Source organism: Zingiber officinale, chromosome 2A (assembly GCF_018446385.1).
Source record: "Zingiber officinale cultivar Zhangliang chromosome 2A, Zo_v1.1, whole genome shotgun sequence".
Lineage (NCBI taxonomy): Eukaryota > Viridiplantae > Streptophyta > Magnoliopsida > Zingiberales > Zingiberaceae > Zingiber > Zingiber officinale.
Window position 1 is genome coordinate 132713426 of NC_055988.1, and position 72089 is coordinate 132785514.

At 40.5% G+C, this 72089-nt stretch overlaps 2 long non-coding RNA genes across 2 annotated transcripts; both read left to right on the forward strand.

The window, feature by feature from the left end:
- Nucleotides 1–27167: 27167 nt before the first annotated feature.
- LOC122040036 lies at nucleotides 27168–29004 on the forward strand. Its single transcript, XR_006128481.1, has 4 exons — nucleotides 27168–27699; nucleotides 27785–27891; nucleotides 27995–28052; nucleotides 28654–29004. It is a non-coding gene; the product is annotated as an uncharacterized LOC122040036 (long non-coding RNA).
- Nucleotides 29005–34917: 5913 nt separating this feature from the next.
- Nucleotides 34918–35798, forward strand: LOC122040038. Its single transcript, XR_006128482.1, has 3 exons — nucleotides 34918–34975; nucleotides 35079–35136; nucleotides 35735–35798. It is a non-coding gene; the product is annotated as an uncharacterized LOC122040038 (long non-coding RNA).
- Nucleotides 35799–72089: the final 36291 nt, after the last annotated feature.

The following is a 72089-nucleotide window of genomic DNA, read 5'->3' on the forward strand; positions in this document are numbered from 1 at the left end:
TTCATAGCTCAAATCTATGTTGATGATATAATTTTTGGATCTACCAACTCTAAATTTCTAAAAGAATTTGTTAGACTAATGGAAAATGAATTTGAAATGAGTATGGTTGGTGAACTTAATTTTTTCTTAGGCTTACAAATAAAACAAACTAAAGATGGAAGTTATGTTTATCAAACTAAATATGCTAAGGAATTAATTAAAAAATTCTGTATGGAAAATTCAAAAATAATAAATACTCCAATGGCAACCAACATCAATATTGACTCTGACCCAGTTGGAAAACCCAAAATATTATAGGAGTATAATAGGTAGTTTAATGTATCTAACTGCAAGCCGACCTGATATATTGTTTGCTGTAGGTATGTGCGCAAGATACCAATCCTATGCAAAAGAGTCACACTTAACCTATGTTAAAAGAATACTTAGGTACATTAAAGGTACTCTAAATATAGGACTCTGGTACCCTAGAACTTGCACTCTTGACCTTCATGGCTATTCTGACTCAGATTACGCTGGATGCAAGTTAGATAGAAAAAGCACAAGTGGCAGTTGTCAATTTATAGGGCAATGCCTTGTAAGTTGGTCAAGTAGAAAGCAACATTGTGTTGCTTTATCTACCACTGAAGCTGAATATATAGCCTTAGGTGAATGCGCATCTCAATTGCTATGGATGATGCATACTCTTAAAGACTATCAACTAGAATATCATAAAACAAAAATTTCAATTGATAATATAAGTTCAATAAATCTAACAAAAAACCCAATTCATCACTCAAGGACTAAACATATAGAGGTGAAGCATCATTTTGTAAGGGATCATGTAGCTAAGGGTAATATAATACTCAACTATGTTGAGTCAAAATCAAACCTAGCTGACATTTTCACAAAACCCTTACCTGAACTTGAGTTCAGCTCTCTTAGAAGACAAATAGGTATGTGTTGGGTAGAATAGATACTATAACATTATATTCTTGCATTTTTATAAATTCTAGGTAAAATCGTAAGTTCTCAAAATTCCTACTTTTCTAGAATTTCAAAAATTGGACTTAGCCTAGGATTTTCCCGTAGAAATCATGTTCCCCTAGGACTCAGCCAGAGCATCTCACAAACACCTAGGTTTACCTTGATTGTGTTTGTAAAACATAGAACGACGTGAGATGCATAGGGTACAGCCTGGACTCAAGAATGCTTATATCTGTGCATCGATATGAGTCTGGGCGTTAAATACGCAATAAACATTAATCAAGTTAAGTTCTCCAGCTCTAGTCAAGTCTATCTGGACCAAGTTAACTTAACTTGACTAACCAAGTGAAAGCTATTGTCCTGTAGACAATCAGCAAGTAACTCAAGGTTAGACAGTTGGCAAAGGATACTCAATCTTTTAGTTAAAAAATGCCTATACTTTAGGGCTCTGATACCTGATCAACACCAATTACATTGCTATTCAACTTGACTCATGCTTGGACTTAAGGATCAACTGAATAAATAACCTAAATTAAATTTTTAGCTACTCTCTCTCTTCAACTTAAAAATTAACAAGTTTTTTAATTAAGCTAAGTCACTTTTCACTTAAGATAAACTTTCAAAGTTCAATGTTTGCAAAAGGCTTAGCTAAGTGGTTCATAGAGCAACTTTCAAATTTTTTTTCAAACTTAGCCAACCTTGAAACCTAACGTTACATATTATTGCTAAGATATTTTCTAGGTTACCTCTTAGATAGTTTTACAAAATTTTAACTCAGTGCTTTCAAAATTTTAGGTGAAAAGTTATTTTTCAACTTAGCACTTATCCTGTTTTTTAGTCTAATTTATTTTTCAAAAAGGAAAAATTAAAACTGGCTTATTTTTTGATAAAGGCAAAGGGGGAGAATAAGAAAATTCAAAAGTAAACTTTAAAAAAGAAAAATTTAAAAAGGAAACCCTGTATTAAGGGGGAGCTTAACAAAAGTTTAAGTGTGAGCTTAAGTTAGGCATTGATTTGATTTTATATACTTAAGCTTGCTCAATTAAAACAATTAAAACCTTTTTATGCATTTGTTTTTACTTAACTTTGAATTTGGGTTGCCATAATCAAAAAGGGGGAGATTGTTGGTGCAGGAAGCATCTAACAATCGAACCTGAGTTTTGATAATGGCAAAGGATTCAAAGTTAAGGTGTATTGTGATCTAACATGTTGAATGAGTATTTCAGGAAAAGTCCTAACTGCGGTTAGACAGGTAAAAAACCCTAGGGGGTGGTAACCCTAGGTCATAGGGGGTGGTAACCCTATGCGGAAAGTCTTGGCAGGTCGATGGCTTCAGGCAAAAGTCCTAGGGGGTGGTAACCCTAGGTGGAAAGTCCTGGTGTCGCGAACCAGGTGAAAGACTGGACTAGCCGGGAAGCGGATGTCCAGCAGAAAGTCCGGAGCCGTCAGTCTTGAGCAAAAGTCCAGTCGATCGGAGGATCGACCGGCAATGTAAAATCTCCGAGTGGAGTAGGTGAGGACGTGTTCCCCGGAACAAGAGGCGTCGGGTCGACCTAGGGTTTGCGGGGAAAACCCGGACAGTTCGAATGCTGTCAAAACCTTCATTATTATCATTCATTATATTTTCATGCTAACTTTGTTTTGCAGGTATGTGTTTGGTACTAACACATTTTGCAGAACAAAGGAGCAAGTTACAACTCGGATGAGTCCGAGGCGCCTCCATGGAGCTTGAGGCGCCTCAGAAAAGCCAGCGCAGAAGGTTAGAGGCGCCTTAGATGAAGTTCAAGGCGCCTTGGGTCGAAGGTTGAAGGCGCCTTGGGTAGGCTGAAGGCGCCTTGAACTGGATGAAGTTCGACCAAGTCTGTGCTGATCTCCGCGGGTGACTCGACCTGTTTAAGGCGCCTTGAAGGGCTTCAAGGCGCCTTGAACACCCTTTATAAGGGGTCTCGAGCAGCAGCACCATAATAACAAGTTTCTAGTCTTCTGTCTCCAACGTGCTGCTCCGAAAGACGCCCGGAAGTGCTGCCACAAGTCTCCGACGACCCAAAGCTTCAAAATTCTACTATTGTCGACGGTATAACTAGTTTTTCCAGTTACTTGTACTTCATCTTGTAATCATTTTTTCGAGCTTATAGTTGTTGCCCACCGGAAGCGATCAAGGATCGCGGGCCTTCGAGTAGGAGTTGATCAAGGCTCCGAACGAAGTAAAAATCCTCCTGTCTCTGTGTGTTTGTTTTGTTTTATTCCGCTACTTAATTACTCCGATAATTCTTACGTTTCTGATAATCGTACAAAATAGCCACGAGTGCTATTCACCCCCTCTAGCACGTCTCGATCCAACAAGAAAAAGAACGAGTCCGGTTGATGCTCAAGATGCTGAGGCCGGAAATAGCAATGAACGTGGCTGGCGGCGTTCATAGGCCGCAAACCACCGAAGAACTAGTCAGCAGTGTTCAGACCACCGAGCACTACTAGAATAATATCAAGCAACAGAAGAAAGTCCTCTCAGAGTCAAAAGGGAAAGGAGGCTCAGGTGCTCAGAAACAACAAGGCCACAGCTCTAACTGGAAAGGGAACTCCAGCAACAAGTGCAAACCAGGGAGTTACCTAAAGGGAGGACCAGCCAGCAAACAGCCTAGCTATCCCAAATGTGCTACTTGTGGGAAATTTCACCCGGGAGTTTGTCGCAAGGGCACACGAGGATGCTTTGAATGTGGACAGGAAGGGCATATGGCTAAGTAGTGCCCAAACAAGACTAGTCTTCCTCTACCACAGCCGATTCAGTATGGAGGCCAGCCAGCTCAGTTACATCAGATACAGGCCGCTCTAGATGGTCCCCACATCAGCCAGGGCAAATTAGAAGCCCCTCCAGCTATGACCAATGCGAGGATCTACTCACTCACCAGAGAGGACGTAGCAAATACCTCGATAGTTGTTACAGGTTAGATTAGTATTTTACAGCAAAGTACAACTGTCTTATTCGATACTGGGACAACCCATTCTTATATATCCAGGGCATTCGCCGAAAAGTTAGCAGTACCCCCAGAGGTATTCAGTGGTCAGTTTTTGACGACGCTACCTTCGGGAGAATTTATGGCGTCCACGCACTGGCTCCGGGCAGTGCCAGTCATGATAGCAGACAGAGAACTCTTTTGAGATCTGATAGTGCTAGATATGACTGATTATGATGTCATCCTTGGAATGGACTTCCTGATCAGATACGGTGCCTCTATAGAGTGCCTTAAACAGAAAGTCGTATTCCAACCTGAAGCAGAAGTGCAATTCGAGTACATCGGAGAACCAAAGAGAAGAGCGAAGAAATTTCTCTCAGCTTTGAAGGCACAGAAATTATTAGATTCAGGATGTACGGGATTTTTAGCGCATGTAGTCAATGCCAGTCAGGACAAGGACCAACAGCTAGCAGAGGTCCGAGTCGTATGTGACTACCCAGCAGTCTTCCCTGAAGAGTTACCAGGCCTAGCACCAGACAGGGAGATTGAATTTGAGATAGAACTCATTCCTGGTACAAATCCTATCTCCAAAGAACCTTATCGCATGGCTCCTGCAGAACTGAAGGAACTTCAGGAGCAATTACAGGAGCTGCTTGACAAAGGTTTCATACGCCCTAGTCACTCATCATGGGGAGCGCCTGTATTGTTCGTGAAGAAGAAGGACAGGAGCATGCGCGTGTGCATAGACTACCAGGCACTAAACCAAGTCACCATCAAGAATAGGTATCCTCTTCCCAGAATAGATGACCTGTTCGATCAGCTAAAGGGAGCAGCAGTGTTCTCTAAGATAGACCTCAGATCAGGTTATCATCAGGTGAAAGTTAAAGAAGGGGATATACCCAAGACAGCATTCAAGACTGGATACGGACACTACGAGTTCGTAGTCATGCCCTTTGGCGTGACAAACGCTCGAGCTACTTTCATGGACCTCATGAACAGAGTATTCAGGGACTACCTAGATAGATTTGTTATCGTGTTTATCGATGACATTCTTATCTATACAGGAACTCAGGAAGAACACGCAGAGCACCTAAGAATAGTATTGCAGACTCTTCAGCAGAACCAGCTGTACGCCAAGTTCACGAAATGTGAATTTTGGTTAGATCAGGTGTCCTTCCTGGGTCACATCATCTCAAAGGATGGTATCATGGTAGACCCCAGTAAAATAGAAGCTGTGAGTAACTGGAAAAGACCCAAGAACGCCAGTGAGATCAGGAGCTTTTTGGGACTAGCAGGTTATTACAGAAAGTTCGTAGAGGACTTCTCCAGAATAGCCTCCCCACTGACAGCTCTTACCAGAAAGAACAGAAAATTTCAGTGGACAGAGGACTGCGAGAATAGCTTCAGCGAGTTAAAGAGAGATTGACCAGTGCTCCCATTTTGACTCTACCAGAAAACACAGACAGCTTTGATATTTATAGTGATGCCTCTAAGTTGGGACTAGGAGCAGTACTGATGCAAAATGGCAAGGTGATCGCCTATGCCTCCAGACAACTCAAGGAATATGAGAAGAATTACCCTACTCAAGACTTTGAGCTTGCAGCAGTAGTGTTCGCTCTCAAAATTTGGAGACATTACTTGTATGGAGCTCAGTGCAGAGTGTATACAGATCATCAGAGTCTGAAGTATTTCTTCACTCAGAAAGATCTGAATATGCGACAGCGTAGATGGCTAGAACTGGTTAAAGATTATGACATAGACATCCTCTACCACCCAGGAAAGGCCAATAAGGTGGCAGACGCACTTAGCAGAAAGTCCTATGCTACCTTACTATCCCTAGCAGCCATGTCACCGCCCCTACAGAAAGAGATTACAGATTTTGGTCTCGAACTTATAGTGGGACAGCTCTCTACTATGACATTAGCATCTAACCTGCTTGGTGACGTCCAGACAGCTCAGGAACAGGATCCTGAAATTTAGAAGATCAAGCAAGGGTTAGCAGAATCAGAAAGTAGAGAATTCAGAGTGTCCGATAGTGGGATATTATACTTCGGTGATAGACTCTGTGTTCCAGATCAGGAAGAACTAAAGAGGAAGATTTTAGATGAGGCTCACAGGACTCCTTATGCGATGCATCCAGGTTCCACCAAGATGTACCAAGATCTAAAGAAACATTTTTGGTGGCCCGGGATGAAAAGAGACATCGCTAGATATGTTAGCACCTGTCTGACCTGCCAGAGGGTCAAGGTAGAACATCAGAGACCAGGAGGAGTTTTGCAGCCCATCCAGATCCCAGAATGGAAGTGGGAAGACATTTCTATGGATTTTATAGTGGGACTACCCAGAACCACGAATGGTTTTGATACCATCTGGGTAATAGTCGACAGATTGACTAAATCAGCCCACTTCTTAGCTATCAGGATATCCTACTCCATGGAACAGCTAGCTTAGTTGTATCTCAAGGAGATCGTTAGGTTACATGGAGTCCCACGAACCATCATTTCAGACAGAGACAGTAGATTCACATCACACTTCTGGGAGTGTGTACAGACAGCATTGGGCACTAAGTTAAAGTTCAGCACAGCTTTCCATCCTCAGACAGATGGTCAGACGGAGCGAGTAAATCAGGTACTCGAAGATATGCTCCGAGCATGTGCCCTAGACTTCAAGGGAAGTTGGTGCAAATATCTGAGTTTAGTAGAATTTGTATACAACAATAGATATCAGGCCACTATCGGCATGGCACCTTACGAGGCTCTCTATGGGCGGAGGTGTAGATCTCCAATCTGCTGGTATGAGAGTGGTGAACAGAAAGAACTAGAACTTCAGACAGATCTAGTAGCAGATACTAACAGATCCGCCAGAGGATAGAGACAGCTCAGAGCCGCCAGAAAAGCTATGCTGATACACGGCGCAGACCCTTAGAGTTTTCAGTTGGGGATTCAGTGTTCCTCAGAGTAGCTCCCATGAAGGGAGTAATGTGTTTTGGGAAGAAGGGCAAATTAAGTCCCAGATATGTGGGACCATACCTTATCGCTAGAAGAGTTGGCAAGGTACCATATGAGCTAGAGCTACCACAGGAGATGTCAGCCATCCATAATGTATTTCATGTCTCTATGCTGAAGAAGCATATCCCAGATGCCACCCAGGTGATTGAGCCCTAGTCGGTACCAGTCCGCGAAGACCTCAGCTTTGATAGTTGGCCTATTCAGATAATAGACCGAGCAGTTAAGAAATTGTGGAACAAGGAGGTACCATTAGTAAAAGTCATTTGGCAAAGTCACACAGCAGAAGAGGCAACAAGGGAGACAGAAGCCAGTATGAGACAGAAGTACCCAGAGTTATTCTAAGTTCGAGGACGAACTTTTTATAAGGTATGGGGATTGTAATGCCTGAAAATTCTCAAAATAATTATTAGAAATATTCTATGATTTTTCTAGAATTTTAGGATATTTTTATAGAATTTTTAGAGTAGCGGAAGTAGCAAAAACAAATAGAGTCGTAAAAGGGTCTAGGCGAGTATTGAACCCGAGGCCTATTGGGTCCTACGACTTATAGTGGACTCTAGTAACCAAGTGAACCCAGCAGGGCCGTGCTGAAAGGAAAGGGAATCAATTATACTTATGTTAAAGTTGGGCCGAAGTTACCACTTAATATAAATAGGGCACTTAAGAGAGGAGTTAATTATTTTATTTGTAACTTTCCTCTCCCAAAACCCTCACCGCCGCCCCTTCTCCTTTCTCTTCCTCTTCTCGGCGCCAACCACAAGCACACCTAGGGCTCCATCACTAGGGTCCCAAGGGCTTCTTCCGGCAACATCTTGGATACGGGGACACTTCCCTCCGCGAGAGGAACGCGTAGACGCGAGAAGATTGTCGAAAGGATCGTCTTCTCCGGAAATCTAGCGAGTAGAATCGTAAGAAAATTAGAGTAGAAGGTAAGAAACCCCTCACCTGCAGTATAAGTAGCTCTCGTGTGAATTTCTGCTTTGTTTAGTAGCATACGAATTTTTGACACATAGGTTGTGCAATAGTGCACACTAGGTGTTCGATAATAAGTGTAGCACAGGAAAAGAATGCAACTTAGGCATTTTAATAGCTTAGTAAATGCAATAGAGGCATTTATTCAGTATGCATAGTTTTACTATAATTGTATGGGACTACGGTCCAATGGGTGGGCTCCCACAGTCGCCTCTAGGTTCAGATAACCTAGCTCTAGGTTCAGATAATCTAGAAATAGCAATATAAGAAGAACTCAGCTATAATCAGTATTTTATTTTAGAAGTGGCACTGTACTGGATTAGATATCCATTGGGTTGGGCTCCCACATGTTGGTGCAACATCCCTCAGGTCAAGGTTGACCTGGTTGACCAAGCTTGAGTCTTGGTTTGGGTTTCGATGTTTGACAATGCAAGGTTGATTGAAGAAGAGTCAAGTAGGTCAAGGATGACCGGATACTTGACTGGGAAGTCCTAACTGGGATGTTAGGCAGAAGGAAGTCCTAGTGAGTGAAGCTAGGCAGTATGAAAATCCTGGTGAGTGAAGCCAGGTGAAAGTCCTAGTGAGTGAAGCTAGGCAGTATGAAAGTCCTGGTGAGTGAAGCCAGGCAGATGGAAAGTCCTGGTGAGTGAAGCCAGGCAGATGGAAAACCCTAGTGAGTGAAGCTAGGTGGAAGCCCTGGTGAGTGAAGCCAGGCAAGGGAAAATCCAGATGGATCAAGGATTGATCGGACATCTGGTGTTGAGAAGTCCAAGTAGGTCAAAGGATTGACTGGATACTTGGCACGAGGAAATCCAGATGGGTCAAAGGGATTGACCAGACATCTGGTGGAAGTCCTAGTAGGTCAAGGAAGTGACCGGATACTTGGCACGACGAGAAAAGTCCAAGTGGGTCAAAGGGATTGACCGGACACTTGGTGGGAAGTCCTGGCAGGTCAAGGGAGTGACCAGATGCTAGGCATGATGTACCAACAGGTCAAGGTTGACCGGATGTTGGTTTGGGAGTCTTGGAACTTGGTTTTGGGCAAAAACCAAGTGCTGGATCGATCAGGGGATCGATCCAGGAGCTGGATCGATCCAGGCTTCTCCCAGCGAACAGAAAGCCTCTGGATCGATCCGTGGATCGATCCAGATGTCCCAATCGATTGGTGGATCGATTGGGACGCGGCTGCTTCGCGCGATAAGCGCTGGATCGATCCGTGGATCTATCCAGGCATTTTTCCAGAGCACAGAGGCGCTCTGGATCGATCCATGGATCGATCCAAAGCCTCCCCGATCGATTGGGAACATTTGAATCGATCGGGATCCGACCGTTGGCGTCGTTTATAGCTGCAGGCGTGCAATGGCTGCAGCATCTCTTCTCCGATTCACTCCAGATTTCTCGCCAGCTCCTCCACAGCACTCACAAAGCTCAGATCGCCAGTTCTTGAAGGATCTTGGAAGTTTTCCAAGTCAAGAGGCGGATCAAAGCCAAGAAGAGAAGCTAGGGTTAGGGTTTATACTCATTGTAAGCTTGTAAGCTTGTATTTCTTGTATCCTTTCCCTCTCTTCTTGTATTGAGTCTTGTAGGGCTTCTCCGCCCTTGGTAGTTACCATAAAGGAGAGTTTTATTTAGTGGAGGGTGTGTGTGTTGGTGTGGATCCTTGGATTAGTCACCTCTTGTGAGGTGGATACCAAGTAAATCATCCGTGTTAGCGTTGTGTATTTGTTTCTGTATTTTCCGCTGCATATTCTTGAAGAGACAAGCAACGCCAAGCAACGCCGAGCAACGCCAAGCACCGAGCGAACGCGACGAGCTATTCACCCCCCCCCCCCTCTAGCTACTTTTGGTCCTAACAAGTGGTATCAGAGCGAGGCCGCTCTTCACCGGAATCATCGCCGAAAGGGTCAAGCATAACAAGAAAAGCTAGAGGGTAAAGAAGTTGGAGCAAATTCTTCAAGTTCAAGACTTTATCAAGCTCAACTTCAAGATGCAATTCCAAGATGGACTTGGATTTGACACAAGGGTGGCTCCACCATATACTTCTACGAGTTTCGATTCTTAGAAATCAAGAATCGAAAATTTTCTTATGATGGAGATAGAGCAATGGTTTGCTCTAATGGAAGGCTTCAAGGCTCCAAGAAATTCAAAGGGCAAAGTTCTCAAGAGGAGCAAGTGGAGCCAAGAGCAAGCCCAAAGGTGCGAGGCCAATGACAAAGTGACCAAGCTCTTGGTCAATTTATTGCCAAGCACCATCCTTTGCAAAATTGGAGATTTTGAAGATGCAAAGGAACTATGGAGCAAATTGGCCAAGCTTCATGAAGAGATCCCCTCCACTGTACAAGAGAAAGAAGAATCCAGAGAGGGTGACTCTTTGGAGCAAGACCAAGAGGAGGACTCCGAGGTTGAGAGATGCTCAACCTCTGAAGAAGAGGAAATCCAAGAAGCTTCATCCTCGAGGGAATGCACCGAAGGGAACAAGGAGGGAGTATACTCCTTGTTTCATATTCAAGATGATGAAGCCTCCACCTCTAGGATTGAGGGAGAGCAATCCTTGGTGACACCGGATCAAGAAGAAGGAGAAGCTTCTACATCCGGGTCGAGAGAAGAAGAGGAGGAAGAAGCAACTACCTCCACAAGTCAAGAAAAATCAAATGGAGAAGAATCAAATTCATACCAAGAGGAAGCTTCTACCTCCGGATCAAAAGGAGAAGATGCCACCCCTACAAGCAAAGGTATAAATATTTAAATTGATAATAAAAATCATATTATATGCTTTGAATGTAGGGAAAAAGGGCATTACAAAAGTAAATACCCTAAATTGGTCAAGAAGAAGGGCCAAGTGACATTAAAGGGCAAGGAGAAGTCCAAGGAGACCACCCCCGGGACAAAGAAGAGCAAAGAGCACATTGTGTGCTTCTTGTGTCAACAAAAAGGGCATTATCGAAGTCAATGCCTCAAGGGGAAGAAGATGGTCAAGGCTCAAGGAGGTATTAGTCAAGGGGGAGCCTCCAAGGTAAAGAAGAAGGTAACATTTATTGAGCCTACTCCTTTACATTATGGTAAAAAGCATGATAGTTCTAATTTTTATCATTTTAATGCGATTTACCATAAGAATAGGAAGCATGAGGGCTTTAAGGAAAAGCATGTGGCCTACATGCCAAAACTACCCAATCTAAGGTTAGGAAGGTAGATGGACACTTGGGCAAGAACACTAAGGATAATAGATACAAGCCCAAAAACAAAAATGCTCATGGGTGTAATGAAAAATCAAAATCTAAGGATTTAATGATAGAAAATCAAGTCTTGAGATCAAGACTTGATAAAATGGAAAAGACCCTAAAAAGGATGGAAAATATCCTAAAAGGGCAAAATGAGCATAACCTAGGTTTAGGGGTACAAAAGTCATCCAATGGCCATAGAGGTTTGGGATACAAACCCAAAGCTAAAAAGGATGTGCCTAGTTATCATAGGGTTCCATATAGCTATGGAACAAACCCTAAGTCTAGAGGTCAAGTCAAAGATACAAGGGAAGATATCCCTAGAAGTATCTTTGCAACCAAAGTGACTAAGACTTCTAAGAAGTCTAAGAAAGTCACTAACAAGGTCACAAGGGAGGCTATCCCTAGAGTTGACCTAGAAAATGTGACCAAGGCTTCTAAGAAGCCCAACAAGGTCACTAGGAAGGTATCTAGGGAAGTTATCCCTAGTGAGTACCTAGAGCATCCAAGGAGCACCAATAGGTGTTGGGTTCCTAGGAGCATTTTCTCTACCCCATAAATGGGTTAGAGAGTGTCAACTCCAATTAGAAGGGTAGTTAACCCAACTTTGAGGAAATTGACACTCAAGGAGCATTTTCAAGGTTTTGTTAACCTTTGAAAATGAAATGGAATTATTATTTACTCCTTGAAAGAGTAAAATGTGCCTAATGGTGGAAGAATTGATTTTAATCTTAAATAGCACATATTGGGAAATTCATAAGAACTACCAAGTTGGGATTTTGGTATGTTCTTAGGAAATTTAAGGCGATCCGGGCCTTAATTTAAAGGTGCTACTCTTGTGGAAAAATGAAATATGCCAACATTTGAGGATATGCTTATTTTCAATTGGCATACATTAATTAAGGGAATTAGAAATGCCAATTTAGGTTTTGGCATTTTCTTGAAGCACTTTAGGGCAATCTAGGTTTAAGTTGTAAGTTTAGCTAAGATTTTAAGGATACTTAGATAGTTAATCTAGGTATATTTTATTTATGCTAAATCTTGCCATGATTGTTTGCCCATCATATGCCATGACATCATGTCTATTTTTGCATTCATGTTTTATTATGAAAAATCCAAAAATACCATGTCATGACATTCATACATCATGTAGTTATAGGAATCTTTCTTTTGAAAGTTATTTTATTTTGATGTATGCCATAACATTATCATGCATTAGTTTAATTCCTTGTAATTAAGGACAAATGGCATTTAACAACACTTATTAACAAGTGACATCCTAGGTGGATGTCTAATATCTCTAAAATGCCTAGATAGATATGCATGATCCCTAGATTAGGGCAAAACCAAAATCTACATCTCACAAAGACTATAAGGTGACTTGTATGTGTTTTAGTGCACATTAGATACAAGTGAGATGTTAGGATGATGAACAAAGCTCAAGATGTTGATTTAGTGCATTCTTTTGAGTTTTAAATTCATCAAAGCACATAGTTATGTGTTTTCCCATCATTGGGAAAGCTAATGTACAAGTCATGTGCATTAAGCCCAAGGAATATGATGGGATATTGGTTTTGAAAATGTTTTCAAAATGATTTTGGAAAACCTTGGTGAAGGCTATCTTTTGATAGTAATCACCATTGAATAGTTAGACACAAACTTGAAGAAAACACTAAAGTTTTTGCAAGTTTTCAAGTTTGTGTCAATCTTTGAAAATATGAAGTATTTTCATAGAAAACTATTTTTCCTTGATAGTAAATGCCCTAAATAATGTCTACACGAAATTTCATAATTTTTGGATTTTTGTAGAATATTCTAGGGGTTTCTGAAGTTGACTGAAATGGAATTTCAGCAACTATCAGAGCTCCGATCGATCCATGGATCGATTGGAGTGCCTGAATCGATCCGTGGATCGATTCAGAAGACAATTCCCGCGAGCAGAAGCTCGCTGGATCGATCAGCCGATCGATCCAGGTAGTCTGAATTGATCAGTGGATCGATTCAGAAAGGTTCAATCGATTGGAACCCAACTCCAATCGATCCAAGTTGCTGATTTTGGCTGGGAAGGCTTGATGTCAGCATCTTTGAACCTCTTTGAGTCTAGGTAACCATTCCAAACCCCTAAAATACATTTGTATACATACAAAGGGTGTTTTCATGTGAAAACAAGGATGGATTGGTTAAGGAAGGCTAAGTTGAAGTTTAGGTTGAGGTTTGTTTCAAATTTTGAATATTTGAACCTCAAAACTTCTAAAATTGGGTTTCCTAAAGTTTTGGGGATTCCAAGTCATTGTTGGTGCAATGACAGAAGTTACCACCATGTCTTTAGGGGGAGGGACTCTTTAAAGACATGAAAATTATTTTTCATGAACCTTGGAAGGTGGTCAACCTTCCGTTAAGAATATGCTCAAGGTTGAGCGTTTGAACTTTAATGGGGAGTGGATATCCTCATTGTTCAAGTGGCTTCAAGTGGATAATGCTCAAGGATGGGCATTTGCCTACATTGGGGGAGAATGTAGGGTTAAGGTTAATGAAGGGTATGGGGCCTTCATTATCGTGTTGGTCACAACGAGTGAAGTTGTGAACAACGATGAGCAACTCTTCAGGGGGAGAGTTTTCAACAATGGGGCATTTGTTGAAGAGTGCCCAAAATTGAGGCACGGGTTGATGTGTGCTCAAAGATGGTTTGATGTGTGCCAATAGGGGGAGAATGAAAGGGAGTAAGTTAGGCTTTCATTACCTAGAGGGAGTTTGCCCTCTTAGGGGGAGAAGGAAGGGCTTAACTTATGTATTCATTACCTAGTGGCATGAAGAAGGTTTAGGCTATGGGATTAGCCTAACTTACATGTGGTATTGTAAATGATAGTGTTGGTATTGTCAAACATCAAAAAGGGGGAGATTGTTGGTGCAACATCCCTCAGGTCAAGGTTGACCTGGTTGACCAAGCTTGAGTCTTGGTTTGGGTTTCGATGTTTGACAATGCAAGGTTGATTGAAGAAGAGTCAAGTAGGTCAAGGATGACCGGATACTTGACTGGGAAGTCCTAACTGGGATGTTAGGCAGAAGGAATTTCTAGTGAGTGAAGCTAGGCAGTATGAAAATCCTGGTGAGTGAAGCCAGGTGAAAGTCCTAGTGAGTGAAGCTAGGCAGTATGAAAGTCCTGGTGAGTGAAGCCAGGCAGATGGAAAGTCCTGGTGAGTGAAGCCAGGCAGATGGAAAACCCTAGTGAGTGAAGCTAGGTGGAAGCCCTGGTGAGTGAAGCCAGGCAAGGGAAAATCCAGATGGATCAAGGATTGATCGGACATCTGGTGTTGAGAAGTCCAAGTAGGTCAAAGGATTGACTGGATACTTGGCACGAGGAAATCCAGATGGGTCAAAGGGATTGACCAGACATCTGGTGGAAGTCCTAGTAGGTCAAGGAAGTGACCGGATACTTGGCACGATGAGAAAAGTCCAAGTGGGTCAAAGGGATTGACCGGACACTTGGTGGGAAGTCCTGGCAGGTCAAGGGAGTGACCAGATGCTAGGCATGATGTACCAACATGTCAAAGTTGACCGGATGTTGGTTTGGGAGTCTTGGAACTGGGTTTTGGGCAAAAACCAAGTGCTGGATCGATCAGGGGATCGATCCAGGAGCTGGATCGATCAGTGGATCGATCCAGGAGCTGGATCGATCAGTGGATCGATCCAGGCTTCTCCCAGCGAACAGAAAGCCTCTGGATCGATCCATGGATCGATCCAGATGTCCCAATCGATTGGTGGATCGATTGGGACGCGGCTGCTTCGCGCGATAAGCGCTGGATCGATCCGTGGATCGATCCAGGCGTTTTTCCAGAGCACAGAGGCGCTCTGGATCGATCCATGGATCGATCCAAAGCCTCCCCGATCGATTGGGAACATCTGAATCGATCGGGATCCGACCGTTGGCGTCGTTTATAGCTGCAGGCGTGCAATGGCTGCAGCATCTCTTCTCCGATTCACTCCAGATTTCTCGCCAGCTCCTCCACAGCACTCACAAAGCTCAGATCGCCAGTTCTTGAAGGATCTTGGAAGTTTTCCAAGTCAAGAGGCGGATCAAAGCCAAGAAGAGAAGCTAGGGTTAGGGTTTATACTCATTGTAAGCTTGTAAGCTTGTATTTCTTGTATCCTTTCCCTCTCTTCTTGTATTGAGTCTTGTAGGGCTTCTCCGCCCTTGGTAGTTACCATAAAGGAGAGTTTTATTTAGTGGAGGGTGTGTGTGTTAGTGTGGATCCTTGGATTAGTCACCTCTTGTGAGGTGGATACCAAGTAAACCATCCGTGTTAGCGTTGTGTATTTGTTTCTGTATTTTCCGCTGCATATTCTTGAAGAGACAAGCAACGCCAAGCAACGCTGAGCAACGCCAAGCACCGAGCGAACGCGACGAGCTATTCACCCCCCCCCCCCCTCTAGCTACTTTTGGTCCTAACACCACAGTCGTCCCTAGGTTTAGATAACCTAGTAACCCTACTAAATGCGGGACTTGCAACCCCGGGTCTAGTTAGGGATGCGCGCACAGCAAGTACAGTTGCCGGGCCCAAACAGCAGCATGTTTATTATTTTAATCTATTTATGAAAATAGTTTTCAAAACTTCACAAATAGTTATGTGGATTCAGTACAGCTTCAGCATTAGTTTAGAATTAGCTCAGCTCAGTTTTGTATCGGTTTAGTTTTCTATTGATACATATGATAGCTTATGTTAGCACTTGTTGCCATGACTAGTTTGTTTGTATGCCATGCTATGCTTTTACATGTTCTGTATTCATACATTTCAAATAGCATGTTTTAAAAGCATGATTTCATCGTATGCATGTTTTTGTGAGGTAGATGATTTATTACTAAGCTCTCAAGCTTACAGATATTCTTTTCCTTATACTGCAGATAAAGGTAAAGGAAAGATGGACTAGCGGAGGCTGGAGGTCAATGCGATGAAGATGTGTGTGGATGGAACTTGGAATAAAGATTTTGGAGGAACTAGCAACTAAAGAACTTAGTATTTCAGATTTTAGTTACTTTTCCGCATCTTAGTATGTTTAAGTACCATGAACTAGTAAACTATGATCTACGCCATGCTTAGAGTACCAGTTATTTGATGTTAGGATGATTTCTAGTCATTTTAGAACTCATATACGTGATCTTGGCACGAAACAGTGCTGAAATCATAGCCCAGCTGCGAAATCAGAAATCCCAATCGATCCACCGATCAATTGGGGGCCCTCAATCGATCAGTTAATCGATTGGGGAGTTTTTCTGCCCTGGATCGATCAGCTGATTGATCCGGTCACGTCCTGCAGCGAACAGCGACTTCTGGAATTGATCACTGGATTGATCGACAAGTCTGGATCGATCAGCGGATCGATCCAAACGAAGTTTTCGCATACAGTAGAAATCTGAATCGATCAACGGATCGATCCAACAGTTGTCAATCGATTGAGAGTAGTCTGAATCGATTGGGAAACTGGGTATCGACCAGGAAACCCTTTTAACTCAGATTTCGACCATAGGGGATGTAGGATATGTCATGGCTACCTTAGGATACATCCCTTAGCACATGTAGCATCAAGAATTTGTATTAGTTAGCAAAGTTTTAAATTAGTTCAGCTTTTCTGCACCTTTCAAATAGTTAGCCCAGCATATTGTGACGGTCCAACCTTACAGCCTAGTTAGTAGAAGGCGGGTCATTACATATACTTCAAAGGAGGTAGGACAATATCGGCCGAGATATACCTCAAAGGAGGTAGGCCAATATTGGTCGGGATATACCTCAAAGGAGGTAGGCCAATATCGGCCGGGATATACCTCAAAGGATGTAGGCCAATATCGGCCGGCAAATGCCTCAAAGGAGGTAGACCAATATCGATCGAGACATGTGTTTAAGAAGGAAGGCCAATATCGGTCAGGATATACTTCCGAGTGAATAGACCAGTATTGACCGAGACATGCCTTTAAGGAGGTAGGCCAATATCGGCCGGTATATGCCTCAAAGGAAGTAGGCCAATATCAGTTGGGGTATGGGCCTCCAAGGAGGTTGGCTAAGATCAGCCGGGATATACCTCAATGGAGGAAGACCAATATCGGTCAGCCCGAATAATACCTTGAAAAGATATACCAATATTGATCAAGATAACATACTTGACGAAATATAGCCCAGTGCTAGTTGGGATAACAAACTCAGAAGGGCACGGACAGGCATTACCCAAGGAGCCTCATGAGAGGTAATGATAATTGATCAAACCTAGTTAAGTTCATCCTCAACAGATACAAGGGACAATGTTATATTAAGCTATCTATGATATAGCAAAAACAGGAGAGGCAAGTAGAAACGATAGAAACACTTTAAAGGACCTGTGAAACATAATAGAAGCAAATATTTTAAATAAAATGGTTAATGAAGATATTTGCAGTATATGATTGTATAACAGGTGTTATATATTTTGGCGGGAAATGTGTTTTTAGACTATTTTACAGGTACTAGACGACAAAGAAGGTATATCTGGGGTACAAAAAAGATTCCTTAATAGGCATTTACCACAAGTACGTAGCTTACGTCATCTCATAACAAACTCTAACAAACCGGGGTCCACTTCATGACTACGGAGGTTATATGAAGTGGTATAAAAAGGGGAATCCTCTCCGTTGGCGAGGTAAGTTCACATCATTGCGCACATTCATAACCCTAATTTTCAACTACTGGTCATCTTCTTCTTCCTTCTTCCACACCAAGAGAGATCACTAACTTGAGCGTCGGAGGGCCTAGCCAGGGATTCCCACCCCGGTCTTAGGTCACTGACGGTAGTGTTGGCTGGTCTCTTGTGCGCAGGAAGTCTCGGAAGCTCCGAATCTGGTTTCTCTTCGATTGGATTTCTCTCTCGTCATCGGGTCTTCGTGCAAGGAGGGCATTCGGTGACTCTATTTTTCCCGATCCGCTTTGGGTTTCTCGGATCGTTGTTCTACAGGTATTATTCTTCACCAGCGGTAGGTTTTTTCTCCCGGCTCTCCGTCTTATCAAGTTTCTTAGACAGGATCAAATTTGGCGCCGTCTGTGGGAAACTTCACCTGAATCTGAGACTACAAGATGGAAGAGGCTGGAAAATCAAATCTACTCACCATTAGCCGTGAGGATCTGGATTTCCTCATTAATTCTCATGTGCAAAAAGCCTTGCAACAACAACAACAACAACTTCAAGCTCATACTGGAGCTACTCTGCCAATAGCTCATAATCTAGCGATTTCAACTACTGAGCATCGGAAAGGAAAGGAGTCGGAAGAGGAGGAACATGCATATTTTCCTCCAGCTGCAGTTTCTCTGACGCGACGTCCACGAGCCTTTCTTCGTACTCCCATGGAACATGGAGGACGAAGGCCTGTGTTTCAAGAATCCTCTGGCGAAGCACCAGACAGAGAAAAGCGTAAGATTAAAATAATAACTAGTGATAGCTCACCAGAAAAAATCATCTCTCCCTTCTCTCAGAGCGTACTGGATGATCCGCTTCCTAAGCGGTATCAAAATCTTCAGATCGGTGAGTACACTGGGACTACAGATCCAGAGGATCATTTATTAAAATTTGAGAATGTAGCATTATTACAACAATTCTCTGACAAAGTGAAATGTCGAATGTTTCTTACTACACTTGGAGGAGCTGCACAACGCTGGTTCAAGAGAATGCTAGAAAAATCTATCCGAAAATTTAAAGATTTCAAGAAAGTTTTTCTACATCACTTCTCTAGTAACAAGAGGTATAATAAGACTCCTTGGAGTCTATTCTCAATTAAGCAAGCATCCAAAGAGTCCATCCGTGCCTACATCAAAAGGTTTAATCAGGTAGCTATCGATGTGCCTAATGCAACTACTGAAATCTTAGTAAGCGCTTTCTCTCAGGGTTTAAATTATAATGATTTCATTAAAGACTTAGTGAGAAATCCTCCTGTTAATTTTGATTCCTTGATTGAGCGTGCTACTGAATTTATTAATGTGGAAGAAGCTCAAGCCGCCCGCAAAAAGGAGGGCATTACTTCTTCTCCTACCCTGGTTAAGGAGAAAGCTCCTGCCCCTGTTCCTCCACCAAGAGGGCCTCGAGCGACTCATCCACCTCATCGTCAGCCAGAATATCGTCCACAGGCAATACAACATATAGAGATACAGCCAGAGGCATCAAGAAGATGGTGCACTTATTATAAAACTAGCAGTCATCATACTGAAGACTGTTTTGTTTTAAGAAATAAACGAGCTAATAGGGAGCACTACCAAAGGCAAAATTATTATCGGCAACAGTACCCTAGACAGCAAAGTCCGCTCAAATTGGAATATCGTCCGGTCGAGCCTCGGTAGGATGCATTGCCTACCCCGGTCGGTACAAGCCAGGTGTCGGAAAAGGCTCCTTCTGAAGCCATGACAACTCGACAAGAAGAAAACAGGAGTAATGCCGCTCAGGGCAATATCAATATGATTGCAGGCGGGCCCACTGATGGGGATTATAACCGGGCCAGGAAAGCACATGCACGGAGACTAGAGATTCATGCTGTAGGATACAGTATGGAACGAGCAGCTAGTCCTGAGATAAGTTTTAGGCCTAGAGATCTTGAGGGGGTAGAAATACCCCATGATGATGCCCTGATTATCAAAGCCGTGATAGCCAACTATGCTATTTCTCGTACCTTCATAGACACGAGCAGTTCTGTCAATATTATATTCAAGAAGGCTTTCGATCAATTACAGATTGACCCGAGTGAACTTCAATAGATGGTAACTCCTCTATATGGATTCACGGGCAACGAATTACAACCGCTGGGTCAAATAAAGTTGGCCATATCTCTGGGGGAGGAGCCTCTGATGAGAAGGAGGAGATCTTATTTCATGGTGGTGGACGCCCCATCCTCTTATAATGTGATACTGGGTCGACCGGCCCTAAACGAGTTTAGGGCAGTCATTTCTACTTTTTATCAAAAAATTAAATTTCCTGTTGATGACCAGGTCGGGGAGGTGCGAGGTGATCAGAAGACAACTTGAAAATGTTATGTAGAGAGAGTTCGGACTGAAGCTAACGCTGCCCGAAAGATACAAAGAATGGAAGTCAATGTCATTCAGGAGAAGCAGCCTGTTCTGGTTTATGAAGAAAAGGAAGAAGTTCATATTCAGACCGTTCGACCTGAAGCTACTACATATATTGCGGTTGATCTTGAGTCTATGCTGAAAGCTGAACTGGTGCAATGCGTAAAGAAGAATAATGATGTGTTTGCCTGGACGCCCAAAGAAGTCTCGTGCGTTTCTCCTGCAGTCATAGAGCATTCTTTTCATGTCTTCCCAGACGCCCGGCCGGTCATGCAAAGAAAAAGGAATTTTAGCGCGGAGTAAAACCAAATCATCAAGGAAGAAATAACTAAACTCATGGAGGCTGGTTACATCAGGGAGGTACAATTTCCTAGCTGGCTAGCTAATGTGGTGCTAGTCTCTAAGCCAGGAAACAAATGGCGAGTATGCATTAATTTCCGGGATCTCAACAAGGCTTGCCCAAAAGATTATTATCCATTAACCAGGATCGATCAACTAGTAGACTCCACTGCTGGGTGTGAGTACATCTCTATGCTAGACGCTTATCAAGGCTATCATCAGGTCCACCTAGCTAAAGAGGATCAAGAAAAGGTCAGTTTTATAACATTTGAAGGTACTTATTGGTATAATGTTATGCCCTTCGTGTTGGATCATGAAACGTCGATAGAGGGGGGGTGAATATCGATTTAAAAAGTAGTGTTAAAGAGAGTTAAACGTAGCGGAATTTTAAAACAATAGACACAGTAATTTTTACTTCGTTCGGAGCCTGTGACGACTCCTACTCGAGGGCCCGTACTCCGTGAGTACTTTCGTTGGGCAATTCACTAGCAATTCGAAATAATGATTACAAAAAATAGTACAATGAATGCTAATGAAATTAAAACAAAGCTATACTGATAGAAAGAAAACCACAAGGACAAGAGCACATTATCGGAGCTTCGTTAGCATCGTTGGAGCGCAGAGCAACAGAGCAAGAGCAGTCTATGAGTTCTGAGATGATGAATTGTTTTTGAAGCTCCACCCCTGGGGCTTCTTTTATATGCTGCTCCGGGCGCCTGGATCCCTTCCGGGCGCCCTAGTGCGACGTAGCAGGTCTAATCAGCGAACTCCACATGGCGACGACTTGGTTTGGATAGAATTCACCTCCGGGCGCCCGGATCCCTTCCGTGCGCCTGGACCTCCGGGCGCCCGGACCCCTCTTCTCCAGAAAGTCCTCCTCCTACAAGAAAAGGTTAGTCTGAGGCAAATATACCCTGCAACACAGATTGTTAGCACAGTTGTATAGATAAGCAAAATTGAGTATGAATCAGAAAAGAGAATGACTTAGATTCCGTCTTTCCGAGACCGGAATCTAGTCACGATCTTGACTTAGATATCCGAAATGGATCTAAGTCGGGAACGCGTCCTCGCAGTCACTCCCCTCCAGTGACTTACCTCACTTACCTGCCAGACGTCCGGTCAGCCCGTCGACCCATCTGGACTTCGTGCCAGCTATCCGGTCAGCCCGTCGACCTAGCTGGACTTCGTGCCTAAGCATTCGGTCAGCCCGTCGACCCGCTTGGACTTCGTGCCAGCTATCCGATCAACCCGTTGACCTAGCTGGGCTTCGTGCCAGACATCCGGTCAGCCCGTCGACCTGTCTGGACTTCTCATGCACACTCGATCAAAGTGTCAGATGTAACGACCCAAATTTCCTCATTTTGAGCCCCAAAAATAATTCAAAAATATTTAGAAATGCTATAGAAAAATTCTAAAGATTTTTAGAAATTTTTAGAGTATTTTTATGCAATTTTTGGAGTTCGTTTGGTATTTTTACCAAGGAGAATAATTTTAAAAATAAACTAAAATAAAAAAAAAAGGGTTGTAGAAGCTGGGTTTCGAACCCAGCACCCTGGACCCAAGCAAAACCGGCCCAACCAACCAAGCTGCGCTCGATTTGTTAATCATATATGGAGCGATATATATTTAAGTAGTAGTTAGGAACAGTAAAATAAATTGGAAATAAAAGTGCGCGGCTGAGGAATCGAACCCAAGATCTCTGATTTGGTTAAAGCCAGGCTGACCAAGTGTGCTAGCGATTGTTTGTTATTAAAGAAGGAGAAAAATTCCATTTAAGCTATAGTTGGAAACGAAAATAACCTTGAGTATAAGTTTTAAATCCTTTTCCTAAAACCTAAAATTTCTCCCGAAATTCCCTTTCTCCTCTCTCGCGAACGGCGGAGTAGGCGACGGAGCTAGGCCTTTTTTCCGGCCGGTCTTCACTCAACCGTGACCTTCTCGCCGTGGAGAGCACGCGGATGCAAAGAAGCCGCCGGGGATCTTCATCTTTCCGAAACCCTAGAACCTCTCTTTCTCGGTTGTAAGTCCAAGAAAACGAAGGTGAGTTGCTACTCACCTGCAGTAGGATAGCTCCGAGATTTATTTCTTGTTATTTTCTTTGTTTCCGAAGCTTTGCTTGAATTTTCTTGCATTTCAGCTTTTGGATCTGTTTGTTGCCGTGTGCTTCAAAGAAAAGGGAAAAGGGTTTTGTTGTTTAGCTTGTGCCTAATTTTTTTGGACCTTGTTGCTTAATTTAGGGATTTTGTTTGCTGCCATGTTGTTGCCGAGAGTTTAATAGGGTCAAGAGAGGAATTTTAATAGGTTTTACTTCTTCGCAATTATTACTCTGGAAGGATTTTCAATCTGTTGATGTTCTGGTTCTCTGATTAGTAATGGTTCTTAGTGGGTTTCAAAGAAGGATTATGAATGGTAAAGTTCAAGTTTGATAGGCATATGGTTGTAGCAGAATTCAGAATTTATGCTTATATTTTCCCTTTCGTTTTCTTTTGCTGCTATACAAACCCGAATTGCTTTTTTTATTCCAAGCAGATAGTTGGATTTCTCATTTATCCTCTAGCTTCTTAGTGTTGTGGTAGGCGTGAGCAACAATTGAAACAGTGCAAATTCTCTTAAAGCTTCTAGTATTCTTTTGTGTCTACAATAGGCAGGGGATGGTTTGTATGTTTTGCATGGGAAAAGACAGCCAAAGGTGTTAGAGGTGATTGGTAAATACCTAATATAAGGAATGATATGCTTATGTTGAAGTTGAGATGTGATTCAAAACAGCACAAGTATGGTTAGAAACTGTGAATGAACTGTCAAGCTACTGTTAATGAGATTAGTTTTATGATTATTTTAGTGTTGGATTTTATTACAGTAGAAGATTTCATTTAATATCAAGCTGCAATGTTATGTTAGCTTCGGGTAATGGAGTTTTAGTTCCTTAGAATGGTATTTCTTTCAATATCAATTGCCATGCTATATTAGCTTGCATCTGTTTATGAATTGTTGTTCATATTAGAAGGAATTCCATAAATATTATCAGCCACGTTCTGTTAATTTTTACCTTAGTATTGAAGTGTTAGAAGTTTAAGAGAAATTCCAAGCTTTACATAGGTTTGAAAATCCCAGCAGGTTTTAGCTTGAGTTGGTTTTTGGAAAGTTGAAAACTGCCAAGGAAATTGAGTTGTCTACTTTTTTTGTTGATGACTGTTATGTGAATTGATTCCTTATCCTGTAAGCATACGGTTTTGTATTACAAGTTCTAGATGCTAATCATGCACTGAATCCTTTGAATTTAGACTAAAGATGATTTGAATTGAGGTTCTGCCATTATAAAATTAGTAGACTGAATTTCATATCAGATTCGGTTTTATGTATTAGGTTTCAGATTTAGTTTGGGTGCATGTGTTATGAACAATTAGTCTCAATCTTTAGGTTCCTAAAGTATGAAATTGTTTCAGTTTTTTAGGTTGTTTGTGACCTTAACTAGCTTTAGTTTTGTGTTAAATTACTAAGTGTGAACAACCTTTGGAGCTACTATACACTTTAGCTCACTGTTTAATTGCCGAGGCAATCTTAGAGCTTATAGAGCAGAATTCTGTTAGCTTAGCGTGCAGAATTTTAAGTGCAGATTTCTTTCATTAAATGCAGATTTCATTAAGTGCAGATTTAGTTTAGTTCTTTAGCAAATGCAGCTTTCATTTATGCTATTAGTAGTGCACGAGCAGTATTTCTCATTTGCTATTAGAATAACATGAGCAACCTTTCTTTTAAAGCATTAAGGTTCTAGATTTCTTTTTGTATACTAGCTTGAGGTGATTAGTTTGAGGCAAAATATAGATTTAGGTTTCTTTGCTATTTCAATATGCATGATTGTGTGTTACCTAGTTAGTGTCACTCATAGATGCATATGGAAAATACCCTAACAGTATTTTGGGTTTAAGAAAAGTATAAGAAAGATGAAGAAAAGTATAAGAAAGATAAAGAAAAGAAAGAAAAGGCCAAGGGCTTAAGTAGATCCCAAAGTTAAGACTTTAGGGATTTTTGACACACAAGGTACTTATTAAAATGCCAAGGCATTTAAAGAAGAAGTAAATAAGATAATAAGTATTTTACTTTTAAAGGGCATGTACCGGACACAAGGTCCAAGGGATGGGCTCCAAGTTGCCCCTAGGCACAAGGCCTAGAAGTATCTTAGTAGTTTCGGGATTAGCTACCTCGATTCTTATTAAGAATGCGCGCGAAGTGGTACAATGCCGGGCCCAAGAGAAGTTGATTATTATTTTCAAGTATTAAAGTATAAATTTTAAACAAGTGAAATAAAAGAATAAATTTAGAGTAAATGAAGTAAGTTTCACTTTGTTTTAAAGATCAGCAAGTTTAGCTTTCTTTTATGCTAGCAGCTTTTACATGTTTAGTTTCTTACATGTTATTTATTTGCTAGTTGATGAGCATGTTTAGCTTTATATGTTAGCATTTCAGTTAGTTTGCTTTCTTTATTAGTTTATGAGCATGATTAGCTACACATGTTTAGTATATCAGTTAGTATGTTGTCTTTGCTATTTATGAGCATGAGTAGTTATACATGTTAGCTTTTCTGTTAGTTGATTTCTTTGCTATTTATGAGCATGAGTAGCTTTATATGTTAGCATTCAGTTTTAGCATGTTTTTATTTGTATACATGCATATCGAGTTTTTGTGAGTAGATAGCGCTCACTAAGCTTTATGCTTATAGACTGCATTTCCTCCTACTGCAGATAAAGGAAAAGCTAAGGTATGAAAGGAAGGCGACAAGGTGGTGGTGGTGAAGGTGTGTGATGGCTGGACTATGGAGAGATCAAGAGTTTGCTATGGAGTTGTTAAAACTTACCTGATTAGAGTTTCCTTTTCTTTTCTCCTTAATGCTATGATGAAGTTGAGATTGTAATTGAGTCTATTCCGCACTTTGTTATGTTTTATTGTTGGAGTATTATCTGTTTACTATTGCTAGAGTAGTTTCATTCTTCTTATTGAGTTATTATACTGCGTGGTTGAGTGATTATATGTTCCAGCCGCCTGTGGCTGAGTATACACTGTTTGTATTGTTGATTTGGTCACCGGTACAGGGGAGATTCTGCCGAAATTTTTCGGTAGGGATTTCTCGTAGTTGAGTAGCGTACCGGTTAAGTAGAGTTAGTAGTTAAGTAACGGTCACTCTTAGAGAGTTGTAGTAGTGGTAAGAAGGGTGGTCGTTACATCAGACAACAACAAACTAACTTAACCTGATTTGTCATTCATCAAAACCTGGGTTAAATCGTTAGTGCTAACCACACCAACAATCTCCCCCTTTTTGATGGAATGACAACCTGGTTAAGTTAGTGAAAACATATGCAAGAAACAACATGCATTTACAAGGTTTTTAAGTTAGTGTGTATTTTCAGTTTGGTTTAGCTAACTTAACCACCTAACCCTCCCCCTTTGTCATTCATCAAAAGAACTAATGTCAAGTAAGCATAAATACAGACTTCAGACAAAATAATAAATAATGTCAAGTTAATCTGGGGGAGTTTAAACCTTTGAAAACTTGTTTAAAGCATTAGCTTTTAGCTTTTAGATTTTAGATTTTAGATTCCAAAACTAAGTTTGAAAAATCTATTTTTCAAAACTGATTGAAATTTATTTTTCAATACTAAGTTTGTAAAAGATTCAAATTTCAAAATTAAGGAAAATGATTTTGAGAAGCTTAGTTTGTAAACTTAAGTTTTGAAAAATCTAATTTCCTCAATTTTCAATAACAAAGAAATTTTTAAAACTAATTTTTGTAAAATTTAACTTTCAAATTAAATTGTCAAAATTAAGTAAAATTAAATTTTAAGAACTAAATTTTTAAATTCAATTTTCAAAAATTTTTAAAATTTTGAAAATATTTGCTAAAAATATTCAAAGTAGAATAATTTTTAAAACAAAGGAGTTTTCAAAAAATTTTGTAAAATTCTTTTTCCAGAATTAAATTTTCAAAGTTCAAGAGTACTAGTTTTAAAACCATGGTTTAAAATACTTGAAAAGTTTAGTTTTCAAAGAAAAAAATTTTTGATTCATCACAAAAAGAATTTTCACACTTTTAACCAGGGTGATTTTAAACTTTGATTTTAAAAATTAAGTTTTAAAAATCAATTTGAAAAACTGAAGTAGTTTTATTTCTCCCCCTGAACCTGACATTAAATCAAATGTCTAACCAGTTTGTTACTAACTGACTTATCAGAAGATAGCAGCTTTCACTTGGTTAGTCAAGTTAAGTTTAACCTTAACTTGATTAATGTATATTTTGTATTTAACGCCCAGACTTATATCGATGCACTGAATTAAGCATCTTAAGTCTTAGGCAAGTGGCCTATACATCTCACCCCTTTCTATGTTTGTCAAATACAAGCAAGGTAAGCCTAGGGTTTTGGTGAGATGCTCAAAACTAGTCCTATGGGTACATGTGTAAGATATCACAAAATTTAATAATATTGGATGAAAAATCTTATTGAATTTTTCGGGAATTTTTAGAAATTTTTTGGGATTTAAACGGAGTCCGTATGATTCATTTTGGGGAGATGAATCGGTGGGGTTAAGCGGGGCCTGTTTGAAATACCGCTTAAATAGGAGTTGATTGAGAAATAAACTTAGCGGTTAATTAACTTACCTAAGTTTTAAATTCCTAAAATTTCTCGATTCTTTCTCCCCATTATCGCCGAAGCCTTCTCTTCCCCGACAACTCATCTGCCCAACCCTTCTCCGGTGATTTCTCACCTCATCGACGTTGAGCTCGCGATCGCCGGCCATCTTCCTTCGCGTGAGGTTAGGGCAAAGATTCCATCAGCTGTGTGAGAGCAGTTGTCGTTCTTCCCCTTGTGATCCTCTGTTCTTTCTCTCACGCGCGCGGACAACTCGACGCTGATGGCTACCCCAGCGATCTCGGCCTCGTCGCGGCGCCAGGAGGGAAAGAGTGGTCGGATCTTGACAGTATGAGCCACCTCCGGCTAAGCGGTCGTCTTTGGGCTGATCTAGGGCACGCGATTGACGGGGTCCGAATCTAGGGCACAGCGAGGGGCCTTAACTCGCGTTCCTAATCGATCGATGGTTCCTCCTCATCAACTGGGTTGCTGGAGAGTGGCCGATTGCTCTACATCAGCCGGATTGAAGTGCCGACGCCATTTGGAAACACCCGATCAAGGTAGGTTTTTGGTTTAGAATCATAAAGCTTCAAAGATCTTGTTTAATTAGATTTGTTTCGGATGATTTGCCTGATTCGGGATTAGATGAAGCAATGGATCATTGTTCTGTGGACCTCCTCTGTTGTCAATCACTGTCTTTTCCCAATTCTTGAAGCTGTGAAGGTTTTGGGTAAGATGGAGGTTCTGTTGAGGTGAGTTGGTATTGTGGATTAGGTTTTCTGCAACTCCTTTGCTGTATATTCCATTTTTCTGGATTGATACTTAGAAGAGTTGGTGTATGCTTGACTGTTGTAGTTTCTGGACAGTGGAGTGTAGCACTGTTGAGCTATTGGATTTGCTGCCTTCCCTCAAGGTAAGAGTCTACCACTAGTTTTCTTCTTAGTGTGAAATAAATTCATGGTTGTTTAGTGCATTGTATTGATTTCATTATGGAATTGGAAGTCAGTTTGCATTTCGATGATGAATTGGTGGAGTGTTGATGATGGTATTGGGTTAATATAGCGTGTATCATATTTCATTTAAGGTTGTAATCTGTGTAGTTTGGTTGATGAGTGTTTGATTGTGCGAAGTCATGGATTAAATGATAGATTATGTAGGGTGGATGAATATCATGAATTCATGTTTGTCATTGGGATCATTAGATTGATTATTAGATGTGGGGTGTTTAGTTTATGATTAGGAGATTTATGATGAGTGTGGATTAGTGTTTGATTGATGATGAATTATGTGAGTTGGATTTAAGATGTGTTGATTAATGAGTTTTGGATTGATTAATAGAATATGGATTATGTTGGGATCTAGAAGGAGTGTGATCAAGGATTATTTGGAGGATTAATCAAAGATCAGATTTGGGTGGAGTTATCCTGATTGGGTAGGGATTTTATTTAGCTATTTTAATTCATATGAATTTAGCTAAATAAAATATATATATATATATATATTGATTGATGCAGGACCTTGATATGGGATGATTATCACGACGTGGGATTTATTCTGGACACGATCTACGTATCAAGGCGGGTATTTCTTCCTTGGCCTCTATGTAGTTTTCTTGTACTTAGTGCATGGTTATTATTGGATGAATTAGGCTACTTTATCTTATATCATGATCGGTTGCTGTTTTTCCTGCATGATACTTATGTTTGTCACGTACCTTCGGAGGAGTTGTGTTGATTGTATGATTGAGGTATATACACAGGTCTGTTATGTTTTTACTGGAGGATACATGTTGATTGTGCTTATATTTTGTGTACATGTGTCTGGTAGAATTATTGGAGATTTTTGGTTAATTATACATGTGTAGTGTGTACATATGTTTGGTGGGATACGTGGAGGTATCATGACGATTATACTCTTGTTGGAGGTATTTATGAGGTTTGGGGTTGTTGCATGGATGATGATTATATATATATATCATGTTCATCATTCATTGCATCTGATGACCATTATCTCCCTTGTGGTTGAGAGAGTCATCAGTTTGGTTTACACCCGCCACCTCATGGGTAGTGGTAGGCGATTCGCTCGTCTGGCGTGCCACCCGGTCGCGAGGTTTAGTGAGATCCGGCGTTGTGAGCGGTCGAGGACCACGATCTTATGTAGTTAGATACTACTAGTGGATTGTCGCCTCGACCACTATATAGTGGTGGAGGGTAATCTGATCGTCACGGACCAAGCCTCTCGGCCACACCGGGGTCGTGTGCGGAGAGGTGTCGGGGTGACCGTGGAGCATCATACGCAGCTATTATTCCTGCGTTTGATGCGCGGTGCATCTGCGTTTGCATACATGCCTAGTAGATACTAGTTGCGATTGTCGTTGTTGCACTTGATTGAGATATGGTTGTTGCATTTGGTTGCCATGCTGCAAACATGTCATTTATTTTACATGTATATGTAGTCGTACTTATATTGCAGTGTGTCGCGGGTATATGCATTGCGGATCCGGTGAGTTCGACCGTTGTACCGTATGTCGATTCAGTTCGTATGTATCTGTCGTTATATTAGTTGTGGTTTATACAGTTTATATATAGGTTATTATATCGATTATGTTTAGGTGCGTTGATTATGATAGTATGATCGTGTTCTTTATTCCTATTGAGACTGTATACTTGTGATCTCCATGTTTATGTATAGTCCATGCTTTATCTTTTCTATTACCCTTGAGTTACCTATACTCACCACCGCGTGTATATCTTTATGTTTCGGTAGATGGTTGGAGTGTCGCTCGAGTATCCTGTCTGCCGTGTCCTACGTCACATCCGAAGGTCGTTTTGGTTTTGTATATTCTTTTCTTATTTTGGCATTGTATTTATGTATAGCCATATGGCTATCTTATGGTTTTAGTTGGCATGCATTGTATTTATTTGTGTTGTGTGGTTGTTGTATAAAGCTTAGCCGGTATTGACGTTGTATTTATGTTTTTCCGCTGTGTTGGTTTGTTTTGTACAACCGTGTGGGCTGTTTTATATATAACTGCGTGGTTGTGATTGTTTCATTCCAGCCGTGTGGGCTGTTATTATAACTGCGTGGTTGTGTATATAAATATTCCAGCCGCATGTGGCTGATGTATATTTTGTTTGTAGTGATGCTTCATATTGTCACCAGTAGAGGGAAGATGCTGTCGGATTTTTGTATGACAGGGACTCCTTTGGGGGTGTGACAAATTAGTGGTATCAGAGCAGGTTTACGATACTTGCTATGCGTTTTGGATTTTCGAGATTTATCTTATACCAATTTTTGGTATCAGAGTAGGTACGATGCCTATTATTCGTGTTTTGGATTTCGTGATTCGGTTTTCTTGATGTGACTTTTGGGGTTTTGGGACCAAGCAGCAGCAGGACATCTCCAGGCTTTAGGAGGTATGTTTGCATATTGTTATCTTGCATTTTGTTAGTACGTATGCATGGTTGTTCTGATCGTTATGACATGTGTTAGTACTCTTTTGTTAGTGCTTGCCTAATTGATTGTAGCATGCATGTCATGTGTTGGGTCAATCACTGATCACGATTGACCTACTGGAGATCAAGGATTACAGTCTCAGGGAATTCATCATATCATACTACCAGTAGTTTAGTGTCTACTACTAGTTGGTTGAGATTTAGAGTCACATACCAGTCTCTGTTATTATTAGCTGGATAGTGGAGGGTATCTATGTACCCATGTTGACTCAGTTAGTAGAGTACCGGTTTACTCCTGTTGAGGATTGATTTACTTGGTTGACTTGTGTAGTTATGGTTTGACTTATTACCCTCGTTGACTTGGACAGTTGGGGTTTGACTATCTTAGTTGGTTTCGTGATCCTATTAGTTTGGTCGGTAGAGGATCGATTTACCCTTGTTGACTTGGGTAGTTGTGTATCATTTACCTTAGTTTGATTAGTGGAGGATTGGTATACTCTTGATGGATCATATAGTAGTTGATCGATTTATTCACGTTGATTCGATTAGTAGGAGATCAACTTACTCTATTTTTAGAGATTTCTATCTTTGAGATACATGTGCTTGGTTAGATATTTTGGGAGACACATTTGAGTATGTGACTTGTACCGTCGTGGGGAGGACTGAGTTAGTTGTATACCATTGTCAGCTTGGTCAGTCTATAGAGGATCGATGTATCCTATTCCATGGGGACTGCAACCATGGACTGTCTGTACTTAGTTGGTTGACTTAGAAGGTACATTCGGATAGGATACCCCACTGATGTGGAAAAGTGTATGAGATACAGTCGTTACTAGGGTGTATAATTTGGAGAGTACATTGAGATATATGATTTGTACCAGTGTGAGAGAGTTGAAGTTAGCTGCTTAATCTTTACGTGACCCGGTACCACGTGAAGGAAGAAGCAGAGAATGCTTTTTGGAGATCAGGTCGTCACTTAGTGATCTCTTGGAGGTGTTTGGAGAGAGAGTAGTTCTCTACTTCTTCGTTAGCATGATGGATTATAAGGCGATGATCAGTCGACTCACCTAACGTTGTTCCATGGGAGATTCTGACTCGTGGAACTATTGGATATGATTAAATATCCATGATGTACTTAGTGATATATACCCCGCAATGGTGCGGAGGAAGTGGTATTAGTGGAGTAATACCTAGGAGGTCCGACCGTAACTAGGTGTAATTTCATATGATGATCTTCGAGGGGTAGAGCGTCGATTGACAGATATTTTGATCAGTTGTTTAGTTGTAGCGTTCCTCTATCTTTGTGTTCATTGCTCGATAGTGGAGGTTACTGAGCCTCAGGGTGGAGCAATCACCGTTTGATGGGGTACAAGACAATGGTTAGACGACTCAGCTAACATTGTCTCTATCAGGTGACTTAAGACCTTGACCACGTGATCATTTTACCAGATCTTGTGGTATATATCTCATATTAGAGGGTTCGACCTTTTATCGATATTTGTTGAGGGACATATATAGGATGATTATGAGGGTGGTGGAGATACTCTCTTGATAGGTAGACTCTTAGTCAGGAGATTGTGTGACCCTTTGACTTTAGATTGATATTCTTTTACTATGGATATTTGATTATCAGAAAGGATGAGATGATGAGATTTGACAGACTTTATGGATACATTTAGTTTGTTGGCAATAGGTGTTGAGGGTTGGATGCTTTTCTTTTACTCTATCTTTGTTTAGAGGACTATCTGGTATGATTGATTGATGTTGAGGATGATTGGAGTTTGGTGGATATTGGGAGATCAGATGTGGTGATAGATGGCCTTTTGATGATCTATTGGTGGATATTTGGTTTGATGGTCTACTATTTGGTGTTTGAGGTTGATAGAGACATGAGGAGTAGCACTTGTGTGATATTTATGGATTTAGTGATTTGTAGTTGGTGATTAGATTACAGACTTGTTGTTGATGATCTTATGGTGGAGTAAGCTTGTGGTACGTACATTATGAGTCCTTGGTGTTACCATTTAGGCATACCGTGCCTAGATGTTTACATGGACTCAGTGTACTTGGTATTTTTAGGGTTTGGATCAGTTTTCATTGTCTTTATTGGCGATGTTGTGATCTATTCCCGATCCGAGGTGGATCACGTACACTAGCTTCGCATAGTTCTAGAGATGTTTCGACGGGAACATCTATATGTGTAGTTAGTAGTACGTATTGTTATTGTCTTCTGCGAGATTTCTGGGACGCGTTGCCTTTAGTAGAGAGATATTAGTGGATCCATGGGAATTAGAAGTTGTTACCAGTTGGAAGTAGTCGTAGTTTATACCAGAGACTCGCAGCTTCCTTTAGTTTGGCTGGATATTACTAGAGATTGATTGAGGGTTTTCTCCAGCATTTACGCAGTTGACCGGATTGTCTAGGAAGAGTATGGAATTTTCCTGGATAGATGTTTGTGAGATCAGTTTAGATAACTACACCGTCTTAGTTATGCTTTCTAGTGTAGACGGATTTGTACTCTACACAGATGTATCGTATCTGGGAGTTGGTGTAGTTCCGATATAGTATGAGCGGAGCAGTCTCATGCCAGTATATCGAATTATCGTGTGATGGGAATGAGATTCATAGATCTCTATGGGAGATTGTGTGTGTTTCGAGTCACGTCTTATCCGGGAGGAGTTACTGCAGGAAACACCTTGATCTGGATTTGCAATACATTCGAGTGACACCTGATGTGTGGAGACATTGGAGCACTCTTATTGGTGGAACGACATGAAGGAAGACATCGCAGATTTTGTAGCTTGATGTCTAGTGTGTCAGCACGTGGAGGCTGAATATCAGAGATTAGCAGGATTATCTCCGTTGATTTGAATACTAGAGTGGTGCTGGGAGCATGTTTTGACGGATTTTGTTGTGAGATTACCCAGGATGTTGAGAGGATATGATGCTTTGGGTAATCATTGTTGAGTTGACTGATTTACTCTTTAGCTATCGATTTGTAGGACAGATTCTTTTGGATTGAGTATTAAGATTGTACTGTGGAGAGAATACCGGACTTTATAGTATAGCTCTGAGGGTTGTATTGGATAGAGATCAGCGATTTCACATTATGTTTTGACTGAGGTTATAGTAGACTTTGGGTTAGGAGCTTTGCTTTAATACAGATTTTCACCCTCAAACAGATGGATAGTCTAAGCGCTCTATACAGGTATTGGAGGATTTATTGATAGTGGATTTTGGATTTTAGAGGTGGTTGATTTTTCCGTAAGTGGGTAGATTACAAAGTGGGGGTAGTGGAAGTAGGGTGGACTCATAACCCACAGAGTCATTCTTTAAGGTTGGAGATTTATTCATGACACTTAGATGGAGTGGTATATGAGTATATTGCGTGATGGTTACCCTTAGATGAGGATCCCTGAGTTGACCAATAAATTTGGGGACCAAATTTTTATTAGTGGGGGGAGAATGTAAGACATCACAAAATTTAATAATATTGGACGAAAAATCTTATTGAATTTTTCGGGAATTTTTAGAAATTTTTCGGGATTTAAACGGAGTCCGTATGATTCATTTTGGGGAGATGAATCGGTGGGGTTAAGCGGGGCCTGTTTGGAATACCGCTTAAATAGGAGTTGATTGAGAAATAAACTTAGCGGTTAATTAACTTACCTAAGTTTTAAATTCCTAAAATTTCTCGATTCTTTCTCCCCATTATCGCCGAAGCCTTCTCTTCCCCGACAACTCATTTGCCCAACCCTTCTCCGACGATTTCTCACCTCATCGACGTTGAGCTCGCGATCGCCGGCCATCTTCCTTCGCGTGAGGTTAGGGCAAAGATTCCATCAGCTGTGTGAGAGTAGTTGTCGTTCTTCCCCTTGTGATCCTCTATTCTTTCTCTCACGCGCGCGGACAACACGACGCTGATGGCTTCCCCAGCGATCTCGGCCTCGTCGCGGCGCCAGGAGGGAAAGAGTGGCAGTATGAGCCACCTCCGGCTAAGCGGTCGTCTTTGGGCTGATCTAGGGCACGCGATTGACGGGGTCCGAATCTAGGGCACAGCGAGGGGCCTTAACTCGCGTTCCTAATCGATCGATGGTTCCTCCTCATCAACTGGGTTGCTGGAGAGTGGCCGATTGCTCTACATCAGCCGGATTGAAGTGCCGACGCCATTTGGAAACACCCGATCAAGGTAGGTTTTTGGTTTAGAATCATAAAGCTTCAAAGATCTTGTTTAATTAGATTTGTTTCGGATGATTTGCCTGATTCGGGATTAGATGAAGCAATGGATCATTGTTCTGTGGACCTCCTCTGTTGTCGATCACTGTCTTTTCCCAATTCTTGAAGCTGTGAAGGTTTTGGGTAAGATGGAGGTTCTATTGAGGTGAGTTGGTATTGTGGATTAGGTTTTCTGCAACTCCTTTGCTGTATATTCCATTTTTCTGGATTGATACTTAGAAGAGTTGGTGTATGCTTGACTGTTGTAGTTTCTGGACAGTGGAGTGTAGCACTGTTGAGCTATTGGATTTGCTGCCTTCCCTCAAGGTAAGAGTCTACCACTAGTTTTCTTCTTAGTGTGAAATAAATTCATGGTTGTTTAGTGCATTGGATTGATTTCATTATGGAATTGGAAGTCAGTTTGCATTTCGATGATGAATTGGTGGAGTGTTGATGATGGTATTGGGTTAATATAGCGTGTATCAGATTTCATTTAAGGTTGTAATCTGTGTAGTTTGGTTGATGAGTGTTTGATTGTGCGAAGTCATGGATTAAATGATAGATTATGTAGGGTGGATGAATATCATGATTTCATGTTTGTCATTGGGATCATTAGATTGATTATTAGATGTGGGGTGTTTAGTGTATGATTAGGAGATTTATGATGAGTGTGGATTAGTGTTTGATTGATGATGAATTATGTGAGTTGGATTTAAGATGTGTTGATTAATGAGTTTTGGATTGATTAATAGAATATGGATTATGTTGGGATCTAGAAGGAGTGTGATCAAGGATTATTTGAAGGATTAATCAAAGATCAGATTTGGGTGGAGTTATCCTGATTGGGTAGGGATTTTATTAGCTATTTTAATTCATATGAATTTAGCTAAATAAAATATATATATATATATATTGATTGATGCAGGACCTTGATATGGGATGATTATCACGACGTGGGATTTATTCTGGACACGATCTACGTATCAAGGCGGGTATTTCTTCCTTGGCCTCTATGTAGTTTTCTTGTACTTAGTGCATGGTTATTATTGGATGAATTAGGCTACTTTATCTTATATCATGATCGGTTGCTGTTTTTCCTGCATGATACTTATGCTTGACCCTTGTGATGATCTATTTAATTCATATACAGTCTACACTTTTGACATCTACTCTGTTGTGATTACACGCGTAGAGTATGTCTTATAGGGATTGTTGGGTTGTTGGTATTACCATGCTGATTGGGTATATGATGTGGATTGTACATAGGTGGGTATGTGTTATAGGAGTCATCTTATTGACCGTGCATTTACATGTGGTGTGTACATACGTGTTTGTCACGTACCTTTGGAGGAGTTGTGTTGATTGTATGATTGAGGTATATACACAGGTCTGTTATGTTTTTACTGGAGGATACATGTTGATTGTGCTTATATTTTGTGTACATGTGTCTGGTAGAATTATTGGAGATTTTTGGTTGATTATACATGTGTAGTGTGTACATATGTTTGGTGGGATACGTGGAGGTATCATGACGATTATACTCTTGTTGGAGGTATTTATGAGGTTTGGGTTGTTGCATGGATGATGATTATATATATATATCATGTTCATCATTCATTGCATCTGATGATCATTATCTCCCTTGTGGTTGAGAGAGTCATCAGTTTGGTTTAGCACCACTTTCGGCCACTCATGGGTAGTGGTAGGTGGAGCGATTGTCGCTTGTCTCGTGCCACCCGGTCACGAGGTTTAGTGATATCCGGCGTTGTGAGCGATCGGGGACCCCGATGCTATGTAGTTAGATAGCTACTAGTGGATCGCCCGACCACTATATAGTGGGGTGGAGGTAATCTGATCGTCACGGACCCAAGCCTCGCCATCACCTGGGGTCGTGGTGTATCCGGGAGGTGTCGGGGTGACCATGGAGCATACATATCATTATTGCATTTGATGCGTTGCATATTTGCATACATGCCTAGTAGATACTAGTTGCATGTGATTGTCGTTGTCACTTGATTGAGATATGGTTGTTGCATTTGGTTGTCATGCCGCATACATGTCATTTATTTTACATGTATATGCAATCGTACTTATATTGCATAGGTGTCATGTTGCAGATCCGGTGAGTTCATTGACCATTGTACCATGTGTCGATTCGGATTGGGTATGTATCTGTCATTATGTTAGTTGTGGTTTGTACAGTTATATGTTAATATATGTCAGTTATTTTAGGTGCATTGATTATGATAGTATGATCATGTTCTTTATTCCCTACTGAGACTGTATACTTGTGATCTCCATGTTTATGTATAGTCCATGCACTATCTTTTTTATTACCCGCTGAGTTACCTATACTCACCACCGCATGTATATCTTTATGTTTTCAGGTAGATGGTTGGAGTGTCGCTCGGAGTATCCTGTCTGCCGGGTCCTACGTCACATCCGAAGGTCGTTTTTGGTTTTGTATATTCTTTTCTTATTTTTGGCATTGTATTTATGTATAGCCATGTGGCTATCTTATGGTTTTGGTGTTGTATTTGTGTTTAAGCTGTGCCGGCATGCATTGTATTTATTTGTGTTGTGTGGTTGTTGTATAAAGCCTAGTCGGCTAGCAGTGTGTTGATTGTGTTGTATTGGGCTTTCGGTTTTCGTTTTTCCGCTGTGTTGGTTTGTTTTGTACAGCCGTGTGGGCTGTTATATATATAACTGCGTGGTTGTGATTGTTTTATTCCAGCCGTGTGGGCTGTTATTATAACTGCGTGGTTGTGTATATAAATATTCCAGCCGCATGTGGCTGATGTATATTTTGTTTGTAGTGATGCTTCATATTGTCACCGGTACAGGGGAGATGCTGTCGGATTTTTGTATGACAGGGACTCCTTTGGGGGCGTGACAACATGCTTTCTAAGGATTTTGAACTAGGCTAAGGCTAAAAATATTTTTAAAGGCTAAAAATAAGAAATTTTTGAAAATGAAACATGTTTTAACCTATAATTTGAGAATAGTCATTTTTGAAAATGATTTTCAAATTTGAAACTCCTAGTCTATTAATATCGAACATAATCAATCTATATCAGAAAGAACACTAGATAGATCAAAAGTATTCTACAAGTGATGTAGATAACTGAAGTTTGTCATAACTAGAGCTACTGAGATGAGGAAGGGGGTGGTCCAGATCCCAAGGAGCGAAGTAGTGTCATCAGCTCAGTGTGTCGGGTCTGCCCGTCAGCTCGTAACTCGGAGACCTCTCGCCGCATGTCACACTGAAAGTCAGAGTTCTCCTACTGGAGATCGACTCGCCATAGCTCTCTCCAGTCCGGTCATACGGTCGGCTAGAGTACGAGGAGCGTGACGTGGTGCTCGAGCTAGGCGTGGTGGTGGAGCTGGAGCGGCCTCCTCCGGAAATAGTACAAGCATGAACTCATCCTGCTCTGCCTCCCCCTGTGCGTCTGGATCGTGCTGGTATTGTGCCCCCCTCCACCAAGACATAGTACCGTCGCCCTCATCTATGTGGATACTAGCTAGAGAGAAGTTTCTAGCTGCTATAACGTCAAACTCAGTCATATAGCGAATGTCTCCTCTAGTGACATCAATGTCCAACGAGGACATATATGCTATCAAAATGTGACAGAAAGGCATGTGGACTCGGCTATTAGTCACGTATCCAGCAGAGTAGATAATGGAGGAGAAGATATGTAGGCTGATGTCAATATCTAACCTATGACTCAGGGCATAGAGTAAAAATGAGTGGAATGGGCACATCACAGCGATGTCCCGTGTCGTCAGTGGCAAAATGCAGAAGACTAAGACCCTATAAAGAGCGTAGTCCTGGACTCGAAGTTCTACTGACCTAAACTGGGTCACAGTGGGTACTCGCTCTCCTCCAAAAAAATAAGAATAAATCGTATCAAGAGTGATATGTGAGTAGGGATCTCCGAATGGTAGATCCCCAGGAGGATAGCACAAAAAGGAACAAGTGGATGGACGTAACCCTAAAAACTCCCGAATCGTCGTAGGGGATAGCGTGATATCAGTACCCGCTGCCCTAGTAGTATAGGTAAGGTCGTCTACTTTCACTAAGTTGTTGTAAAATTCAACACACAGACTTATGTTTACCGGACTAGTATATTCAACAAGGTTCCGTAAGTTATAGTGGTTTATAACCTCCATAACGGGAGCACACGAAACTAGGAAGAACGTTCTATCTATACATTTAGTCCTAATGGCCATATAAATAGTTGACTCAAACTTGATTCTAAGTTCATCTGTGGGAAACCTAGGGTCAGTACTAGCATTAGAGGGCCCAGCACTAGTATTCTTTCGTTTCCTACTGTATATAAAAGAGATATTCTAAATGAAAATATCAAGACAAATTTAAAGAATTCCAATGTCACGCCCCAGGTAGTCCCTGTCCGAAGAAATTTCGGCAGTATCTCCCCTGTACGGCGGACAATATGAAGCTCAGTATACATATATCTCCATACCTCGGCCACACACGGCCGGAATAATACAATACAAAAGAACAAGCCACGCAGTTTATATCAACATTCCACATAATTCAACATATAATCAATCCACGCAGTTGAATAAGGAAAGACGATATAAAATCTCAAAAATATATGTACACATCTTACTCCACTACATCGAAGAAAACCAAATCCACGAAGTAATGAAAATATCTGCAGCGGAAAACAATAGTAGTAAACCTGAATGTTCAATGTAAAGTCCACAATACAAACCCACGATACAAGTATATAAGATGCAAAAGCAAAATATAATCCAACAAAGAAAATTCTCGTGATAACGGGGCTAGCGACTGGAATCTCTCCTGACGGCCTCAACCTGAAAAATAATAACAACGGGGTGAGTTCAAAGAACTCAGCAGGTAATCCAATAGATATGTACAGCAACATATAACTACCAGTAATATCCTAAGGTACAGTCTCCTAAACCATAGGACCTACAGTACAGTCTCCTAACAATATAACAGGTATGCATAGCTGAATAAACGGTAATGAGTAACCAGAAGCATGTAATACAGTTTACAGCAAGAATAATAAGAAATGCATAACTGAAATAAACTGTGCTCACCTGCGAGGCTTGGGCAACTGACTGCCAACATACAGAGATAAAAATAGTCAGAGCAAAAGCATGTATCCTGTATGCATGTCAATCATATGCAATCACCAAAATGCATCAATCATAACGAATGCAATCCGTGCATATGATGCAATATGACATGGTCACCCCTGTCAACCAGTCAGCCATCTCACACACAATGGTGAGACCGAGTGGGTAGGGCTGTGACACCGTGCACTCTGCCATCACTGCCCCTGAAGAGTGACCGAGTGGACGGGATGCTGTCGGAGTACACCTATCCTCCTACCTCAAACATAGTGAGGGAGCGCAATGCTCTCAACTCCCGGTACGCGATGACGGGGAGGGATCCCTGTCTGCTACCACGCTGCAGTCACACTACCCATGAGCGGACCAGCGGAGCACTACAGAGCTACTGCCATACACACCCTACTGTGTTGTGCCACTACCCATGCAGTGAAACACGTTGTGTGCAGGCCTATGTAGCCGGCCGACGAGCTCAACAATAATGGAGTCGTCAATCGCCCAGCATGCAATCATGCGATATGGTGCATGCGGCTACAATATGACATACCTGAACATAGCCTCCTCCATATATGTGTGTGCCCAAAAGGTAAACGCGTATATATAACCATGATATAAACAGCATAAATCCAAAGATATCACATATAACAAGGATGTAAGTATCATGACTCGAAGAGCATGTATCACACATGTAAAGCAACTAATCCAGTAGAGTAGAGCACTATAGCTATGCATCTCTATGAACATATATACACATGGCAAGAGATAAAATATCCAATCCTGAAGTAACGCAACTAGCAGATGAAGCATGTGATAGGTATCAACTAGCTAAGACCAAGAGAAAGAATAATCTACTATCTACCACTAGTAAGTATATATAAGCTACACATATCATAAGACATTATCAAAAGATAAGTCAAAGGGTACCCGCCTCAAATAGAAGGTACAGTCAAACTAAATCCAACGTCGAGACGCCTGTCTCGAATCAGAATCCTGTGTCAAACAACATATATATTTTATTTAGTTAAATCCCAATGAAATAGCTAAATAAATTTCCCCAACTAAATTAGGGCAAAACCCTAATCACCACAATCACAACTTACCAATTTAAATCTAATGGTCGATTAAGGTTAGTTACCTAATCCCTAATCACCAATTAGATTATAAATCCAACGGTTGACTAGGGTTAATTACCCTAACCCTAATCTGTTCCATTAGATTAACTCTAAGCAAATAAATCTAATCACAATATTCCAATCAACACAAAATCTACAACTAACATGGATAAAAATCCCTACACATACAACTAAATCATATCTAATACAACAAGTATCAACTACCCCTACACGTACCTTAATTCAACCCCTGCTCTTGATCCGCAGCCAAGGAGGAGCTGCTGGTTGGGGTGCTGCCAGAACCAAACAATTCACAGAACAGATCCTCAGGATACAAACCTCCCTAGAATTAATCAGATCAAGATGAGATTAGAACTCAACACAACCTAATTAACAACCTAAGCTTACCTCAATCGGTTGTCTCCAGAAGGTATCACCCAATCCAATCCGAGGAGACACTGATCATTCTGTGAACAACGCAAGAAGAAGGAACCGAAGGTCAATCGACCGAAGACCATCAAATCAAGCTCTAATTTAATGGAATCCGGCGATGTAGAAAGAAAGGGAGAAGAATCACCTAAGACATCTTTATGCCGGCGATCGATGAATCTGGACTGACCTAGTGGCGTCGGATCCAACCAATCCCTTCCAAGATTTGGTGAACGGCGGTGGAAATGAGGTGCAGACCACTCTGTGAACAGCACGAGGGGAGGAGAGGGAAGACCTACCAGTCGGAGATGATGCGAGATCCGACTCCTCACCGTGCCCTAGCCACAACACCTCCGGTGATCAGCCACATAATCTGCCGAACAACCACTCCTCGGTCGAAGACAATCCAGAGAGGAGAACCACCGATCGGATCTGACCTTAGGGTGTCGATGCCGACAGAGGAAGGATCGCCGGAGCTAGAGCCTTGCTCCCGTCGTTGCCGATCGCCCGCGAGAGAGAACAGAGAAAGAGGGAAAGGGGGTTCGGCTTCGAGCAGGGGGGGAAAGATCGGGGAAGGAGTTTTTGGGATCGGCATTTTTGGGGAGAAAATAAAAAGTGAAGGAATTTATATAATAACAATATTTCCTCACTTAAACTGGTATCCCAAACAGGCTTTATCCGAACTCGCCGATCGATCCCCTCAAAACCCTCCGTATGAGCTCCAAAAAATTCCCAGAAAATTTCTAAAAATTCCGAAAAATTTATAAGGCTATTTACGAAATAACCCTATTTATTTTATTTTTCCGAGATCTCACATCCTCCCCTACTAATAAAAATTTGGTCCCTAAATTTCGCTATAACCAACAGCAAACACTGAAATATAACCCTGCAATATAAATGCTGAAAGGAACTCTAACCCACATACCTCAAGCAAAAAGATGAGGGTATCGAGCTCGGATCGTATCCTCGAGCTCCCATGTAGCCTCCTCGTCAGAATGATGCCGCCATCCGACTTTAACTAATCGGACAGTCTTGTTCCGTAGCTGACGTTCCCTGTGGTCCAGAATCCGCACCGGAACCTCCTCGTAAGTAACATCAGGCTGAATAGGAACAGATATATCTAACAGAACATGTGTCGGATCGGATACGTATCTCCTCAGCATAGATACATGGAATACATCGTGAATGACAGCTAGAGATGGTGGTAGCGCCAGACGGTAAGCTACTGCTCCAATCCTCTCCAAGATCTGGAATGGTCCAATATATCGGGGAGCTAGCTTACCTCGGAGACCAAATCTCTTCACCCCTTTCGTGGGTGAAACCCTCAGAAATACATGATCACCAATAGAGAACTCCAGGGGTCTCCGTCTCTGATCAGCATAACTCTTCTGACGGTCCTGAGCCTCTGACATCCTCCGTCTGATAGTGCGAACTAACTCTGCATCCTGCTGAGCTCTCTGAGGTCCTACCAACTGGGCCTCCCCAACCTCTTCCCAGAGGACGGGTGTCCGATAAGACCTACCATACAACACCTCAAACGGTGTCATCTGGATAGCCGAATGATAGCTGTTGTTGTAGGCGAACTCCACTAATGGTAAATGAACCTCTCAGCTGCCTCCGAAATCCAAAACGCAAGACCTCGGCAAGTCCTCTAAAGTCTAGATAGTCCGCTCTGACTTCCCATCTATCTGCGGATGGAAGGTTGTACTGAATCGGAGCTGTGTGCCCAAGGCTTGCTGCAGACTCTGCCAGAACCGGGGCGTGAACCGTGGGTCTCTATCCGATATAATACTCAATGGAATACCATGCAATCTGATGACCTCGCGACAATACAGCTCTGCCAATCGATCCAGAGAATCGGTCTTCCGGATCGCTAAGAAGTGCGCGGATTTGGTTAATTGATCAACGATTACCCAAATCGCATCATGGCCTCGACGAGTCCTAGGCAAACCGACCACGAAATCCATAGTAATGTGCTCCCACTTCCACTCTGGAATAGGGATCCTCTGAAGTAATCCCAGGTCTCGGTGCTCACCTTCACCTGCTGACATACAAGACATCTCGCTACAAACTCCGCGATGTCTTTCTTCATACCGTTCCACCAATAGGAACACCTCAAATCACGATACATACGGGTCCCACCTGGGTGGATAGCAAATCTAGATCGATGAGCCTCCTGAAGTAACTCCTCCCTGACCGGGTGACACTGAGGTACACATAATCTACCTCGGAAATAAACAATCCCCTCATCATCTCGTGTAAACTCAGTCTGCTGTCCGGAAGCTATCTGGCTGCTAATGAACTGTAAATGCTGATCTCCGGCCTGGGCCTCTCGAATCCTCATCCTGATCGACGACTGAGCAACCATGGTAACAAGAATACCCTGCTCTGTCCGTCCCTGCTCCTCAAGGCCCAACTCGGCGAATCCCTGAATCAAGTCCGTGACTGTAACTCGATGATAAGCTAAAGTCCCTCTGGACTTCCTGCTCAGTGCATCAGCAACCACATTAGCTTTACCCGGATGGTAGCTAATAGTACAATCATAATCCTTCAGGAACTCCATCCATCTCCTCTGTCGGAGATTGAGTTCCTTCTGGGTGAAAATATATTTGAGACTCTTATGATCAGTAAGAATCTCAAAAGTAATACCATAAAGATGATGTCGCCAAATCTTCAAAGCAAAGATAATAGCGGCTAGCTCTAAATCATGTACTGGGTAGTTCTTCTCATGCTCCTTCAACTGACGAGAAGCATAGGAGACTACCCTACCGTGCTGCATCAAAACAGCGCCCAAGCCCTGAAGAGATGCGTCTGTATAAAGTATGAATCCGTCATCACCAGAAGGTAAAACCAAGACCGGTGCTGATACTAATCTCCGCTTCAGCTCCTGGAAGCTGGTCTCGCAAGCCTCTGACCACGTGAACTTCACGCCTTTCCTAGTCAGACGTGTCAACGGCATAGCAATGCTGGAGAAACCCTCAACGAATCGTCGGTAATATCCAGCCAAGCCCAAGAAACTACGGATCTCCTGGACTGACTTCAGCTGCTCCCAGCTAGTGATAGCCTCGATCTTCTGCGGATCCACAGAAATACCTCGGCTAGACACCACGTGTCCTAGAAAACCAACTGAGGGAAGCCAAAATGCACACTTGCTGAACTTCGCATACAGATGATGTCGTCGAAGAGTCTCCAAGACTATGCGAAGATGCTGCGCGTGCTCCTCCTCGGAACGCGAATAGATCAATATGTCATCGATAAACACAATCACAAACTGATCTAAATACTCCAAAAAGATACGGTTCATCAAATCCATAAATACTGCAGGAGCATTGGTAAGCCCAAATGGCATTACCAAAAACTCGTAATGTCTGTATCTGGTGCGGAATGCTATCTTTTGAATATCAGAATCTCTGACTCTCAGCTGATGATATCCAGACCGCAGATCAATCTTAGAATACACTGATGTATCTCTGAGCTGATCAAATAAATCCTCAATCCGTGGCAAGGGATACTTATTTCTGATAGTCACTGCATTCAGCTGCCTATAATCGATACACAACCTCAGAGTACCATCCTTCTTCTTAACAAATAGTACTGGAGAACACTAAAGCGGAATACCGTGGGGTTCTCCACAAGGACACCGGAATGCTCCTGCTCGTGCATGCCATATGCAACTACTGGAGGAGTAGTTGTCCTCAGCTGACGATGCGAAGATTGGGCTTTCGGCCTGCCTCGCTGAGTCCCGGACTGACCAGACTGTCCTCCCGGAACAGAACTCCAGAAGCTACATATTGATCCTTCAACAAACAATCTCGACTCAAATGCCTAGGTAGTTTGCAATAATAGCAAACTGACTGTCCCAAGGTGCACGCAGAGGTGACGTGATCTCGGGATCCACATCTGGTGCAGTAAGAGTCACCAGTGGACTGTTTCCGCTTCTGTTGAGCAGAGCGGGAACGTCCTGATCGTCCTGACTTCTGGTGTCGGCCAGATGATCCAGAAGTACCCTGACCCATCTAAGTGCGACTGCTCTGCTGCTGTCCCATAGTCTGTGGTTGCTGGATCTGTCCGGAAGTCCGATCAGTCAGCTTCCTCTTCTTATCTGCAGTCACTCTCCGATGAGTAGACTCAATCATGAGAGCTCTATCCAGTGTCTCGGTGTATGATGAAGTACTAAAACCAGAAATCTTCAGCTGAAGATGCCCGTCCAGTCCCTGGACAAACTGAAGGATACGAGATCTGTCCTCAACAACCAACTCAGGACAGAATCTGGCCAACCGATTTAATTCGGCATTATACTCCATCACTAAGCGATTATTCTGCCGAAGACTCAGAAAATCCTGCCGACGTGTCAGCTGATACGCCCGGGGAAAATACTGACTCTCAAATGCCTCCCTAACTCTCGTCCAGGAAATATGCTGCTCGCCTATAATTTAGCGTTGTGTCCCACCAGATCTCTGCCTCATCTCGTAAGTGGTAAGCAGCCAGCTCAGCCTTCTCCCACTCGGAGTAGGCCATGTAAAAGAATGTCCGCTCCATAGACTCTATCCAAGATTGAGTCACGCTCGGATCAGTCTCCCCGCGAAATAGCGTGAATTGGCTTTTCACCAACTCCGCCAAGGCTGGGATCCATGCTCGTGCCACAACCATATCCGTAGATATCGCTACGGTACTGGGCAGAATCACTGGAGTTGATCTTATGGGTGGTACTGATGGATAGGTTGGAAGAGGTACCACTGGTGCTGCCACATAAATAGGGTAGGAACCACTAGTGGAACTACAGAGTAGGCATAAGTAGGGACGACTATAGGTACGATGGGCGGTACCGGGTAAGATGTAGCCGGTACTGCTAGTGCAGGTACCGAGTATGTAGTAACCAGCACAGATGTCTGTGGTGGTACCGAGTACGCAGTAGGCACGGCTAGAGAAGGTGCCGAGTACCCTGTAGGTACTACTGGCGGTACAGGCGAGGTAGGTACCTCTGAAGTCGGAACCGTCAGGATCTGACAGTCTAACGTGGTCACAATACCCTGAGGAGTCTATCCCTGACGGACAGGCTCAACCCTAACAGAACTCTCTGGAGACTCTGTCTCTAGAGAATCGATCGCCCTCATACATGTGCGACCACATTTAAGTACTAGAACACGTATCATATATGTAAAAAAATGTTATCGAGATATCACTACAGGTACGAAAACTATAAAATTACCTGATTTACCTATTTCCGTCTGGAGATGTCCTGTCGCTGCATAGCCCCCAAATAGATCCAATAAAACCTCGTCAAAATGCCTCGGAATTCTGAAACGAGAAAATCGACGAAAATCCGTACAATCCGAAAATATCCAGATACGCTCATAAACTCCGGAACACAAAAATCCGAATCGGAGCCTAGCTCTGATACCAAATAAATTGGTATCAGACAAACCCCGAAAATCCAAAACGAAGAGCAAGTATCGTGAGCCTAGCTCTGATACCAAATAAATTGTCACGCCCCAGGTAGTCCCTGTCCGAAGAAATTTCGGCAGCATCTCCCCTGTACGGCGGACAATATGAAGCTCAGTATACATATATCTCCATACCTCGACCACACATGGCCGGAATAATACAATACAAAAGAACAAGCCACACAGTTTATATCAACATTCCACATAATTCAACATATAATCAATCCACGCAGTTGAATAAGGAAAGACGATATAAAATCTCAAAAATATATGTACACATCCTACTCCACTACATCGAAGAAAACCAAATCCACGAAGTAATGAAAATATCTGCAGCGGAAAACAAAAGTAGTAAACCCGAATGTTCATGTAAAGTCCACAATACAAACCCACGATACAAGTATATAAGATGCAAAAGCAAAATATAATCCAACAAAGAAAATTCTCGCGATAACGGGGCTAGCGACTGGAATCTCTCCTGACGGCCTCAACCTGAAAAATAATAACAACGGGGTGAGTTCAAAGAACTCAGCAGGTAATAGATATATGCAGCAACATATAACTACTAGTAATATGGTACAGTCTCCTAAACCATATGACCTACGATGCAGTCTCTAACAATATAACGGTATGCATATGATAGTAATGAGTAACTGAAGCATGTAATACATTTACAGGAAGAATAATAAGAAATGCATAACTGAAATAAATCATGCTCACTGAAGGAGGTGCATCGGTAATCTAGAGATAAAAATAGTTAGAGCAAAAGCATGTATCCGGTATGCATGTCAATCATATGCAATCACCAAAATGCATCAATCATAACGAATGCAATCCGTGCATATGATGCAATATGACATGGTCACCCCTGTCACCTGTCAGCCATCTCACACACAATGATGAGACCGAGTGGGTAGGGCTGTGACACCGTGCACTCTGCTATCACTGCCCTGAAGAGTGACCGAGTGGACGGGATGCTGTCGGAGTACACCTATCCTCCTACCTCAAACATAGTGAGGGAGCGCAATGCTCTCAACTCCCGGTACGCGATGACGGGGAGGGATCCCTGTCTGCTACCACGCTGCAGTCACACTACCCATGAGCGGACCAGCGGAGCACTACAGAGCTACTTCCATACACACCCTACTGTGCTGTGCCACTACCCATGCAGTGAAACACGTTGTGTGCAGGCCTATGTAGCCGGCCGACGAGCTCAACAATAATGGAGTCGTCAATCGCCCAGCATGCAATCATGCGATATGGTGCATGCGGCTACAATATGACATACCTGAACATAGCCTCCTCCATATATGTGTGTGCCCAAAAGGTAAACGCGTATATATAACCATGATATAAACAGCATAAATCCAAAGATATCACATATAACAAGGATGTAAGTATCATGACTCGAAGAGCATGTATCACACATGTAAAGCAACTAATCCAGTAGAGTAGAGCACTATAGCTATGCATCTCTATGAACATATATACACATGGCAAGAGATAAAATATCCAATCCTGAAGTAACGCAACTAGCAGATGAAGCATGTGATAGGTATCAACTAGCTAAGACCAAGAGAAAGAATAATCTACTATCTACCACTAGTAAGTATATATAAGCTACACATATCATAAGACATTATCAAAAGATAAGTCAAAGGGTACCCGCCTCAAATAGAAGGTACAGTCAATCCAAATCCGAAGTCAACGTCGAGACGCCTGTCTCGAATCAGAATCCTGTGTCAAACAACATATATATTTTATTTAGCTAAATCCCAATGAAATAGCTAAATAAATTTCCCCAACTAAATTAGGGCAAAACCCTAATCACCACAATCACAACTTACCAATTTAAATCTAATGGTCGATTAGGGTTAGTTACCTAATCCCTAATCACCAATTAGATTATAAATCCAACGGTTGACTAGGGTTAATTACCCTAACCCTAATCCGTTCCATTAGATTAACTCTAAGCAAATAAATCTAATCACGATATTCCAATCAACACAAAATCTACAACTAACATGGATAAAAATCCCTACACATACAACTAAATCATATCTAATACAACAAGTATCAACTACCCCTACACGTACCTTAATTCAACCCCTGCTCTTGATCCGCAGCCAAGGAGGAGCTGCTGGTTGGGGTGCTGCCAGAACCAAACAATTCACAGAACAGATCCTCAGGATACAAACCTCCCTAGAATTAATCGGATCAAGATGAGATTAGAACTCAACACAACCTAATTAACAACCTAAGCTTACCTCAATCGGTTGTCTCCAGAAGGTATCACCCAATCCAATCCGAGGAGACACTGATCATTCTGTGAACAACGCAAGAAGAAGGAACCGAAGGTCAATCGACCGAAGACCACCAAATCAAGCTCTAATTTAATGGAATCCGGCGATGTAGAAAGAAAGGGAGAAGAATCACCTAAGACATCTTTATGCCGGCGATCGATGAATCTGGACCGACCTAGTGGCGTCGGATCCAACCAATCCCTTCCAAGATTTGGTGAACGGCGGTGGAAATGAGGTGCAGACCGCTCTGTGAATAGCACGAGGGGAGGAGAGGGAAGACCTACCAGTCGGAGATGATGCGAGATCCGACTCCTCACCGTGCCCTAGCCACAACACCTCCGGCGATCAGCCACATAATCTGCCGAACAACCACTCCTCGGTCGAAGACAATCCAGAGAGGAGAACCACCGATCGGATCTGACCTTAGGGTGTCGATGCCGACAGAGGAAGGATCGCCGGAGCTAGAGCCTTGCTCCCGTCGTCGCCGATCGCCCGCGAGAGAGAACAGAGAAAGAGGGAAAGGGGGTTCGGCTTCGAGCAGGGGGGGAAAGATCGGGGAAGGAGTTTTTGGGATCGGCGTTTTTGGGGAGAAAATAAAAAGGGAAGGAATTTATATAATAACAATATTTCCTCACTTAAACTGGTATCCCAAACAGGCTTTATCCGAACTCGTCGATCGATCCCCTCAAAACCCTCCGTATGAGCTCCGAAAAATTCCCAGAAAATTTCTAAGAATTCTGAAAAATTTTATAAGGCTATTTACGAAATAACCCTATTTATTTTATTTTTCCGAGATATCACATCCAAAGACAAGAAAAAAGTTTTACCGAGGAGCCATCGTAATATATAGAACTGATGACCTTGGTTGAGTCGCAGCAGCATCTTCACCGCGAGAAAATTTAATTTTAGAGCACTCTCACACTGAGGTTCGGATAGAACCTTGGTAAGAGTGAAAGGTTGTGGGGCAATTGTTGGGGGCGCCTGACGCCCCCTATTTATATGGAGCTCTGGGCGCCCAGAGCCTTTCCGGGCGCCCAGGGTTAATTTTGGGCGGGGCGCTAGGATCCCTTTCCAGGCGCCCCGGAAGGAAGTATCAGGGGCGTCCGCCCCTGGTTTTTTTTTTTAAAGTTAATTTAAGATAATTTTTAAAGTTAATTTTTAAAATAGTTTTTAAAGTTAAAATACTTTTTAAAGTTAATTTAATTTTAAAATAATTTTTTAAAGTTAAAATAATAATTTTTAAAGTTAAAATAATTTTTAAAGTTAATTTATTTTTTTTAAAAAATAATTTTTAAAGTTAAAATAATATTTAAAGTTAATTTAATTTTTAAAATAATTTTTAAAGTTAAAATAATTTTTAAGGTTAATTTAATTTTTAAAATAATTTTTAAAGTTAAAATAAAATAATTTTAAAATAATTTTTAAAGTTAAAATAATTTTTAAAGTTGAAATAAAATTTTTAGAGTTAATTTAATTTTAATTAATTTTAACTTAATTTTTAAACTTAATTTAATTTTTAAAATAATTTTTAAAGTTAATTTAATTTTTTTTAAAATAATTTTTAAAGTTAAAATAATTTTTAAATTTAATTTAATTTTAAAATAATTTTTAATGTTAATTTAATTTTAAAATAATTTTTAAAGTTAATTTAATTTTAAAATAATTTTTAAAGTTAATTTAATTTTTAAAATAATTTTTAAAGTTAAAATAATTTTAAAATATTTTTTAAAGTTAATTTAATTTTAACATAATTTTTAAAGTTAATTTAATTTTTAAAATAATTTTTAAAGTTAAAATAATTTTTAAAGTTAATTTAGTTTTAAAATAATTTTTTAAGTTAATTTAATTTTTAAAATAATTTTTAAAGTTAAAATAAATAATTTTTAAAGTTAATTTAATTTTAAAATAATTTTTAATGTTAATTTAATTTTAAAATAATTTTTAAATTTAATTTAATTTTAAAATAATTTTTTAAGTTAATTTAATTTTTAAAATAATTTTTAAAGTTAAAATAATTTTAAAATATTTTTTAAAGTAAATTTAATTTTAACATAATTTTTAAAGTTAATTTAATTTTTAAAATAATTTTCAAAGTTAAAATAAATAATTTTTAAAGTTAAAATAATTTTTAAAGTTAATTTAATTTTAATTTGGAATTCGAAATTTAATTTTAATTAATTTTAACTTAATTTGAAAATTAATCAAGTTAATCATTATTCATCTCACTTGAGCTAGATTATCAATCAGGGTATCCTATAATTTTGTGAGATGAAGTTAATTTGATTAATTATAGAGTTTGGTTTAACTTGTGTTAGATTCAGGTTTAGCTTTGGTCTCAACAAATAGATATTCTTCGGATAAACTTCTAAGCTTGGTGAGTCACTTGGACGTCATTAGAAGTAACCAACCTTTCGAGGTTTTCCGAATAGTCCTATCCACGGAGCTTAGTACTAAACCTTGGTCTAACTAGTTAGGATCCATTTAAGGATAGCTTCGGTCAGTTCCACTTGGCCAAATGCACCAGATCGAAGCCTTATCTTTCTAGACATGTGATGCCCAAGCTTCCCCAACGTACTATCATCCAAAAACTTCACCAGTACCATGATTCAAGTTAAACTGGTTCCCTTTTTAACTAATCCTAATTACCCTGCCGGGTTAGTTTATTTGGGTTACCCTGTCGGGTAGGTTAGTTTTGGAGGTGCCAGCTATTCTGGAGCCTCCCCCTGAATTATTGGCCTTTAATCTAAATTTTCGTTTTAGGTTTGTGTCTATTTCTTTTATAGTTATAATTGACTTGGTGATAATTTATATTTTGTTGAGTTTTAATATGTTTAAATTTTGAATTCTTTGATTTAGATTTGTATTTTGGTTTTTGATTTGGTTTATTCGAGTTTATATAATATATTTTTTCTTTGGGTATATAATATTGATTAAGTCCTACTTGCGTGGTCAAACATGCTTTCGGAACCCAAGCTTGATTAGTTGATTTGTATTGAGTTATTAATGATTTAAAAGTTTTATTTGAGTTCGTCTTGTATCCGAGTCTGGTTTTATTATAGCACGCCTTTTGATTATTCAGGATTAAGTCTAGATTTTTTTGATCTTGTTGTAAATTTTTCTAGCATTTCTTTTAACTTATTAATTTCTAATTTTAATGATGAATTCTCTTCAAGTGTTAGATCTTGAGTTGGATTTGGATTTTTCATTTGTTCCTTGAGGTATTGATTTTCCTCAAGGAGTGACTTGTTTTCATTTTCTATTTTAACTAATTTACTATTTAAGCAGGAAATAATTTTAAAGAACTTTTTGTTTAAATTAAAATATACCTCATATGGGCCTTCGGAAACGAGTACGGACTCGTGGCTTGATTCGGGTTCGGACCCGTCTTCCGATTCGTCTTCCGTTTCTGCTTCGCGGGTCATCAGCGCGAGATGGCTCTAGTGCTTCTGCTCTTCTACCTCTGATTCATCCGAGGAGGAGTCGTCCCAAGTTGCTTTGAGGGCCTTCTTTTTGGTTGACTTTGTTTTGTCGAATTTCAGTCTTGGGCATTCATTCTTGTAGTGCCCTTTTTTGTTGCATCCGAAACAAATCACGTTCTTTTGTTCCGTGGGAGAACTGATCTTTTGAAGGTCCTTCTTGCTAAAGCTCCTTTTTCTCCTGGTGAATATTTTTCTTACCAAGTTCACCAGGTATTCTTCGTCTTCGGAATCTTGACCGGAATCTTCTTCAGATTCAGACTTGCTCTTCTTTTCTTTGGATGAACCTGCAAATAAAGCAATACCTTTCTCGGCTCCAGCATTAGTTTATTCATGTAATTCTATGTAACGACCCAATTTTCCTTATTTTAAGTTCTAAAAGTCCATAAAATATTTGGAAATACTTTTAAAATATTCTAGAGATTTTTAGGAATTTTTAGAGTATTTTTATGTAATTTTTGGAGGTCGTTTAGTAGAGTTACAAAAAGAAAGAAGTTTTGATAAAAAAAATGTTGAAGGGGAGACTCGAACCCAAGACCTTGACCCGAACCGAATCTCAGCTGAACCCAGCCCAACCAGCTGAGCTACAAGTTTTTTTGTTAACCTTATAAGGAAAGAATTAAGTTTATAGCATAGTTAAGCGATATTTTAGAAATCGAAAATAAACTTTGAAAATAAAAAGGTGCACCGATAAGGATTCGAAGCCTAGACCCTTGGTTTGGTTGAGAGCCGACTAACCAACTGGACTGCGCGTGTTTTATTAACCTAGTATGGAGAGAAATAGATTTAAGCATAGTTGGAATCGAATTCAAACTAGGTTATAAAAAGAGGTTAAGTTAAGAGAGGAAAACCTAAAAAACTTTCTCTCGAAATTTCTCCTCTCCTCTCTCGCGACGGCGCCGACTCTCTCGGGCGAAACCGCAGCCAAGGCTAGGGTTTCCCCCTCTCGACATCGGCGAGGCGTTTTCCGGCCGGTCTCCACGCGTGGGTGACCATTCCGGCAAGGGGAGCTCGGGAAACACAAGAAAAAGGGAGAAATCGGAGCTCCACCGAAACCCTAGAGCGTTTCCTTCGGATTGTAAGTCCAAGAACCGGATGTAAGTGCTTCTCACCTGCGGTAGGAGTAGCTTTCGGGGTTTTCGTTTGCGTTTTGTTATTGTGTAATGAACAAGAGCAGTCTTTTTCATTCTAGCATATGGTTTTGATTTCAACCCTTGCTCTAACAATCCGGATTAAGATTTGGTTTCAATCCTTTGAAGCTTTTAGTGCACGGACAGAATCTTGATGTTCCCTTGTTTTATCACAGCATGTTTTTTTGATGTGTTTACCTCACAATTCAAGCATGTTTAAGTGGGTATAAATTTCTTCAAGCTACAGCATGATGAAAGATTGTTAGGTTCATGAATAAGTTAGTTGTTACAAGCTTGATGTGTAGAAACTTTTACTGCTGTGAGCCTATCTAAGGTTACCATCTATGACCATGTAGTTTTGTTATTTACTGTTGAAATTCTGTTTGCAATATACCATGTTACTTACCAGTAGTGTAGTTGTTTTTAAAACTCTGTGGAGATTAGTTTGAATAAGTACTGGCTTATATAGTGATATATGCTTTAGAATCTCTCGTATAATGAATAAATGAGAGAAGTGCAAGTAAAGAAAGACTAAGTCACAATCTGATCCTAAATTCCAGAATTTAGAATCAAAGCACACAAATAAGTGCCAAGGCATTTTATTGGAAGAAGTATTTAAAGAAGGATATAAAGAAAAGTATTTTACTTTTAAAAGTGCATGTACCGGACACAAAGTCCAAGGGATGGGCTCCAAGTTGCCCCTAGACATAAGGTCTAGAAGTGTCTTAATGGTTTTGGGATTAGCTACCTCAATTCTCATTAAGAAAGGCGCGCAAAGTGGTACAATGCCGGGCCCAAGTAAAGTTGAATATTATTTTAAAGTATAAAAGTATTAATTTGGAAACAAATAGAACAAGCTCCTTTATCCAAGTTGCAAATTCTAGCAAGTTAAATGGTTGTTTCCTTTAGAGATGCATGATGTAGTTCTATATTGCTATTTTCATGTTGAGCATGTACTCTCTGCTTTCTTTAATGTTTATGCATTCCTTATCGGATTTTGTGAGTAGAAAGCACTTACTAAGCTTTTAGCTTATAGATGCTACTTTTCCTCCTACTGCAGATATGGATAAAAATAAAGGAAAGGCTAAAATGGCATAGAAGAAGGCGACAAGGAGACACTGATGATGTGTGTGTGGATGGCGGAGATGGAAGATTTGGGGACCTTGCTTTTAAATTTCTGCAAGTTAAATTATTTAGGTTTCTTCTTAAATAACTAGGAGAATTAATAAAAAAATTCAGATTCTTTATGCTCTCCCTGTTTTACTGTATTGAAGTTGGTCAAATACTTTTGTTTTGTTGAGTTCTGGAACCATTCGGTTGATTAAATGCATAGATGATACTTGGTAAAATGCTTGGTTTTAAAATGCTCAGAAGTTCTCCTTATGCATGCTGGAAATGTAATCTACCATGAGGTTCGGTTTTGGATTGCATTGGTTAAACCTGGGAAAAAAAAAAATGTCTCTGCCGAAATACTTATCTGCCTTTGGGATTCCTGTTGCATGCTGGAATTTGTTTCTGGGTTGCTGTAGTGAGGATATAAGATTAGTATTGCTATGTGCGTATTAGTATTTGACCACTTGTAGTATGCTGCCTTATGTGCTGCCAGTATTGATGCATGCTGTAGAGTATTAACATTTAAAGGTTTAGTTGTTTTTTTTTAAACTATTCTCCTCTTGTTACAGTTGAAGATTATGCATGCTGTAGAGTATTAACATTTAAAGGTTTAAATCTGCTATGAAGTTTATTCTTGTTGAATGGAAATCTGCCTTTATTAATGAATCTGCTATTAAGTATTTAACAGAAGTAACAAGCAAGTTTCATTGCCTACATGCTACACTTGATTATGTTACACCTTTTTGCATGTTTAATTAGTAAGAAAAAAAAAATTTTAAATGACAGCAGTTTAAAGTTCTAATAGACATGTGAATTTCTTGATATATAAATGGGTAAGAGCATCTCTAGTGTTAATAGTGAGTAGCATTAGTTATGTGAAGATAGTAGAATCGGTAGCGGTCACCCTCAGAGAAGTAGTAAGGAGGGTGGTTGTTACATTCTAACTCACAAAAAAGCTCGTCTAACTTTAATTTAGATAAATTTTTAGAAATTTTGTAGGCATCTACGATCGATGCCCACAAACTATTACGTGGAAAAGCATTTAGTGCGTACCTGATTAAATCTCTGTTTTCCATCTGATGACCTATCGCGTGGAGTCCGTTGAGGATGTCCTTGATCCTCGCGTGCAGTTCACTTGCCGTTTCCCCTTCCTGCATTTTTATATTAAATATTTTATTTAAAAGTAAATCTCTTTTTGTTACCTTTGCGTCGCTCGTTCCTTCATGCAGCTCGATCAATTTGTCCCTTAATTCTTTAGCGTTCTGATGCGGTCCGACCCGGTTCAGCTCTTCTCGTGTTAGGTCGCAGTGTAGCGTATTGATTGCTTTGTTTTCCGTCGACGCCTTTTTCCTCATGTCCGAAGTCCACTGTTTCATGTCTAGTGGATTTCCGGAGTTGTCGGCTGGAGCTCGGCAGGCCTTTATAATGCTGAACCATTGATCGTAGTCAGTCTTTAGGTATACCTCCATTCTTTTCTTCTAGTACGAGAAGTCATCCCCGTTGAATAGAGGAGGACGTACTGTGCTGAAACCTTCTAGTTGAGACATCCTGCACACAAGTAAACAACGACAGAAAAATATCCCAAGACTTGGTCTTGGATTAGTAGTGCGGGAAAAATTAATAGAAGTATCTAAATTGGTGTTGCACCAATTTAGATTTAATTGCAACGAAAAAAATTTCCAAAACAGGTAATAATATCAAATTGGAATTAAGCGTAAAAACAAAAATGAAAAAAATAAAGGTTAATTTTTCACCCCCTGTCTGATTGGTGGTTGCACCAAATTAAAGCGGTACCTACTCTGATACCACTTGTTGGATCGTGAAACATCGATAGAGGGGGGGTGAATATCGATTTAAAAAGTAGTGTTAAAGAGAGTTAAACGCAGCGGAATTTTAAAACAATAAACACAGTAATTTTTACTTCGTTCGGAGCATGTGACGACTCCTACTCGAAGGCCCGTACTCCGTGAGTACTTTCGTTGGGCAATTCACTAGCAATTCGAAATAATGATTACAAAAAATAGTACAATGAATACTAATGAAATTAAAACAAAACTATACCGACAGAAAGAAAACCACAAGGACAAGAGCACGTTGTCGGAGCTTCGTTAGCGTCGTTAGAGCGCAGAGCAGCAGAGCAAGCAGTCTATGAGTTCTGAGATGATGAATTGTTTTTGAAGCTCCACCCCTGGGGCTTCTTTTATATGCTGCTCTGGGCGCCTGGATCCCTTCTGGGCGCCCTGGTGCGACGTAGCAGGTCTAATCAGCGAACTCCACATGGCGACGACTCAGTTTAGATAGAATTCACCTCCGGGCGCCCGGATCCCTTCCGGGCGCCTGGACCTCCGAGCGCCCGGATCCCCTCCGGGCGCCCTGACCCCTCTTCTCCAGAAAGTCCTTCTCCTGCAAGAAAAGGTTAGTCCGAGGAAAATATACCCTGCAACACATATTGTTAGCACAGTTGTATAGATAAGCAAAATTGAGTATGAAACAGAAAAGAGTATGACTTAGATTCCGTCTTTCCGAAACCGAAATCTAGTCACGATCTCGACTTAGATATCCGAAATGGATCTAAGCCAGATCGACGCCTAATGTTCCCTTCCCGGGAACGCGTCCTCGCAGTCACTCCCCTCCAGTGACTTACCTCACTTACATGCCAGACGTCCGGTCAGCCCGTCGACCCGTCTGGAATTCATGCCAGCTATCCGGTCAGCCCGTCGACCTAGCTGGACTTCATGCCTAAGCGTCCGGTCAGCCCGTCGACCCGCTTGGACTTCGTGCTAGCTATCCGGTCAGCCTGTCGACCTAGCTAGGCTTCGTGCCAGACATCCGGTCAGCCCGTCGACCTGTCTGGACTTCTCCTGCACACTCGATCAAAGTGTCAGACAACAACAAACTAACTTAACCTGATTTGTCATTCATCAAAACCTGGGTTAAATCGTTAGTGCTAACCGCACCAACACTTCGGACTAAAAAATGCAGGAACAACTTATCAGAGGCTTATGAATAAGGTCTTCCAGAAGTAGATTGGGAGAAATATGGAAGTATATGTTGATGATATCTTAATTAAGTCTCTTCAAGCTGTTGATCTATGCAGGGATGTAGAGGAGACCTGCAAGACATTGAGACAATATGGGCTCAAGTTGAATCCGAGCAAATGTTTATTCAGAGCAAAAGGGGGAAAATTCCTGGGGTATATGGTGTCCGAGCGAGGAATAGAGGCCAACCCGAGCAAAGTCAAGGCACTTCAGAACATGGAGCCTCCGCGCAACATGAGAGAAGCTCAAAGACTTACTGGCTGGATTACATCCTTGTCTAGGTTCATTTCCCGGTTGGCCGATCGTAGCTTTCACTTCTTTAAGATACTCCGGAAGGCAAACAAGTTTCAGTGGAACGAGGAATGTGATAAGGCCTTTCAAGAGTTAAAAGATTACTTGTCTACTCTTCCTGTATTAGCTAAGCCTATAGTAGGAGAGACCCTCTGAGTATATTTGTCAGCTAATGAAAATGTTGTAAGCTCTGTATTAGTTAGGCGGGAGGGAAAGGAACAACAACCTATATATTTCTCTAGCCACTTATTAAAAGGAGCTGAGTGTAGATATACTACACTAGAAAAGTTGGCTTATGCATTAGTGTTGACTGCTCGGAGGTTGCGCCCATATTTCTTAGCACATGAAATTGTTGTATTGACCAACCGTACCCTCGGACTGGTGTTACTCAACCCAGAGGCATCAGGTTGGCTGATCAAATGAACGACTGAACTTGGTGAATATTGTTGGTTGCTACTCGGAAAACCTATAGGTTCCACTGTACAAAAATTTTGTACAAAGGTCTGAACCTTTTCCTAGCTACCATGTGTTCTTTTAAATTAAATTTTGGATCGCCTGCGGAACTTAACACGTTTGATCCAAAACTTAATCTATTTGTTCTTTTAGGTTTTGACTTGGATCTCCTGCGGAACTTAACACGTTCGACCCAAGTCTCCTTAAGTTATTAATTCCATTAAATATTAATTTCCATAAAAGGTTCCCAGTACTGACGTGGCGAGGCACATGACCTTCTTGGATATGGGAGCAACCACCACCGACTAGACAAAACCTTTAATAGAAAGCTAATATTTAATTTCCTAAAATAACTTTAGGTTAACCAAAGAGAACAATCAAATCACAAGGAAAAGAAAGAAAACAAAAGAACACAACATCGAAAAATATATTCGAAATACTAGAACGTAAGCCTCTTGTATTTGGTATTATTTCCATAAATAACTAACATTATGCGGAAATAAAAATTACTAGTTATACCTTGTAGAAAAACCTCTTGATCTTCTACCGTATTCCTCTTCTAACCTCGGACGTTGTGTGGGCAACGATCTACCGAGATGAGAAACCACCAACCACCTTCTTCTCCTCCAAGCAAGGTTCGGCCACAAAGGAAGAACTTCACCAAAGAAGAAAACCAAAATACTAACCAAGCTCCAAGAGATGCTAGCTTTCTCTCCTTCTTCTTCTTCTTCTCCAAGTAGTATCCGGCCACCACAAGAGCTCCAAGGAAGGGAGAGAGGTTCGGCCACCACAAGAGGAAGAGAGGGAGAGGATGGCCGGCCACACCAAGGAACAAAAGAGGGAGAGAAAATAATAGAGGTTGTGTCTCATGAAGGCACCCTCACCCCTTCTTTTATATTCCTTGGCCTAGGCAAATTAGGAAATTTAATTACAATAAAATTTCCTCAATTTCCTTGACATGATTTAATTTAGAAAAATAAAATAAATTTTCCAAATCAATCTTCAATGGCCGGCCACATCATTGGAGAACAAATTGGACAAGTTTTAATCAACAATTAAAACTTCCTAATTTGTTTCCGGAAATTTTAAAAAATAAAATTTCTCTTTAAAATCTCTTCATGGTTGATAAAAGGAAATTTCTATAATTTTAATTTTATCAACATGTGAATAATTTTTAAAGAAAAATAAAACATCTCTCCAATCTACAAATAAGGAAAGAGATCTAATCTCTTTCTTTAATCTTTGTAGATCTTTTACAGAGAGATATTTTAATTTTAATTCTCTTTAAATTATATCTTCCACATAATAATAAAAATTAAAATTAAAATCCTTTTAATTTAATTTGGCGGCCCCCACTAGCTTGGGTTCAAGCTAGGGTCTAGGCCGGCCCTAGCTTGGTTCCCAAGCTAGCTTGGCCGGCCCCTATTAGGTGGGTATAGAAAGTGGGTATAGGTGGGTATAGAACTCTATAAATAAGAGGCTACGATAGGGACCGAGAGGAGGAATTGGTTTTGGTCTCCCGATAAAATTAAGCATCCCGTGTTCGCCCCGAACACACAACTTAATTTTATCAATAATAATTCATTCCACTAGAGAACTATTATTGAACTACCGCACCAATCCCAAATTACATTTTTGGGCTCCTTCTTATTATGAGTGTGTTAGTCTCCCTGTGTTTAAGATATCGAATGTCCACTAATTAAGTGAGTTACTGACAACTCATTTAATTAATATCTAAGTCCAAGAGTAGTACCACTCAACCTTATTGTCAAGTCGGACTAAGTCCACCTGCAGGGTTTAACATGACAATCTTTATGAGCTCCTCTTGAGGACATTATCAACCTAGTATCTCTAGGACACAGTTTCCTTCTATAATCAACAACACACACTATAAGTGATATCATTTCCCAACTTATCGGGTTTATTGATTCAACGAACTAAATCTCACCCATTGATAAATTAAAGAAATAAATATCAAATATATGTGCTTGTTATTATATTAGGATTAAGAGCACACACTTCCATAATAACTGAGGTCTTTGTTCCTTTATAAAGTCAGTATAAAAGAAACGACCTCAAATGGTCCTACTCAATACACTCTGAGTGTACTAGTGTAATTATATAGTCAAGATAAACTAATACCTAATTACACTACGACCTTCTAATGGTTTGTTCCTTTTCTATTTTGGTCGTGAGCTACTGTTTATAATTTATAAGGTACTGATAACATCATCTTCTGTATGTGACACCACATACTATGTTATCTACAATATAAATTAAATGAACAATTACAAACAAATGTAGACAATTAGACCAAATGTGATTCTTTATTCATAATAAATGTTTACAAAGCTTAGGCTTTCAGTATACACTCCAACAATCTCCCACTTATACTAATGACTAAGCTGCCATATCTTCTACCATACATCTGATTCCCATTCCCTCCACATGCCGATCGAAAGCTTTCGCCGGAAGGGCCTTAGTGAAAGGATCTGCCAGGTTATCCGCTGATGCAATCTTGGCGATGACAACTTCTCCTCGCTTCACAATATCTCGTATCAGGTGGTACTTGCGCTCTATATGTTTACTTGCCTTATGGGCTCGTGGTTCCTTCGAGTTTGCAACTGCACCACTATTATCACAATAAATTGTGATGATTTTGGGCAAACCAGGAATCACATCTAAGTCCATTAGAAAGTTCCTGAGCCATACTGCTTCTTTAGCTGCCTCAGAGGCTGCTACATATTCAGCTTCCATGGTTGAGTCCGAAACGCATTTCGCTTAACACTCCTCCATGAAATGGCTCCACCTCCTAAAGTAAACACATAGCCCGATGTAGACTTACTATTATCCCTATCTGGAAATCGAATCCTGTAACCCACAGGGAGCAGATCGTCTGCTTGGTAAACTAGCATATAATCTCTAGTCCTTCTCGGGTACTTTAATATATGCTTTACTGCAGTCCAATGTCCTTGTCCAGGGTTACTCTGATATCTGCTGACCATGCCCACAGATATCAGGTCTCGTACATAGCATTGCATACATTAGGCTTCCTACAGCCGAAGCATAAGGAACTGCTTTCATGTCCTCTATCTCTTTTGATGTCTTTGGAGACATCTCTTTAGATAGAGCTACTCCATGTCTAAAAGGTAAGAAACCTTTCTTGGAATCCTGCATGCTAAAACGAGCAAGGATTGTATCTATATATGAAGCTTGGGATAGACACTTCATTCTTTTCTTACGATCCCTTATAACTTTGATCCCAAGAATGTGTGCACATTCTCCTAAGTCCTTCATATCAAATTGTTTGGACAACCATACCCTTACGTCTGATAATACCTTGACATTGTTGTCAATTAACAAAATATCATCTACGTATAGTACAAGAAATACCACCACGTTTCCGTTACACTTCTTATATACACAAGACTCATCCGGACTTTGAATAAATCCATATGTGGATTACTTCATTAAACCGGATGTTCCAAGACCTGAAGCTTGCTCACTATAAATGGACCGATTGAGCTTGCACACTAGATGCTCTTTGCCTTTTCAATGAACCCTTACAGTTGCTTCATATGGATGTTCTCTTCAAGACTTCCATTAAGGAAAGTCTTGACATCCATTTGCCAAATCTCATAATCCATATGAGCAAAGAATGGATAAGAGTATCCGGATAGACTTAAGCATGGCTACGGTGAAAAGGTCTCCTCATAATCGATTCCCTCTTTTGAGTGTACCCTTTTGCAACAAGCCTAGCTTTGAAGGTTTCTACCTTCCGTCATCCCTCTTTTCCTTTTGTAGATCCACTTGCATCCAACGGCTTTTACACCATCGGTGGTTCTACAAGCTCCCAAACCTTATTAGAGTACATGGACTCTATTTGAATTCATTGCCTTTTGCCAAGATCTTGCATCTATATCTTGGAGTGCTTATCATATGACTGGGATCAGTTCATGTTTACCCGGATCAAGTCCAAGACTCTCCCAAAACATGAATCTTTCAGTTTGTCACAACCCTCCCACTCTGACGAGGCATCCGTGGTTGTGTATCATGTGTGACACGTGTTGCGTCTCTTGTGGTACTTCATCTTGTCCTGTTGCTGAAGTAGACATGTCCTCTAAGTTCTTCTAAAACAACTTTACTCGGGCTTGTGATCCATTATATAGTCTTCTTCTAAAAGCGGGCATTGGTGCTAACAATGACCTTCGGTCTTTAGGACTATAAAATAAACCACCTTTCGTTCCTTTGGGATATCCTACAAACACATGAACTTCTGACGAGATTCTAACTTATCAAGATCTGGTTTCAGCACATGCTGGACTACCCCAAATCCGAATATGTCTTAGATGAGTTTTCGCCCATTCCACAATTCTATGGGAGTAGAAGAAACTGATTTAGAAGGTACTAAGTTCGAACATACTCTGCGTTTCCAGAGCATATCCCCAAAATGAATTTGGTAATTCGAATAACTCATCATCGATCTAACCATCTCCATAAGAGTCCTATTCCTTCGCTACGCTACACCATTCTGTTGGGGTGTTCCAGTGCAGACAATTGGGATTGAATCCCAGCCTCTGATAAGTAATTCCTAAACTCTCCTAAGAGGTATTCGCCACCGCGATCAGATCGTAGTGTCTTGATACTTTTACCTAATCGTTTCTCCACATCAGCCTTGTATTCTTTGAACTTGTCAAAGCACTCGGACTTGCGGCGCATTAGGTAAATGTATCCATATCTTGAATAATCGTCTATGAAAGAGACAAAATATTCAAAACCTCCTCTTGCCTGGACAGACATAGGACCACACAAATCAGAGTGAACCAACTCTAACACTTCTTTGGCTCTATACCCCTTGGCCTTGAACGGCCTCTTGGTCATTTTACCTTCTAAGCAAGATTCACAAGTTGGAAAATTTTCCAACTCTAATGAACACAAAAGTCCATCGGCTATTAGCCTCTGAATCCTACTTAAATTAACATGACCAAGTCTTAGATGCCAAAGATATGCTTGGTTCATTTCTGAAGGTTCTTTTCTCTTATTAGAATTAGAAGATGAGTTATAAATTTCCATGTTTTGCTTTGTGGAAGAAATTGGATTTAAAATATACAAATTGCCAACTAATGCACCAGAATAGATAATCACTTTATTTCTTTTAATAACTACATCGTTACTGAAAGAAACTGAATATCCATCTATAAACAGTTTAGAAACTGAAATTAAATTCTTTCTAAAACTGGGTACATAAAGACAATTTCTTAAAACCAAATTTCTATTTCTACTAAAAGACAAGTAGACGTCTCCCACACAGATGCCACCTTAGTAGCATTGCCCATGTAGACTGTAATCTCCCTTCAGATAGTCGGTTTCCTGGAACCCCCGCAAGGAATTGCAGACATGATCGTGGCTCCTGTATCTACACACCAGGTGTCGGTAGATAACACCGCTAAACATGTTTCAACAACCGAGCATGAGATATACCTTTGTTTTGGTTCCTACGAGGACAATCCGCATTCCAATGTCCTGCCGCTTGCAGATGAAGCACTTGCCCTTGGCTTCTTCACTCTAGCTTTAAATCCTGTACTGAGATTTATTCACTTTCTTTCTGAGCCGACTTGTTTATTCTTCTTCTTTCCTTTCGGTTTAGAAGTAGAACCATTTTCAAGAAAGTGAATTTGAGAATTGTGACGAAATAATCCTTCTGCTGCCTGGTAGTTCCCCTAATGAATAAATCCTTTTATTCATATTATAGTTCAGAACCGCTCAAAACTTCTAGGTAGCGTTTGGAGGATCATATCGATCCGGGTTTCCATCAATTTCTCCTCCAAGGATCTGTATCTCGTTCCGATAAGCCATCATCTTTAGGATATGATCCACATGAGTACCCTCTTGCATGGTGGTCATTATCTTTCTCATAGCTTCTTGTCTAGAAGCCCTATCCGATGACCAAAGAGCTCCTTGAGATTGTTCATAATATCATGTCGTTGGTAAATCTTGATGTTGATGTTGCAATATATTTGACATTGAAGCCAAAATGTAACACCGCCATCTCATCCGCCTTTACCCATCTCTTATGATATTCAATCTCCTCTTGGGTAGATTCACCTGGGTGCATCAGGACAAGGTTCATCAAGACAAATTTATAGCTTTCAGCAGTGAACAATGTCCAGGTTCCTTTTCCAATCTATGTAATTAGGTCCAGTAAGTCTATTTTGTTGAAGTATGATGGACAGTGGGTTGAAAGTCATCCTAAGAATCACAAATAACTTTTGGTCAGAACTCTAAATTTAGAATAATATTGATTCCTCAAACAATACTATTTTAAATTAACCAACACCTCATCACACCGTGAATTTTGTATGCCACATTAGTGTGGACGTATACAAATTCAACATTTGTAAAAGGAGGGTTTTAACCCATTAATTTTATTATCTTGTCAACCTAACTTTTTGACAAATAAAATTAATAGTTGGTATTATTTGGTCACACAAATAATAATAGTGACTCCGTTGGGGAGGATACTATTAGATGTGTCTAAGTGTATACCATTACTTGACACTAAGTCCATTAATAAGATTATGCCCCTTCCGTTGGGGAAGATCACACGCTCTTAATTAATTTCCTATAGTCATCCAAAATGGAAGTCTGTTCTAGTGATCCACAAACAAGCTCATCCGTTATGGAGGAAGGCACTCAGAGCCAACGCAAGCTTGTTTGCATCACTTACAAACCAGTAATGGAGACCATGGGATTTATTTAAAAATCCCTCTCCCACTTAGTTATTTATAAATGAGGAATTTTAACTATGCTAGCCTACTAAACTTGTAAACTAACATGCACACACAGCACAATATAAAAGCAATAAATAGAAAATTTAATTTTCAACTATTATGGCTTTTATCTCTTAATTGTCCTCCGTGTGTTGTCATCCCAAGCTGCTGCCATATTTGGCCACCGCCTCCGGGTCTAGCTGTCGCATCCATCTTGCTCCTAGTTCCGCTGCGCCTCTAGTCCTTAGAAGGTTCCACGCTTTGCAAGATTCGATCCGCGACATAAATAGAATTTTACATTTTTGATCCTATATTCCATAAAAGGAATGTACATGTATCTAGATCAAAAATAAAATCCTAATAAAACTAAATACAGCTCCTGCTGTATTTTAATACAATCATGCACACACATATAAATTGCCCTTGACATGTCCAAGGGTCCAATCACACGCATAATTAACTAAAAGTCATAATAGTTGGATCCTGCATCCACAAAGTTAGCACATCTTACTATTAACCTGCCTAAATTATGTATGATATGTGCATAATTAAACTAAATACCAAATACACAGAGGCAAAACCCTCGCTCTGATACCAATTGTTGGTTGCTACTCGGAAAACCTATAGGTTCCACTGTACAAAAATTTTGTACAAAGGTCTGAACCTTTTCCTAGCTACCATGTGTTCTTTTAAATTAAATTTTGGATCGCCTGCGGAACTTAACACGTTTGATCCAAAACTTAATCTATTTGTTCTTTTAGGTTTTGACTTGGATCTCCTGCGGAACTTAACACGTTCGACCCAAGTCTCCTTAAGTTATTAATTCCATTAAATATTAATTTCCATAAAAGGTTCCCAGTACTGACGTGGCGAGGCACATGACCTTCTTGGATATGGGAGCAACCACCACCGACTAGACAAAACCTTTAATAGAAAGCTAATATTTAATTTCCTAAAATAACTTTAGGTTAACCAAAGAGAACAATCAAATCACAAGGAAAAGAAAGAAAACAAAAGAACACAACATCGAAAAATATATTCGAAATACTAGAACGTAAGCCTCTTGTATTTGGTATTATTTCCATAAATAACTAACATTATGCGGAAATAAAAATTACTAGTTATACCTTGTAGAAAAACCTCTTGATCTTCTACCGTATTCCTCTTCTAACCTCGGACGTTGTGTGGGCAACGATCTACCGAGATGAGAAACCACCAACCACCTTCTTCTCCTCCAAGCAAGGTTCGGCCACAAAGGAAGAACTTCACCAAAGAAGAAAACCAAAATACTAACCAAGCTCCAAGAGATGCTAGCTTTCTCTCCTTCTTCTTCTTCTTCTCCAAGTAGTATCCGGACACCACAAAAGCTCCAAGGAAGGGAGAGAGGTTCGGCCACCACAAGAGGAAGAGAGGGAGAGGATGGCCGGCCACACCAAGGAACAAAAGAGGGAGAGAAAATAATAGAGGTTGTGTCTCATGAAGGCACCCTCACCCCTTCTTTTATATTCCTTGGCCTAGGCAAATTAGGAAATTTAATTACAATAAAATTTCCTCAATTTCCTTGACATGATTTAATTTAGAAAAATAAAATAAATTTTCCAAATCAATCTTCAATGGCCGGCCACATCATTGGAGAACAAATTGGACAAGTTTTAATCAACAATTAAAACTTCCTAATTTGTTTCCGGAAATTTTAAAAAATAAAATTTCTCTTTAAAATCTCTTCATGGTTGATAAAAGGAAATTTCTATAATTTTAATTTTATCAACATGTGAATAATTTTTAAAGAAAAAATAAAACATCTCTCCAATCTACAAATAAGGAAAGAGATCTAATCTCTTTCTTTAATCTTTTGTAGATCTTTTACAAGAGAGATATTTTAATTTTAATTCTCTTTAAATTATATCTTCCACATAATAATAAAAATTAAAATTAAAATCCTCTTTTAATTTAATTTGGCCGGCCCCCACTAGCTTGGGTTCAAGCTAGGGTCGATACCTAGGCCGGCCCTAGCTTGGTTCCCAAGCTAGCTTGGCCGGCCCCTTATTGGTGGGTATAGAAAGTGGGTATAGGTGGGTATAGAACTCTATAAATAAGAGGCTACGATAGGGACCGAGAGGAGGAATTGGTTTTGGTCTCCCGATAAAATTAAGCATCCCGTGTTCGCCCCGAACACACAACTTAATTTTATCAATGATAATTCATTCCACTAGAGAACTATCATTGAACTACCGCACCAATCCCAAATTACATTTTTGGGCTCCTTCTTATTATGAGTGTGTTAGTCTCCCTGTGTTTAAGATATCGAATGTCCACTAATTAAGTGAGTTACTGACAACTCATTTAATTAATATCTAAGTCCAAGAGTAGTACCACTCAACCTTATTGTCAAGTCGGACTAAGTCCACCTGCAGGGTTTAACATGACAATCTTTATGAGCTCCTCTTGAGGACATTATCAACCTAGTATCTCTAGGACACAGTTTCCTTCTATAATCAACAACACACACTATAAGTGATATCATTTCCCAACTTATCGGGTTTATTGATTCAACGAACTAAATCTCACCCATTGATAAATTAAAGAAATAAATATCAAATATATGTGCTTGTTATTATATTAGGATTAAGAGCACACACTTCCATAATAACTGAAGTCTTTGTTCCTTTATAAAGTCAGTATAAAAGAAACGACCTCAAATGGTCCTACTCAATACACTCTGAGTGTACTAGTGTAATTATATAGTCAAGATAAACTAATACCTAATTACACTACGACCTTCTAATGGTTTGTTCCTTTTCTATTTTGGTCGTGAGCTACTGTTTATAATTTATAAGGTACTGATAACATCATCTTCTGTATGTGACACCACATACTATGTTATCTACAATATAAATTAAATGAACAATTACAAACAAATGTAGACAATTAGACCAAATGTGATTCTTTATTCATAATAAATGTTTACAAAGCTTAGGCTTTCAGTATACACTCCAACAAATATGACATACAATATCAACCCCGCTCGGCCATCAAGGCGCAAGCTCTAGCAGATTTCATTATAGAAGTTCAAGGCCCTGAGGAAGAAAATTTCTGGAAAGTTTATGTGGATGGCTCCTCAACCAGACAAGGTAGCAGGATTGGTGTTCTTCTTATATCTCCAAGGGAAGATAGACTCAACTCTCTATCAGATTGAATTACAGAGCTACTAACAATGAAGCAGAATATGAAGCCTTGATGGTTGGATTACAAGCCGCTCGGCATATAGGAGCAGCTCAAGTTCTCATTTATTCTGATTCTTAATTGGCAGCCCAACAACTATCAGGTAATTTTGAAATTAATAATGGCAGGCTCAAGTTATATGCTGAGGCATTTGATAGGTTGAAGTCCCAGTTCCAAGAAGTAAATATACAAAAGGTTCCTCGATCTGAAAATCAGGTAGCAGATGAATTGGCTAAGCTGGCATCCGCTATAACACCATGGAATTTGGATCGGTCAGTAGAACAAACTCTGTTAATATCTTGTATCGAAAGACAAGCTGATGCAGAAATACAAGGTGACTGGAGGGCTCAAATCATATTGTATCTACAAAAGGGTATTCTTCCGAGTAATGCAGAACAAGCAAGGATATTTAAGAAGAGAGCCACCCAGTACACTATGATAGGAGAATAGTTATATAAAAGAGCTTTTGTTAGACCTCTGCTCAAGTGTATTGGCACAGAATATATACAATTTATTTTACAGGAAGTTCATCAAGGTTCATGTGGTAGTCATATAGGAGGAAGATCCTTGGCCCGCAAAATCTTACTAGCAGGATATTTCTGGCCTACTCTACACGAGGATGCCAACAAGTTGGTAAGAACTTGTATTTCTTGTCAGAAACACCAAAATATTTCGCATCATCCTACACAGTTGTTGAGGACCTCTATAGTCTCATGTCCCTTCAATCAATGGGGCATGGACATCGTAGGCCCATTCCATATGGCAGCTGCACAAAGAAGGTTTTTATTGGTAGCAGTGGATTATTTTTCTAAATGGGTAGAAGTAGAACCACTTGCCCAGATTTCTGAAGATGCAGTTATTAAATTTTTGTGGAAAAATATCATATGAAGATTTGGCATTCCTCATAAATTAGTCTCTGATAATGGAAGGCAATTTCAAGGGGATAGAATCTTAGATTGGTGCAAAAGTTATGGTATTATTCAGGCCTTCACCTCTATAGCTTATCCGCAAAGTAATGGTCAAGCGGAGGTAACCAACAGAGAAATTATAAGGGGTTTAAAAACCAAACTAGATCATGTCGGAGGTAGCTGGGTAGATGAATTACCCAGCGTTCTTTGGGCCTATCGTACTACACCTCGAGAAGCAACCGGAATTACTCCTTTTCAATTAGTTTATGGAGGAGAAGCTATAATTCCCATCGAAGTGGGAGTAGAATCTGATAGAAAACGACTATATGATGAAGGCAATGCTGGTCGACGGCTCGTGAAGCTAGACTTGATAGAAGAAATTAGAGACAAGGCTGCAGCTCGACTCACCTCATATCGACAACGGATGAGGAAAAATTATAACAAAAGGGTTATCCCGAGATTTTTTCACTAGGAGATTTGGTATGGAAACGTGTCAAACCCGTTGGGGATGTCAGTAAGTTAGCACCACAATAGGGAGGACCTTACAAAGTAGTAGAAAAACTCGTATCCGGTTCGTATTATCTCTAGGATACTGAAGGAAGAATTCTTGAACGTCTCTGGAGTGCAAATCATTTACAACCTTACCGAACCTGACAAGATTATACCACTCAAGAATACATCTGAAGGAACAGATCGTAATTATTTGAAGTAAGTTCCCGATGAACTGAGGACAAGTACGCTTACAGTTTATGTACTCTATTTCTTTCAATAAATGCAATGCAAGACTAACACCTCCAAAGAAATAAATGTGGTTCACACAGATTAACAATTATCGGCAGAACTTTTATAATCTATTCGAACGATCAATAGCGGGGAATCCTAGGGACCTATTCAACTCCCCTAAGAAAAGCCCAAAAGTTTTAAAACCATTACAAGCTCAGTGCAAACATTATAATTTTGCATAATAACATAGTCGATCGGGAAATCTCATGAAGTAACTCGGGCGGGTCTTCATGGGAGGAACCGGAGACTTTAAACTATCATATAACATAGTCGATCAGGGAAATCTCATGAAGTAACTCGGACGGGTCTTCATGGGAGGAACCGGAGACTTTAAACTATCATACAATATAATCGATTGGGAAATCTCATGAAGTAACTCGAGCAGGTCTTTATGGGAGGAACCGGAGACTTTAAACTATCATACAACATAGTCGATCGGGAAATCTCATGAAGTAACTTGGACGGGTCTTCATAGGAGGAACCAGAGACTTTAAACTATCATATAACATAGTCGATCGGGAAATCTCATGAAGTAACTCGGACGGGTCTTCATGGGAGGAACTGGAGACTTTAAACTATCATACAACATAGTGGATCGGGAAATCTCATGAAGGAACTCGGACGGGTCTTCACGGGAGGAACCGGAGACTTTAAACTATCATACAATATAGTCGATCGGGAAATCTCATGAAGTAACTCGGACGGGACTTCATGGGAGGAACCGGAGACTTTAAACTATCATATAACATAGTCAATCGGGAAATCTCATGAAGTAACTCGGACCGGTCTTCATGGGAGGAACCGAAGACTTTAAACTATCATATAACATAGTCGATCAGGAAATCTCATGAAGTAACTCGGAGGGGTCTTCATGGGAGGAACTGGAGACTTTAAACTATCATATAACATAGTCGATCGGGAAATCTCATGAAGTAACTTGGATGGGTCTTCATGGGAGGAACCGGAGACTTTAAACTATCATATAACATAGTTGATCGGGAAATCTCATGAAGTAACTCGGACGGGTCTTCATGGGAGGAACCAGAGACTTTAAACTATCATATAACATAGTCGATCGGGAAATCTCATGAAATAACTCGGGCGGGTCTTCATGAGAGGAACCGGAGACTTTAAACTATCATATAACATAGTCGATCTGGAAATCTCATGAATTAACTCGGACGGGTCTTCATGGGAGGAACTGTAGACTTTAAACTATCACAAAACATAGTCGATCGGGAAATCTCATGAAGTAACTCGGACGGGTCTTCATGGGAGGAACCGGAGACTTTAAACTATCACAGAACATAGTCGATCGGGAAATCTCATGAATTAAATCGGACAAGTCTTCATGGGAGGAACCGGAGACTTTAAACTATCACAAAGCCTAATTGACCGGGATTATATTGGCAAGGTAAATTCAAAGTTATACAGATTTATTCACAAAAATCGGTTGACATTCTACACTGAGTCAGAAGTCAAGGTTCGAAAGGGATTCTATGCATATATACATATGTTACATTTCCTATCTGGAGGCCCGTTCACATGGAGCTCTTTATTTAAAATCGCCCAGAGTATTATACCTGGCTCGGAGCTCAGGAGTTTCATACAGTTCCTGATATAAAATCGCTCGGGATTATTCATTCTTTTAAAATGTTCTCAGCAAAGAGGTTTATTAAGATAA